Source organism: Labrus bergylta, chromosome 15, assembly GCF_963930695.1.
Source record: "Labrus bergylta chromosome 15, fLabBer1.1, whole genome shotgun sequence".
In the NCBI taxonomy this organism is placed as follows: domain Eukaryota; kingdom Metazoa; phylum Chordata; class Actinopteri; order Labriformes; family Labridae; genus Labrus; species Labrus bergylta.
The window spans coordinates 16,493,118-16,565,206 of NC_089209.1; the positions used below are offsets into that span (position 1 = coordinate 16,493,118).

The 72,089-nt window shown below is 40.5% G+C and overlaps 1 protein-coding gene and 1 long non-coding RNA gene across 15 annotated transcripts; one reads left to right on the top strand and one right to left on the bottom strand.

The window, feature by feature from the left end:
• The first annotated feature begins 23,906 nt into the window (after positions 1-23,906).
• On the top strand, positions 23,907-55,038 carry epb41l2 (erythrocyte membrane protein band 4.1 like 2). 14 transcript variants are annotated; one of them, XM_065964179.1, is made up of 23 exons: positions 23,907-24,111; positions 27,346-27,450; positions 27,608-27,650; positions 31,009-31,084; positions 32,977-33,073; positions 33,217-33,341; positions 33,512-33,599; positions 35,627-35,779; positions 35,948-36,045; positions 36,564-36,736; positions 37,514-37,599; positions 41,824-41,874; positions 41,998-42,033; positions 42,803-42,862; positions 44,709-44,876; positions 45,414-45,629; positions 47,059-47,127; positions 47,509-48,141; positions 49,294-49,422; positions 49,641-49,739; positions 49,968-50,048; positions 51,274-51,388; positions 51,711-55,038. In XM_065964179.1, the coding sequence occupies exons 1-22, from the start codon at positions 24,049-24,051 to the stop codon at positions 51,376-51,378; spliced, it is 2,754 nt and encodes a 917-aa protein (XP_065820251.1). In that variant the 5' UTR covers positions 23,907-24,048; the 3' UTR covers positions 51,379-51,388; positions 51,711-55,038. The 14 variants fall into 14 exon arrangements, with proteins under 14 accessions (XP_065820251.1, XP_065820252.1, XP_065820255.1 ...); XM_065964180.1 differs by having other exon boundaries at positions 42,803-42,835; XM_065964183.1 differs by lacking the exon at positions 51,274-51,388.
• LOC136182795 (uncharacterized) lies at positions 54,335-59,438 on the bottom strand. The gene is made up of 3 exons (XR_010668808.1): positions 58,893-59,438; positions 57,536-57,723; positions 54,335-55,530 (listed from the first exon to the last, which is right to left on the bottom strand). It is a non-coding gene; the product is annotated as an uncharacterized lncRNA (long non-coding RNA).
• Positions 59,439-72,089: the final 12,651 nt, after the last annotated feature.

Consider the following 72,089-nt stretch of genomic DNA (forward strand, 5'->3'; position numbering starts at 1 on the left):
ATATCTAAAATATCTGTCAGTATTTTATTTCTCAACAAAAAAAATCTAAAATTTCCGATCTTCATCCATCCTAACCAAACATGACTTTGTACTTAGCTAATGTTAAAAAAGGTTTCACTCAAGTGAACTGCCTTTAGTGCAGTGATCATGTGGTAAGTAATCGAGTGTAGAGTTGTCCAATTGAACCTAAGTGAAGTTAATTGACCCCATGTGAAGCATATACATTTTTTTGTCGGTTATTTAGTAATAGAATGTGTTGATTTGATGCTTCCTGGATTAATAATTATGTAGCCTAACTATTCATTCACTTCAAAAAAGTTTTTAGGTCACGTAGCATAGCTTTGCAACCTTTTAGTCTTACACTAGATCTCCATTACTATTATAACTTGTCATACATCTCAGACTAAAAATAAATAACTGTTTATATTCTGTTGAATATTTTTCCACACATTTTCAACTATTCCAACCCCCACACTCCTCAACCCCCTCCCCTCCAAAATAAACAAAACTATGGCAACAGATAGCCACTTTTGTTTTTTTTTGCCAGATCCACACAGAGCTGACTTTGTCAATACACTGCATGTGTTTTACGACAGTGCAGTTATTCTCACCTTCGGTGGACACCAAAGCCCACCAAACTGAATTTCTCCATGACGTTGCTTTAATATTGGTATCGTCTTGTACACATGACGCCAATGGTTTGATTACCACTGCTAACAATACAGGTGACAATGGGCACTTCTAGCTTGTTTCTTTTGTTGACAAAAATAGTTTAGAGGGTGAACCATTGCTGCTGCTTTAGGACACGTATATATTTATTTGATCCAGTCAATGAAATAATGACCTGAATTAAATCAACGAAAAACAGAAGTAAGAAAGTTCCATTAAGCCTCTCAAAGTTCTCTCGGCATCAAATCATAAAAGGAGACAAGGTCTCCAACAGGTGCTCAAATAATTTAAAAGCACTCCTTGTATTGTCAGCAGACTATCTCCCTTTTATAAAGCTTGATGTGTCTGGATTAATTAGTTAGAGTAGAATAGATTCTTGCATTTTTGTGTGAATAGTTTAGTAATAATCTTAGAATCACGTCGAGTGACCTTTACAGCCTCCCAAATAGTAATTAGTGTCTTTGAGGGGATCATTATTTTCCTTCATACAGTTTTTGATCCACATTTGCATTTTCGTTTTAAAAGCTGTATAGTTTAACATCTGCAAGCTGGTTGATCAGGTCAGAAGGATAGATTTCACACTGAAGCATGACTGGGCAATAGCTGGCCGAGGGCATACAGTTGGCTGCACGTTGGTTGTTCCAGTGGGCAGTGATTTTCTGTCCAGATGGCTGTGTCCATGTAATTCCCCTCAGAAGGACTCTCCTCTAATCCTCCAGAGAATCTGCACAGGCTTGATCTCGTGCATGCATGGGAACGAAACAGCTCGCCTACTGTAGCTCCCTGACTGTACAACTCTGTGAGTCTGCCAAGCCTGTTGGCTTATTGACACTGGCACAATCTGCGGGTATACAGAGAAGGACACTGCAAGTGGAGTTGTTTGTTTCAGCCAAGGAACTCGTGGGCTTTCAGAGAAAGGAAACAAGACAACTGGAGAGGTTTCTGCATGGAAAGATAAGAGGTGGATGGACAGAAGAGAAAAGACAGGGAGCTTTCATCGGGTCAGGCTGGTTAGATGAGGAGTCAAGACTTACATTTATCTTAATCTCAGTGTGGGAACTATTTCTGCAATATGGGACCTTTGATAATCAGGTACACTTTTTTGAATTTCTTGCCTGTTGTGATTATTTAGAGATTTTAAAGAATATTAACATCAATGTAAAGTATTTGTCTTTAAAGCGTCTGTGATGAGTTTATTTTAAACTGGTTATGAAACCCAAGAAACTAATAATGATGACAATGAGCAGCAAAAGCAAAAGAGATCATCAGCATACAGACTGACAATTTCTATATAATTATTTAAGTGCTTTAACCCTCTGCCATGGGGTAGGTGTAGATGAAGCAAACACTGGAGAAACCTTTTTTTTTTTTTTTCCACAACAAAGTTTAACAAGGGGTGATATGTTTGACTATTAAAATAAAGCGGAACAAGGTATTTAATTAGAAAACTTTTCTTAAACATGTACGGGACAAATTCAGCAAAGAGATAAGAGGTACCGCTTTGACCACAGGGGGCGCCTTAATCAAAACAAACCAGAAGTTCCTCACAGGAGCTTTAAAGAGAAATCAGATTCCAAAATGTTGTATCTTTGCGATAAATACTTAAATAAACTTCTAGATGTTAATCAAGAACTTTGAAGTAATTTTTTAAAACTTGAATCTTCTTTGTTTTGATGTAATTTGATTTCACAACTTGTGATCGAGTTGCCCAACTATCACGTTGTCAGCATTATTAGGAGATATTTTCCTCAATGCAGCCTGTGTTGCTCCTGTTATGATCCAAGCTGAGGCTGGTATATAGGTCAAGCTGTCCTCTGGTCCTCTCCAGCATGTTGCACAGTTCATTTTAAGCGCAGTGAGCCAAAATGGTCCAAGACTTGAGGGAACAAAGTGGAGATGCTTTAACTCAATTAGCCCTGTATTAATAGTGTGATTAGATGTTCCAGTGCGGGTGTGTTTCCTTTCTCTCTCCTCACACGAGGATATTATGTCAATAAAAAGAGATGGATGACTCTGTTTGTCATCACACCGGAAGAGTTCTGCTGTGTGGTGTGTTTTTTTTCCCTCATCATGGATGGTGTGGATGGTTTAACGGGAATCCGCTGTATCACTTTTAGCCTGACCCTCATTCTTATGTAATGTTTATGCAACTGTTAATAACCAGTCGGTAAAATCTTGATCTATTCAATGTAAATGCATGGAATTCTGTTGCAGTGCACATGTTGATTTTGCAGCCCAATCTGAGGTATGCAACCGCAGCAGATGTGGCTCATTAAATATATGATATAATGTCTGATTTTCTCTTCAATCTTTTGTGTTTGCACGCTTTCTTCGACCTGTTGTGCTCCTCTACTTGGATCCCTGCCGCTCTACTCATGGTGAGCCTGTTGAAACACACTCAACTTTACACAACACAATCTTTAAATGAGCTACATTAGTGGTCCATCATCAATGTAGCTTTCTATCTTAGAAGGTATTCTCTGCTACACTTCAATGGTGTTCTTATGGGGTTGTTTACTCCTCTGCTTTCTGAGATGTCCAATCTCCATGCTGCTTTACTCCATAATCCAATTACCTGAGCTTCTCTAATCTGGGTGTGGATGTATGTGTGGTGGAAGTAGTAATGCTTTTTGTTCTGCAATGACCTGTGTGTCCTTTGTGCGTGCAGAAGAAATTCATATATTCAAATAGGCTAATCATCATTATGTCCATCATTGTGAAAGAGCTTAGGTGGGAATTTCAAACATGGATGATAACATTAGTTTTAATCTTTCAATGTATAAACAGTATACCTGTACCAGTGCTTAGGTATGCTTTATGGTTTCCAGAATACTCAAAAGTTATCAAAAGTAAAACCCCATTAAGGGGGCACTGTTGACAACCAACCATAAATATGTATTTTACAGCAGTGCAGCAGGCTACGATTGAACTACTTTTATTGGTGCTATGAAAGTTAACACTGTAGATGAATCACTGCAAGATTCCCAAAACAATTACTTTAGTCAAATTTGAATTTTCGAAGTTGCTTGGACTATTATGGTTTGCAATGTTAAAACTAGCACATAAACGTCACAACCAACTAAACAACCTAATATTCATCAATTCTTTTATAAAATACATTTAAGTAAAATCACAGCGTGTGCGCGTGTGTGCGTGTGCGTGTGTGTGTGTGTAAAACCATGTACCACATCATCAACATGTTGCAGTGGCCCTTGCTGTCCCGTCGAGGGCGCTGCCTCGCCACACTAGCAGTTCAACATCTCCATCGAACGTCCCTCAAACAGAAATTGACAGCTCGACCGACCAATCATATCTCGCAATGTAATACAGTATCCCCTCTGAGCCAATGAGAGTCAGGAAAAAGATGTTTCGGCACTGTATGGGGGCGGGGCTTGGGGATGATGGACACGTCTGCTTTGAGCCTCGGCCAGATTTTCGGTGTGTGTGGACTCTAGTGGAGACCTTTAGGAGGCTTGTGCGTTATTTTTTGGGAGGAGAACAGAGTGAGAGGCCACGTTTGGAAAAGTTCCCCAACACGCACATCGCTGAAAATTTAACAAGAGGTAACGTTTGATTTTTACCACCCTTTTAAAAAAAAAAAAAAAAAAATCACGTGATTTAAACATTAGCGACCGGTTGGTTTAATGCATTTATCGTATTTCGCGTTTTCTTCCGCCGATTTTTGGATATCTGTGTGCATCAACTTGCATTTTTGAATTAAAAAAAAACTTAAGAAGCAGTTTTGTGAAATGTTGAAACAAACAGGCTTTCCCCTCTGAAATCCGCTATGAGCAGATGCAGTCATACCTTCATGGCGCCTCTCTTCGTCCACATTATCCCCCCGGTTATCATCACCTAAACTACTCTCAGGGTCCTGCTGTTTGATGAGGTTAGCTTCAAAAAGTACCCGTGGAAACATTTGGCGTGGGCTCAAAAGGACATGTTCACGTTAATTTTCTAAATGAATAGACCCAAAGTGGTGGTTGTATTTCCTGGTGTATATAGCTACGTTAACGGTGAGTTTACGTGACGCCTCTTCTGATCCTGCTTACCCTTTAATGGTTACTATGTTACATCCGTCTGTGTGGGTTTTTTTATTATAGATGGTTCATGTTGCTGCTTCTTAAGTCAATCTCTGGTGTGGTTGTTCGTGAACACGGAGATGAAAAGAACAGTGATAGTCGGGTTTATTTTTCGTTTTTTCGTTGTGTTACAAGGATGTTTGGGAAATGCAGTTCAATGAGGGAAGTAGCAGAGATATTTAATAACCATACATCCGCCCGAATCAAGAGATAAAATAGACCTTAAAGTGGTATGATAGCATACTCTATTCTAGTTTGACGCCTAGAAAGTGTAACATCCAATTAATTAAAAAAAAAAAAAAAAAAACATGAATTGGGGACCATCCCCTAAAATTAGGGATTGAAATGAAAACACGTGAGATTTCACTAGATGAGCACCTGAAATGATCAATTGAGCTTTTGCTTATGCGTAATCTATAATTTGATGATGTAACAAGAGAATGATTGTTAACCATAATCTGTATGGCATAGGCTATAAATGGCTTTAAATTGATTTGATACACTCAAGACGTAAGAGCTTGTTTCAGTGTTGGTTGCCCTGCCCTCTCCTTCACTTTCCATGTGTTGCTACTATTTTACTACTGTGTTTACATACAGTGTAAATTGTGTGTGTGTGTGTGTGTGTTTCCCAGAGGGAGCCTTAGAAGTCATACTATCACAAACAGATAGGACAACATGCTTTACAATCTGACTGGATTTAGTGTAGATAGTGCTGACGTGTGGAAAAAAAAACAAAAAAAACATGGGCAATTTGTACACATGTCTTTTATTATATAAGCTATAACTTTATTTTTGATTAATATATTCAGCATCTGTATAACACACAAGCCATGACTTTACACAGTTGGCTAATGTGATAATACACATGCATTGATGTTGTGCAAGGTATCGTTATCATTTCAGTACTTTCCCGTATAAAGCCATCACTGTTTGTTTGAATTCAGAAGTCATGGGTATAATCTTTCTGCACAAACCTCGCTAAGTGGAAGCCCCGTGGAATCGAACAACTTACATAACTGTGTCATCGTCGTCCATTCAGCTACATGGCACAGCCGCTGTATTAACAAGGTTCGAGTTTAAGAGCCCACACCACCACTCATTTTTATGCATCCTCGAAAATTGACTTAAACATTAAAATGTCTCGATTTTAAGGGGCACGGATGGATACAACTTTGTTTAATTTTACACCGCCCTTTTCAAAGCCTTGGACGTACGTAAACGTAATCTGAACGTCAGATTATTCAGGACAGCAGCACACATTTGCCATTTTACAACTCTGATGAGTTAGACAGTTTTTACTCTCTAATTCAACAGTGAAACATGTACAGGCTGTCTGGTGTGCTGTTACTGTCGGGGCCTTCGCTCTCTATGTGTGCTTGTGTGTGTGTGTGTGTGTGTGTGGTTTATCTATAATCATCAAGGCCATGTTCACTCTCATACTCTCAGGATGTGCAGAACAGTGGCAGCTCTGTCAAACCCACTAATGAGAGAAGCCTTAATTGGTTGTTCTGGTGGGAGAATCTGCTCATTAAAGGTTAGCTGCAAACAACTCCGGGCCAGCTAGAGTGCAGGCATTACCTCCTTTTTTTTTTCTTCCTCCTCTCAAAATTTCTGTTGTCAGGCAATACCCTTTTGGGATCCGTTGTTTTTTTTTTGTTTTTTTTTAATGAATCTGTTTTGAATCTATTCGAGCAGATTTGGTTTGGTCCAAATGTTACAAAACTTGGTTGATAGAGCTCTCTAGAAAATTCAAATGTCAAAAAGGCAGTAGAGCTGAAAAAATGGAATAAAAATAAAATGCAATGTTGCATTAGTAGTCTGCAGCTAATACTACTGCTGATTTCTTGTCATAGCTGTGCTAGTTTAAGTCAACTGCATATACGTGCTTTGATATGTCACCCTGTGAGAGGTAAAAAGTCAAGTTGAAGGAGACAAAAATAGGAAAGTAGAGATTGGGTGACAATAGGCGAAAAGAGGATACAGAAGCGGGCAGAGAGGAAGAGAGGCTGAGTGAGAGCGACAGAGAGAGTGAGAGATATTGCCTAACCATTCGGAAAGGCTATGGGAACATCCCTGGGTGTGTGTGCGTTTGTGCGTGTATGTGTGTTTTGGTCCTGACATGGTCGGTTCAACAGGCGCAAATCACGTCACATCAGCTCAGGCGCACACGGGACACCTCGGCCATCCTGCATCCGAGTGAATGACAGGTACAAACGTTGTTTATAGAAAGGGGGAAAAAAAAATACTCTATCCTCGCTTTGATGTTTCTTTCTGAATGATAATCGACTGTGATCAAAATGCTGAGACTCATAGGTGGTTACAGTGTGGGTGAGCACATTAGATCATCTTCCTTTAGTCTGTCAAAGCTGTTCAACACTTGAGGCCCAAACACAATTCAAGCTCTTCCTTTCACCCCCCCCCCCCCCCCCCCATTGCATATTGCAGTAACATTGGGACAGTCACCACAATTACTGAGGTGGACATATTCTACAGTGTAGCAGTCAGCCGTGACTGGGTGAGTATTAGCCTCGAGCTTTCAGAGCGGCTTGGACAGCGGGCACCGCAGGACATGCATTCACACACAGAAAAGATCAGAGGGGCACGGATGAATGGAAACTGTAATGCAGTGTTCAGCTTATTACAGAGAGAGAGAGAGGGGGGAGAGGAGGGAGGATGAGGTGGGGAGAGGGATAGAGATGTAGAGGATGCGGGGATAAAAAAAGGGGGGCAAGAGGAGTTTCTTTGGGCAAGAGGGTCAAAATGTTACCGAATATGTGAACACTATATTATGGAATAGTAGAAAAATGTTATATTAGTAGCTTTACATAGAGGTGTTTAAGTACTGATGCAAGTATCAGTCTTTGAAACAGCCTGACATGCTTGTTCAGGTAACCGTTACTCAAGTGTATGTATCAAAATTGGTATCCTAAAGGAGAATATTCTTTCCAGCTATACTTTGTAGTAACATTTTGTGTTTTCTGAATCAAATTGAACTAACAAGCTTAAAGGGGAAAAAGTGTCGACAACTTTAAAGCAATTAGTAGAGTAATTGTTTTGTTTAATAAGAGGGTCATAAGAGGGTTTTTATGAGAGGAAAAAAAGCCCTGGTGTTGAATGTTTCACATCCCAAAGGGAGAAAAAAGAGGGCAAACTGCTTCCCCAGCAAGTGTCCAGTGCTGAAAGAAACGATAGAATAAAAGACAGAGAGAGAGAGAGCGTGGGCCTGTGGCTTTGGCAGGGGTCCAAACATAGTTAAAAACAGATTAATCAGCATAGGGTCACATTCTCAAACAGAGAGGCTGAACAGAGGCATGGCAGGACGGGGCAGGGGCTTCATCTTTTAAAGGCCGTGTCTTAGGGAGCAACACGAGGAAGTGTTGGCACTCAGGTTTATATCAGCGTAGAAGAATGGCTCCAAACACTGATGTCTGATCTACTCACCCTTTTTTTAAGTGTGGTGGCCAGTTCAACGCAAGAACATTAAAGACGTTTACAGAGGTTGTCAGCTTAATGCATTCACCTACAACAAGCCGGCCTGTCAGTCAGGTCAGCTGCTCCCCTTATTAGGAATAACCCTTGTCCTTTTGTCAAAATCAAAACGGGTGAGTTCGAAGAAAATTAAAACCCGGTACAGTGTGTGCCGGTAAAGACATGAGCCACTCACAAAAAAACATTTTTTTTTGTACCAGGCTGTAAACATGTTTGTAGCAGGAGATACACTTTGTAATCTTATCCTGGTGAAAGTCGTTGCCCCCTGTTTTAACATCATGGCAACTGCAAACACCTCTTGTAACCCCTGTAACAAGAGGCCCTGCTCATAGTTAGCTGAAATGAACGGATTCACATTGATTTTTAACTGACCTTCTTCTTCTTTAAAAACCTCCTCCTGCATAGGTGGTTGCTTCATACTCTTTTTGTAGTTTGCCAGTGTGTTCTGTTTTGCTCTTTTGGTTTAGACTGTGGACATAACAACATAGTATTGATATGAAGTTAAACTGTCATTATTGTGACACACTTGGCTTTGGTAAACATTATGACCACGACATCTTTACTTTGCCCTTAACATTTCTAGAAATGTTTAGGAGTGCATGTTAGAAAACAGCTCCACTTAAGCTTGATACACTCAGTAAAACAACATTAAAGGTATAATTGTATTACCTTTTAAAATGGTAATTAGTCATTGTTTTATCTCTATAACTTGTTCCCCTAAGTTCATCAGTTGCTACATTACCAGCCTTTGATTTATTTGATCATTCATTATTTCTGGTTGAATGAATGATTGATTAACAATTCATTCATTTATTTCAATCATCATGCGCTGGCTGTTCATTCATGCGGGCTGAGAAGTGCAGGGGCGGGTGGGGGGGGGGTCACAGAGGAGGTGGGACATGGGAGAAGAATGATAAAGAGGAAGGGATGAGGGGAGGATGGAGGAAAAGGAACTGAGAGGAGTGCCTGGGGTGACAGGGAGTGCAGGCCTACTAACTAGCTTGAATTAGCTGCTCTGAAGTTAGAAACAAATCATTTGAGAGAGTGTCAAGAACCCAGTAAAGTTTGTGTCTGTGTGTCTGTATGTGAGAGGGAGATCCAGGCAGACACAAAGCAGTGATTCCTGCTGGACGAATGTTCAGAGAGAGCGAGAGCGAGAGAGAGAGAGAGATACAAAACATGAGTGTAAGGATGTTTTGCACTCTGGCCACTTCCTGTTTTCATATTGACAGTTTCCTAATGAGAGACGGAGAGGCCAAACAGACGTTGAGTAATTTTTGGGGCTAAAAATAAGATATTGCAGATAAAGATGGGAGACAAACAGAATAAAACAGAAAACGGGTTTGACGTTGACCCGTGTCATGCTTCCTGTTTCCTGATTAAAGGGCTGAGGTCACTAGAGTAGGATTAACTGATACTAGACGCTTAAACAAGCTGTCTGGTCGTGTTATTTATGTGAAATGTGACTCGGGAAGACGCCAACTACCAGGGTTGACATCAGCCAGTATTTACCGGCTTTTGGCCAGTACAGCGTACAGTTGTCCGCCAGATAAACATATCAGAGACCAGTAATGTCCAGCGGGGGAAATGTGTCAGATAAACAATAATTACAAAAATGAATAATGGCATATTACATCTTTTGTTTCCCTCAAATGGACAATATTTGCCAACCATTTCAGCATGTTTTCCCTTTAAAATCTGTTTCAAGTTCACCAATCATGATCGATACACTCATGTTCATGTTCCTTTCACTTTTCATTTCACGGTCATTCAGTTCACTTCATTTGGCTGTCTACTCGCCGTTATATTGTATAGTTTCTGCTTATAATATGTCTACACTCATGCACTTTAACTTATGTCAATACTTTCCATTTACTACTCTGTTTTTGCACATTTACATTTAATCCTTCACATTTAATTTACAACCATTTACGACTCTGTTCTTGCACATTTACATTCAATTTCCATATTTAATCTCCCTATTTAAGACTGGTAATGCTTAGTTAAATCCTGGTTGTGTATATTCACATTCTTAGTTTTGATATTTTTAGTACTTATTTACTTTGTAGTTAATATTATATTATATTTAGATTTGCTAACATTGTGTTTTTTACTCATATTGTGTGTTTGGATAACCTGCTGCTGTAACGCCATAATTTCCCAGTTTGGGATCAATAAAGTCATTCTATTCTATTCTATTCTATTCTTTTACTCTCCGACCCTCGCTAAGTGTGTGAGTGGTGTTTGACACCTGCTCCTCAGATCTCAGGGAGAGATGTCCGAACATATACCGTCGATGATGAGCTGCGATGTCTATATTTGGATTTCAAGAAGGATCAAAACAAAACACTTGGCCTGTTTTTTCATTATGAAGACAGAAAATTGGGACTCTTTAGATGCCTTGAAGCTTGCTGCGTTTCATCACTGATCTGAATGAAACTATGAATTTACGAGAATGAGTTGCAGTAGTTTTATTGCTGTTAGATGTAAATCATTGAGCACATGTCCGTTAGTTGTTTTATATGGCCGGAATTCTGGAATGTTTGTGGCCAGCATAAACTCTACTAATCTACATCTCACATGATGAGTCGTGAGTGTGTGTCGTGACTCTAAAAGCAACATGTCCTTCAGTAAATGAGAAAAACAGGTTGATGTTGTGAAAAGGAGGTCATCTTGTGGTGTTCACAAGGGAATGTCTAATTTTAGTGTTTGGGGTTAAGGTTAGTTGATACCAAATTAATGTCAGGCTGCTGAAGTTGCGGTGTGGGTGTGTGTGTGCATGTGTGCTTGACATTCTCGTTATTTCTTCATTGCAGAACATTTTTTCTACTGGCCCTGCATGCTAGATTTATAATAGTTATGTATCGTTTTAATTTTACTGATTTAAATCATGGTAATACTCGCTATTCTACTCGCTTCTGGTTGTTGGGGATTTCCTGTCTCAGTTTCTGTATTTGTTAAATTATGAGTTGAAATGTTTATGTAACAAAAATTTTAGTCAACATTATCTGTCAAGCGACACAACTGCATCATTTTTGGATAACATCATTTTGGGCGTCTTCCTTATAAGAACCTGCTGACATAAAGCATACAAATTATGCTCATGAAAAACAAGGTCCATCCGAGTAGAAATAGGGGAAGTCCTTTCAGATAACAGAGTTTGTTTTCAGTAACACATTCTTTTTTGCATTTAGGAAATTAGGAGCATGAAAGCATTTGCTTCTACTAATAACTTCCAACCAGGGCAGTCGCAGTAACCGCAAACATGAATTATAATGATAATAGTAATTTCTACTTTATTGCTCCTGCGAGGGGAAGTTCATTTTTACACTCTGTCTAGTGAACATGCAGTGGCTTATCAAGCCAACCACTGAGCATTGGGGGCAACCCATCACAACCACACGTGAAGTCACCTTACCTCACCTCACGTTCAGACGGAAATGATGGCAACTGCACTGATACCTAAACCAAATGCCACTTCACACATTTGGACACATTTCGGCTTTCGGTCAAATGAAAAAGGATAACAGGCTGATTTAGATGATGCAATTTGTAAAATCGGCACCAAAACAATCTGTGAAACAAGGAAACACGTCGATTTGAGGTCTCATCTCGCAAATAGCATCTGGCCCGCAAGATTATTTTGATCCTGACTTTTATTTATTGTATTATTTCTTGACACAAACATTCTCAGTCACTGATAAATGATAATAAAATTCCCAATCCAAATAATCTTGCTGGCCAGATATTGCTGGCGGGTCAGTTGGAGACCCCTGAATCATCAAAAAAGGGGTGATGATGCCCTAATTCCAACTTTAATATTTACTTATGCATCTATAGATTTGTTCCATCCTGTTAGTGAGGTTAGGCTGTTAATGGTGTTAATTGTCTTTTGATTAGACTAAAGGCTTTTTTCTTTCTCCGTTAAGTTTAGTACAAAAACATCACACAGTGCGTTTACAAACCTTGAATCTTTTCTAACGAACACTTGTTGACGCACACACGTCAGCATCAACTTCAAACACTAGGAAGCTGTAATAATGATGAGCCTCGCTACCTATGAAGTCATTTGTTTTGCTAAAGACATCTTGTTATCGCAGTGCCGTAGTTACCATAGCAACACCATACCCACTGCTACTCTGGGGAGAGCAACACTCTCACTTCTTATTTTCCCTCACCTGGCTAATACCTGTAATACTCTCTCTCACACACACACACACACACACACACACACACACACACACACACACACACACACACACACACACACACACACACACACACACACACACACACACACACACACACACACACACACACACACACACACACACAGTAAGCTATCTTCTCTCATGAGCACTTGTGTGACAACCCATACTTTCACTCTTTATGTCTCTCTCTCTCTCTTTCTCTCTCACACAAACACACACACACGCACACACACACACACACACACACACACACACACACACACACACACACACACACGAGGCACTCACAGATTCACACAGAAAGGGCTCTTGCGCCTGACTGCTTTAATTGCTGAATAGGGGTGTTTAGCTGCTAACAATAGCAGTTATGAGCTGACCCACTATTCTCACACACAGACAGAGAGAGAAACTTGTAGCGCTATAAGAAAGGATTTAAAATATCTTTTAAGACTGCATTTTATTGTAGTTGTTGTTTTTTCTGCATCCAAATTTTTTGCACAATGTGATGGGTAGTATAATATGTCTTCTTTGCAATTAAAGCATGGGCCAAGTATTGAAAATATGAAAATAAGATGTGTAACAGTGTGACACAGCATCCATAATTTATCATTAAAGTCGTGCCTAGTGGTGAAAGACACGCTATTACAGTTAAATGAGGCAGAACCTCCAGTTTTATTATATTTTGTCGAGTGATGACTATTAGTTTAGGCAGCATAAAGCTGAAAAGAGGCTCTTGCTGTTGATACAATAGCAGTTACGAGCTGACAGTAATAATACAGTAACTAAAGTAATGATGATGTTGGTCATTTAAGCATACACTATGAGCTGACCAGTCATGCTTCGACTATACTGGAGGCAACACATTTAGGACACTTAGTGCAGTTTGTTTGGATGCATGGAGGGTAGTGAAGTGTTTATGAGGTGCAGGAGAGACAGACAGACACAGAGAGTAAGATGAGGGGATGAATGGATAGACAGGCAGGCAGACAGACAGACACACAAACACACACTGGGATTATCCTTTGTGTAATCCTCAGTTTGAGGGTCAGAGTGCAGTGTAAAGAGACAGGCATGTTCACCATTTTCACACCATTGGCCTGTGTGTATGTCTGTTGTGTGTTTATGTGCGATTGACACAAGTGTGTTAATCAGCGATTCTGTAAGTGTGTTATTACATGTGATTTAGAATCCGTTGATATTTGTGTGTGTGTGTTAGTGCTTAGTGTATATGTGTGTGTCATAGCGTGACAGATGGACAGATCGTAGAAGAGAACAGCACAGATTAGGATCCCGCTGCACTCTGTGTGGATGTGTGTGGTTATCTCAAAACCAAACCTGGGCTCAGTGACTGTCAGCTGTCGAGCTGTGATGAAACAGCACAGAGAGATGGTAGCTCGTTGCACCAATGTTTTGGTTTTGGGATGCCCGAGTGCAATCTGCTGGGTTGGATTCATAATTCATTGGTCTGAATGATGGTCAACTCATTTCTTATGCTTGGGTTATGGAACCCTTTTGTGCTTGATGTACCCCAGATGTCAGCAACAAACACTTCTGTCTCAATGGAAACACAGACTGCTCGTCAAAAAACAGCAGTTAACATTATCACCCATCATAACTGCAGCAAGCAATGCAGCTTTTTGTCCTAGAATGAGTAGTTCGCATCTGTTCTAACAAAGGTGTACAACATACTACGCCTCTGAAGTTGTGATGCTGTCTATAAGAAACTTATGATGTTTATGTTGGAGGTTTTTGGTATGCCAATAGCCAATATGCCATGTCTCAGCAATTTCTTTTGTCGATTTTGTTTAAATATGCACATACTTTTGTGAACATGATTCTGCCAATGATATTTTAAAGGCGTAAAATGAAATACTTGTGAAAATGTACATGTCACTAGACAATGACGTGATAAAACAAAATTAAAAATGCCAAATTTATTTTCTCTTCATAATTTCAATTGGTAAGAATCCGCACCCACGTTAAAACTGTCAAGAGCGGATGGAATCAGGCTGTATGAATAATCAATGACTCAGATCTTGTCAGTAGATTTAAAGCATCTCTTCCTCATCCTGCCATGTCAATAGAAATATTGCGAAATGTCTTGACTTTTGATAGATAGATATGGAGTTAAATATGCAGATTCTTGTACCCCGCAGGATGAATCATTATCACTTTGGGGATTCATTTGCTTTCTGTCAAGTGCCATCGTAAGGTGAGAGTTTACATTCTTTACTTCAAAAATGCCGCTAAAAGTAAAGACTTTCCCATCACCTACAGTAACAAATATGCCAATAAGCAACTGTGAGAGTGTTAGCATGCTAAACTAAAATGGTAACAAGTGAAGCCTGAATATTCGTCCTAAGTACTAGCTCATATAACAGGCATAGCTTAAGAGTCCACAGAACATGTTTAAAACGATTTACCTTTCTGACAGATTTGTGACAGTGAGTACTGGGACTGTTACTTCGCTGTGTTGGATTTCAAGCTGTGATTGTCCTGTTTGTGAGTGTTGGAAGGGATTATGGTTTGATGTAATTACACTAAATCTGCAATATGGAAAATCGTGTTTGTGTGACATGAGCTACAAACCAGCTGGTCCTGAGAGCCTCACTGGGACAACTTTGCACATGTGTGTGCTCAAACACAAATCCCTGAATAAAATTAACAATGGTATGATAACTAGGGCTGCAACTAATGATTATTTTAATAATCTGTTAATTATTTTTCCAATTAATCAATGAATCAGATAAAAAAAGAAAAAAAAAATGAATTTCCACACGTTTATTCAAAAACAGAACATTAGTTCAATGACAGTGCAAAAACAACAGGTTACTGCTTGGACCGCTCCATGAGCTTTGTGAAATGGGTCCTTGAGGGAAGAGTGTAGCCAGGGTTCAAGGTGGGGATCATTGTAGTGAAGTTGCATCTTCATTTTCAACCATGGTCAGAGGCCTCATGTCGGCGACGAGCATGTTGAGGATGCTTTCTGTCAAGACGGATGCTTGCTGTGGTGTACATGATTGTTTTCTGTCATGACAAAGATAGTATTAGTATGTAAAACAGCACAATTTACATCAAATCAATATGCCTTGTTGTTTTAGTTATGAATTATTGTTGTGTAAAGACAAGTAAGTAACTCAAAGAGCACTTGCAGAGACAACACATGTTTTTATAATATATATTTATTTACACTCATACAGGTACCCTAAAAACGACTTATTTACACAAATTTAATTAAGTGTCTAAATGCACTTGCATACAGTGCAGTGTATGAACGCTCACCTTATTACAGAAAACTAACACTGGAAGCTTAATCATTAAATTATTCAATCATTGTAGTAAGTACATTCATTTTTAATTGTTTATTTATTTACAGCAAGCTGACAAAGTGCTTTAAAAAAACATTAAACTAAAATAAAATGTAAAACACACACCGACACAAATATATTCCAACGTCAACAGAAAATAATATGGGGAAAAAAAGCAAAGAATATATCTGACAATGTATTGAATGTAGGCCTAAAAGGCAAAATAATAAAAAGTTTTCCTTAGTCTAAGCTTGTTTGGCGTTGGCAAAGTAAATAGTTTGCTCTACCGCTGTTATTAACCAGCTAACGCTACTTTAATGAACTTTTCATGCTTGTCAAGCTGGATAAAAAGTAAACACAGGCACCAGCCGAGCAACCAGAGAGACTAACGTTACATTTTCTTACTTGAAAACGGAACAAACATGGGATTTTGTAGTGACTTGCCCTGCTGTCGAGCTCCCTTCTTAGTCAGCTTTGACTCCGACATGTTTACTTTTCAGGTGCTGCATCATAACTGTGGTGCTCCCGTGCCACTCCATATCACTATTGCAAAGCTTGCAACTCACTCATGTTTTTATGCATTGTGAAGTGCTCCCACACTTCAGAAGATTTCGGTTGAACCGTTCTCTCCGCTCTGCTGTGTTTAATATCCAAAATACCAGCTCCGCTCTCTCGCGCTCTAGCTCCGCTCGTTGCCAACACTTTTATTAATCGATTTTTATCGATTTTTATCGATTCGTTGTTGCATCTCTAATGATAACACCTGTTACTTGTTACACAGACACACGCTCCAGACCTCCTTATCACTGCCCACTTCTCAGATCTATGAGCAATTCAGAAGTCTGTGTCGCTTTAATAAATGCCTGTTTTCCCAGTCAGAGCCATCATAAGTCATAATACATACTTTTGTATGTGGGACCAAGGTTTGAAAATGACTTGAATTTTTACACGACAACATGTCTATCGTTCTAAAACTAACTTCACATTTTTGTGAAAGCGTGATGCAATAATTATACAGTTAGAAGATCCCCCCCTTGTTATCTTAATGGGGATCAAGTTATAATTGCTCACATGCTTGGTTGATCATTGTGTAGCTTGACGCAACATGGAGCTGATTAGCCGCTACTAGCTGCAGCTACAGCCCAGTATCCTTGTTGAAAGAAAATCTCATAGCAGATGGATACAAGTGTCATAAGTACAGCCAAGCACCCTTTCCCAGTGGGTGCGGTCTATCAGAAAAGGGGGGGGGGCGTATTACAGTTACTGTAGGTCCAGCACTTTATATCTCCTGTAAATCTGATTCGGTTTGAAATGGGTTTAGGCACGGTAATAATCTCTATTGTCACTCCTACGCTTGTCCACTAATCTGTATTTTTCTTGCAGTAATCTCTTGTCTCCATGGGGATTTATTGTTGTAGTCCATGAATGTGGTTGCCACGGAAACCAGTTCCGCCCCTCTCTTTGCCCCCTTTCTGCCCATCAGTGAGAGGTTTTGGGTGTAAATCTGCTTTATTGACCTTAGAGCAGTCCTGTCTGCTTTATCAGGTAGTAAAAAAACAGATATGTGAAACCTGCAGTACCATTTAGGTAAACTCTTTTTGTCTTTTTCTCCTTTTTTCTTGATTTTTTGCTCTAAATCCTCCACTTGTGTCTCACAAAGTTGCATCTCACGTCCACAGGCCAGGAAGTTGTTGTTGCTATGACGACAACCCCTTAAAACCCAGACAGACGTCTGTAAAGTTGTAAGTGGGAGAAGTGAGAACTATAGTTTCAGTGCAACTTTGCAACTGTTATATATTTTACGTGTGAAGGGTAAACAACACAGCTTTGCTTTCAATGTGTAACTGAGTAAAGAGCTTGGTCAGTAAAAGTTAGTGCAAAATTCAAAATGGATTTTAAGCCATGACAGAACTGTGTAGGGTGTTCATACATAGGTGTATTGGAGTCCAAGAATATAAAGTAATTTTTCAATGTTGTTGAGAATCTCTGAGGGATTATGGATTGTATCAGTAAGCTGACACAGAAAGTGTACCCTCTCTACTACTACTTTTTGCATCCAATTCTATCCTCTTTCAATTTCTCCCCCAGCTACCCTTATGCCTCAGTTCTGCTCCTCTCATTCACACAGCCCCTCCCCGTTCTCTCGTTTTCTGCCCTTGTTTCTCCGAGCAAAAGTCCCCAGGGAGGCAGACACAGAGCTGGGATGGAGAGAGAGGAGAGGATGGAAGAGAGAAAATGGCAATGACAGTTTGTAGGGCAGGCCTTCTGCTTAGAGGTGGGGAAGGAAAGTGAAGGAACAGGAGAGGAGGCTAAAAAAGAAACAAGGTTAAAAGAAAGTGAGAATAAAGAGAAGGATACGAGGAGAGACCAAAGGCTAGGAGGGATAAAAGGGAGGAAGAAGAAGCAACAATAGGTAAGACAACTGGAATCGATTGATCTTTTAATTCAAAGATATGCGGTAAATGACAGGTACAGGTACAAGTAAAGCCTTCAGGAGCTGTCCACTGAGCTAAAGATTAAAGTATTTTTACTTTTCTTTGATTTGGCGTTCACGGCAATGGAATTTATTTCAAGAAAACATTATAATCTAATGTGATTGAGCCAAAGCAAATAATAAGATTACAAACTAAAAGTTAAATAAATGCTGCTGATCGACTTTGGGCTGTAAGCAAGCAGACAAAAAGTAAGGCTTTAGATAACATGATTGGAAGAGAAAACGTTAGGTTATTTTACATTTATTAAAGAGAAAGAGCTGCTTTGTCTATGTCTGTGCTAATTGGAAAACATCCTCTTCATTATCGTGTACACAAACAGGATTACATTTAAGTGGCCAATTCTGCGTTAATAATGATCCTGGAGGCTTTTCTTCTGCCTTGAGGAGAACTAGGTTACGTGATTGCTGCTAATTGACAGATTAAATCACCAACATCACAAGATGTGCATTATTTTTCTTGAGACTAATTCTGCATTACTTGATGAAAAAGTCAAACTCATGGCATGAGATATTTAAACCCCAAACATACGGGAGAAGTTTTGTTGCATTGTCAGCGAGCAGCTCATTTATCCCTTATTTGACCCCATTCATATTTCAGCACTGTGCTGTAATGACCGCCAGAACCCGAACAATTAGATGCTCTACAGATAGTTTTACTGCCATAAACCATTCAGTCTGTGTATATGCGTGTATATTTATGAAGAGAGGCTGTAATAATGTCACCACCATTGTTTATATGGACTGTGGGAAGAAGAGAGAGAGAGAGAGAGGAGGAGGAAGGGGTTTTCAGGGGGAGACAGTGTGAGTGGACCAATGGACAGGATTGAAAGGGGCCCCGGAAGAAAGGGATTGTGGGAGAGGAGAGAGTGGGAGAGAGAGAGAGAGAGAGATGAGTTCAGGGATCTGTTGAAAAAAGAGAGAGAGGCACCCTGGGCTGCAAAGAAGAAGAGAGAGAGAGGGCCGGTTTAAAACAGGCCTAAGTGGCCGTGACGAGCGTTTTGCAAAAAGCTGCACCCTGATGCCAGCAGACTGCTAGATAGTCCGCTGAGAAAACAGGCATCTCAGAGGAGACGGGACTGCAGTAAGGAGGTAGCAAACAGCCCTGTTTTTGATGGCTCTACTTCAGGGCATCGCAACAAACATGTGGACAAAACATATGCTCCAGTTGATTTAAAATTGATTTCGATCTCTTGCACAGATGGCAGCCTGCACACTTCAAACATTTCCCCAAATCCCCTTTCCTGCACATTTCAAACCCTGAGTATCAGTGTGTAAACATGCCTGCATGGCCCACAGCTAGTGGCTCAGCAAAGACTAGTAGAGCTGAGACTGGATTGAACTGACTTCATCTGACACAGTTTGCCCCGCCCATTCATTTGGGTACATGTTGTTTCATCTGTTAACTTAGAATAAACCATGTGTAGTAAAGATGAACATGGTCCACATTACACTAAAGCAACACACCTATGACGAGCTATTTCTAATTGTCATTCAGAAAAGGACAACACACTTCATCTTTTCCTGTGTAGCTGTCACATGGGTTTCCTAACTGCCCTGCCCCTTTAGGAGACCAGCAGCAGGTCCTGTACAGATTCACTCTAATGGGGAGAAGTGAATGTTGGACCCTTTTTTTTTTTTAACAAACTGCATATATTCTGAACATCTTTCTACCTTAATGGCATTTCTGGAATGTCGAATAAGAGGGAAAAGTACATTTTTGCTTGAGATCTGCCATCACATGTCTTCCCTTTTTTTTTTTTGGAGCTGAACAGTTTCTGTTTTTTTTTTTTTTTCCTCTTGTTGTTATCAAATGTTTCGGAGGGTAAAAATACAACATGCCTTCTAAGGAGACAGGAATTTTCATGCCATTGGCAAAAGCTAATAATGAGCTAGTTTTATATACAGTGTCTTTGTTAACATGTGGACGTTTAGCAGGTCAATCCTCAAACATGTTCATCATGTTAGTTTAACTTGTAAGCAGGGGAATGTTTTTTTTTTTTCTTTCCGTAAACTAAGCTGAAAGACAAATAGAGGACACTAGACAGCTTAAGGTAAAGCGATACAAATTCATCCTGAGGGGGCACATAACTGCAATGAATTTCACAGAAATAAATTGGTTGCTTTTCTTCTGTTCCCTCAAAAGAATTTCCGAAATACCAAAAAATGTGAACGTCATAGCAACAGAGAAAATGTCAGGGTCTGAGTCAGTAGGACTCACCCTCAGGGACAAAGACTGTCTGTACTAAAGGTCACCCAGTTATCCATCCAGTGGTTGATGAAATATGTCAGTCTGGAACAAAGTGTTAAACTGAACCATCACCTGACCAACAGTCTCAGATTGTCATCCCCACAGCAAACACTGTTACCAGAACTAAAAAATGTACGAGTGACCTGATTTGAAAGGTTTGTCTTTAAAGCAAATGGGCTTGTACATGTTCTGTTTGTTATGTAATGTCAGTGGGACTCCCTCGTACTAAGATACTAAGATTTTCCCCTCTATCTGCACAGGCACACAGTACAGTGCTAGCTTGCCTCTCTGACATTTGCACACACCTACATGCACACCTCTCTCCATCCATCCCCCCCCCCACCTCCTACCTCATTAGCCGATCATGCGTAAGGAGACCTGTTCTATTTTTACTCCCCCACCCTCCCTGCACACTACTGCTGCATTGTGTGTGCATGCGAGTGTCCTCTTATTCAAGGTGGCGGGGCAGAAAGGAGAAAGTGTTCAGGAAGACGATGTAATGGAGTACAAAATCAAAGGGAAAGGGGGGGGAAAACAGGCTGAGGAATATTTAAAACAACTGAAAGCAGAGTGAATGACATGACTGAAAGTGAATGAATCAGCTCCTGAACACACACACACACACACACACACACACACACACACACACTGTGCACACAGGTAAACGCCCCTAAGCAGGCAGGTTTGCACATTCTGACCTAATTCCCCCCCCCCCCCCCCCCCCAAACCAATGTCATGGTCATCTAGTGTTATCAACAAATGATTGTCAGGCTGAATAACTGCGTCCGTCGCTGTAATAGGGCGTGTGTGTGGACAGTGCTGCCAAAGACATTTGGGTTGAAGTGTGTGTATCTGTGTGTGTGTGTGTGTGTGTTGACCACAGCTGCAGGGTAAAACCAATGAGTCAGATATTAAGACTCAAATAATTCCCCTTCTTGTGATCAATTCCTTGTAACCAGCTGCTTGACCCACATGAACCTCAGTGTGTGACATAATGACATCCTAAACTCTGGGGTTTTTAGTGCAGGAGAAGCAGACGACTCAGACTCAAGATGTAATCTTTCAAACAGCTATGAGATCATGTGTTAACAGCTGCGAGCCAAAGGACCACAATCAGCTGGCTTATATAAGCCTAATGTAGTTAAGTTAGGCGTTTTACTCTCTACATGACATAGTTTAAGTGCTTAATAGTCGTATAATTCCAGAGATATTTTCTTTGTCTGCCATTTCATCTTCTCCTGTTGTGGAGGAAAGAGAAAGAGAGAAAGGAAAAATTGGAGCATGTGGCTCATTTATAAAAGATACTCCGGACTAAATTTCAAGTTGTGTTCCATAAAAAATTCATATTTGTGCCAAATTCAACATTCTCAGATTTTACTCCAGCTCTTTGTGATGGTATCCAGCAGCCGAACCAAAATGAAAGATGATTCGGTATACCGTCCCAAATTGAATTGAATGTATCATATACATGATACTCCTCAACATTTTTGTGATACTTGAAATCAAAGTAGAATCTAATGCTCTCTTTTCTTCTTCGGTTCGTCACGATGACAGAGCAGCTCTGACAGAGTGAACGAGAAGCGGCTCTGAGACAGAGGAGGACGCGAGCAGCCGGACCCATCAGAGAAGGCAAAGGAAGACAGTAAGGAAGTAGTGGACGTCGCAGGAGAGGACAAGGACAAGAAGGAGAAAGAGGGGAAGGAGGGAAAAGGAATTTCTCGATATCTGCCAACATGGCTTAAGAAGCAGAAGTCTCAGAGCCAGGTACGACTCGTATCCTACAACTCTAATGTTGACACGGCTGGTTTAAAAGATTTTTGCTCTGATTTTTGTCTTTGTTTTATTTCTTCTTACCTAAACTAGACCTCCCCGACCAAAGAAGCCCTGCCCACAGAGGAAGAAGTAAGCAAGGCGACACAGGAAGAGGAGGGGCCTGCTCCAGAAGTGAACGGTCACGCAGAGGAAGTGGAAGAGAAGGAGGCAGTGAAGTCAGAGCAAGTGCAGGAAAAAGAAGCAGAATCTCATTCGAACGCCAGTGCAGACACTGAGGTAACGCTCACATGTTGAATGATTCCTCTTTTCTTCACATCATCTCTGTGCACACAAGGAAACATTCAGAAGAGTCAGGGGGGTCTCCTGAAGCTGTTCTTTTATTGAGACAAGAATAAAAGGATTACAAAAGAAAGGATGAAAGCATGGAAACTGAACAGAACACAAACCAGAGTTTTTGAATTTTTCTGGTTTCTGTTGGGTATAAGATTGCGGTCAGATTTGACCAATCACGTTGCAGTAGGCTTTGATGCAGTCTGTGAGGAGAGCAAAAGCAGGCGGAACGCAATCTGTTGTAATGACATCTTGGCTCCCATCAGCAGTAATCTGAAAAAGAAAACAAGCGTGTTAAGCAACATAATTATTATACAGTATCCTTCTGGTACCATTCTGCAGACCAGGGTTTGATCTGAACCAAAGGACTTTTCTGCTGAAAACCGATATACAGATACTATACTGATATACAGAAATAAGAAGTGAAACAGGTTTTTATTGTGATTTACTTTTTATGCAAGTTCTTTTTGCGAGTTGGATGATAAAATTGAGCGACAACACTCTGTCATAGCATTGCTCAGCTTAGCATAAAATAAGCTAGAATTACCTATTTCTTTCCGGATGTAACAAAATCCACCTGAGATAACTTGTAAAGCTCACACATTTACAAATTTAGTTTGTTTCTCCATGGCATCCTCATTGCAATCGGACCGACACTGAGAATTGCGAGGCCATTTTTCTGCACGTCATGTCAGCATGAGTCTTACACCCTGCTGCAAATGAGTTAGTTATCACAGAGGTGAAACAACCACCAAACCTGTCCCCCAAAAGTAAGCTGGTAAAAAGTACTTTGCTTTAAAAGAGTTGTTTCATTTGTTTCAGCCAAGAGAGAGAGAGAGAGAGAGAGAGAGAGCGATAGAGAGACTAAGGCATTTTACTCCATACACACGCTTATACACACACAAACTTCTCTATTCAGTGATCACATTAAGCCACCCAGGCCCACCCAGTGACATCAACATTTCAGTGATCAGGCCAAAAGAAACGCCTGCAGCTTCTAAGAGCAGATTCAGACCAGAGGGAGGAGAAATAAAGAGTTAGAAAGAAAACAGATTTCGCTCTTAGTTAGTTTGGACAAACAGTGAGGAGTAGGTTATTTTGTTTTCTACTGAACAAGTGAGGACATTTTAGAGAACATATGGAGCTTTTACATGACAGCTACAGTTTGCAACCCTGCATGTAACAGCTGTAAAACATCATTTTTCTTCTTTTTTTTCTCTCCCCCCCCCCCACCAAACTCCATCAGCCTGCCAAGGAAGAGACGGTGGAAGAGAACACTGAGAAAAGTCCTGAAGAGACCAAGGAGGCAGCAGAGGGAGAAGAAGCAGAGGAGCAAAAGAAGGAGCAGGAAGGAGAGGTGAACGGTGAGGAGGAGAGAGGAGAAGGAGGAGAAGGCCAGACCTCCATTTTCCAGTCTCCTCTTCGACTGGTGAGGAAGACCAAGATGAAGCTGGTGGTGTGCCACGTGAACCTCCTAGACGGGACTGACTTCTCTTGTGAAGTGGAGGTGAGACTTTGACAAGCAAAAAAACAAACAAAAACAAATGTCAACTTGCATCTTAAGGACACACTGTTTCTCCTCTGTTCATTCCTTTGTCAAAGAGGACACATGTGAATTCTAGTTTGTCAGTGATGTCATTTCTAATAGGATCATATTTGCAGTGTGTATGTCTATGTCAGTGATGGTGTGCATTTGTGTGTCTTAAGGGGGGGGGGGGTTAACGTTCTCAATCATAGTGCAGTTATGGCAGAAACTGCAGGCGCTCACATATTTGTGGGCGTGGTTTATGGGATAAATGCAGAGCATGCTGCAGGGGCTTGTCTGGTGACTACAACACAGACACACAGGCACAAACAGAAACCCAGCAGATTACGGGGGGTCCCCCCCACCAGATTAGCTTCCTGCATCTGCTACTCCCAAACAGGCACGTGCCCCAGACCCCTTTCACACACTCACACAGACTCATGCAGATACCCACAACGTCAAGTGTTTTTATGCAACTTTTAGACTTTTTCTCATTGTGGAAGTGTCCATGATTTCTTAGTTTTTCCTCATTTTAACCACAGCTCATGGTTTGAAGATTGCGTTTTTCAAGCTGCATGCGTTTTTCTTGGCCCCCTCTCATTCCCTCACTCATTCAAATTTAGTAGGAATCTTTCCGGAGTAGCATCTCTGTAGGTCCCACTGAAACAGTTCGAACCTGACTTCTTATTTCATTATTTTTTTCCCACTACAATATTTTCCTTCCCATTTCGTTCTGGGATTTCATTCGGGAGATAGACCTCATGACAAATCTTTTTTTTTCTCTTATCTGCAGTATTTCCAACGCCCAACAGCGTGCCTGTGAGTGTCTGAGGCTGTTTGAATAGTAGTTGCTTTGTCTCCTGGAAAAAAACGCCGATACTGCAACTAACTGCTATTGTCCTAAAGTACACACGCGCACACACACACACACACACACACACACACACACACACACACACACACACACACACACACACACACTCGCATATCTATCTATTCCTCCCTCCGCAAACTGGAACAGTTAGGCCGTGAGAGGGAGAGATGCACAATGCATTCCTGAGATTAAATTTTCTGTTTTGCACAGCAGGCCTCCAACACACACACACACACACACACACACACACACACACACACACACACACACACACACACACACACACAAACACACAAACACGTACGTCCATCTTTTATCATCCCACCATCCTATTCCCGAAGCACCAGCATCAGATTTATTCCAGTGCAATAACTTAATGCTAGGGGTGCAATAGATCAGAGTCGATCTGGGATCTGTTTGGATCAACCAAGGGTTCAGGTCGCATGTATTCCGCAGATCGATGGAAAATTAATCAACATGGTGTCAAATACATGTACTACGGCTAAATCCCTGTGCAGGACATAGTACCAAGAAGCACATTCTCCGTTGTTTTGTCTGACGAACAACACGCGCTGCAGGTACAGCCTGTGCATGGACAGGAACAGTGTGTATGTTACATGTTTAAACATTGTTATAGCAAAATTGTTTCCAGAGAGATTTGTATTTTTTCGTTAGTAAGGTTAAACTGAAATGATGCACCTTTTTAGATCACTAAAAAAAAATTCTGAATAAAAAGGAGAGTTCAGGTTATCTAAATGCTTGTTTATTATCATTGGAATCGTGAAATGAGTATAGCGTATAGTGAAGAAAGTTGAGGATGTGATGCATTCTAAAGATTCGTGGAGTTGCATTTTGATTCAAGGTGCAGTTAAAAGTTTGAGTCATGGCTAGCTGAGGAGGAGGAGAAAAGTGACGTATTCATTATTATTTTTCCGATCAGTTACAAATATTCGTTATCCGATCTGAACCGTGGCACTTGTGATCCGTTGCACTACTACTTAATGTATATTTGATTAGCTGTAGTTTGAATGAAATGTTTCTCAGATGTTGTTTAACTCCTTTTCTCAAAGGAGAGTCTTAGTGTCACATGGTCTCAATGCTGTTTCTCAGGAATTCATTAGTATAGGTTTCAGCAGGATTTCAGTGTCACACGCTTTAAGTGGCGTTTCAAAGCTTTTCATTAGCTCTCAGTCAGAAGTGAGTCAAGTAGCATTGGCAGGCTTTAGGCCTGCTGCTTTGGATTTGACTCAGAGTGGTTTATTTATTGCCTCAAGAATCCAAACAAACTCTTCATCTCTCCCAGCTTTAATATGATTATTATGTGGTTAAAACTTCCTAATGAGTGTATGTCTGTGGCTCTAGTCATTTGAATCTTGCACTAATAGCATTTTAATTCGTGGGTTATGAGTGGATTTAAAGTCATGGAACTTGGTGAAACATGCTGAAAAATGGGAAACTTTTAAAAGCCATCTGTCCATTCGTCATGTAACAGTGCGTGACAGACACACATAGATCTGTACAGGAAAGTAAGGACCCTGCAGACAATCACACAATGCTTCCGAGGTTGTGTCTTGCTCGGAGGCACACTGGCACAGACTCAGAATCAAGAAAGGTCACATTCTCAAATTCTTCAGGGTGTTCACAATGCGTCTACACTGTGAGTGCCGTGCATGTGGCTCATTGCTTTTCTACCAAGTATAGGAAAATACCACGGATGCTTTCAGCTGTCCCGTTACGAGAAGAAAAATGCATTCTTTCATCCTCTTTCCCTCCACTTTCACCACGCTCCCTGCCCTGTCTGTGATTCTGTCTGGGCTATGCAACGCAAATTTTTGTCTTTATGTGCAAGCCAATATGAGAAAGAGGGCGTGCTGATTTACCAAATAAAAATGAACAGTATTTAATTATTTCATACTTTCTCTCCCCCCCCCCCCCCAATTTCCACCCTCTCACTGCCTGACATTCTGTCTGCCCAAAAGGCACTGTTGTGTGTTTGTGTGCGTGCACAGCTTTGCACGCATACATGGGAGTGTGCTAAATGTCATTGTCATAGTTGAGAGTGGAGGCTTATATGGGTAAGTCTCCCATCGGGCCCATTGGAAGAATGTGTTGCCCAGAGACAGATGGAGAGAGTGACAAAAAAGCTGCAGAATAAAGGAACAGATGGAAATGATACACAAACAAACAGAATTGCATTAATGGAGAGGGTTGAATTGGAACATTATATCTCACTCAAGCATATCAGTGAAAACATTTTAGTAGTTTCCGACTATAGTTTTCCTGTCAAAAAGTCAGCCATGTTTTAATCTTTGACGTTTGTGTTTGAATCTCTCTCGCTGCAGAAACGTGCAAAGGGCCAGTTCCTCTTCTTTAAGGTGTGTGAGCATCTGAACCTCCTGGAAAAAGACTACTTTGGTCTGTCATACACAGACAGCCATGAGCAGAAGGTATGTATCGTTACTCAGACATACACAGGATGTGCTGTAAGCTTTATATGTCAGTAATGTACACATTAGTAGAAACTCCAACAGAAACGTCTGTATAGTGTCTTACACTGTTTGATGACTGAGGTTAACTCTCTTCACGCTCTGTGTCTCACTCCAGTGCTGGTTGGATCCCACCAAGGAAATCAAGAGACAAATACGCAGTAAGTTTTTTATTTTTTTTTAAATGCAGTAAGTTTATTTCGAAAAATTTAGAAAAATAAACTTACTGTGCCATCAATATTGGCCTCGTCTATCCAGCTTCCTCTATCTCTGTCTCCACCAGCCTGCCCCAAAAAGAGGTGTCACGCAATGCACGGGACCTAGTTTTCTCAGCCAAAACACAATGAATAAAACATGACTCTTGAATTAAGGAAGGAGTTCAAGTGACTTATATTAAAGGGAAACAAAAGCAGCTTCACGCTTATGTCCAACAAAGCCACAGAGACATTTAAAACCGCACAACCGACAGCAGTCTTACCAGTGCTGGCAGCATGCAAGAGGTTACCACAGTGTGATCACTTTGCTCAATTATTTCTGGATCTCTTTATTAACTGTTGTGAAAGTATAAATGCAGGGCAAGGCTCTGTCTCCCATCTGCTGTTGATAGACAGCTATCAGGTGTGTGGAGCAACCAAGCGTAGTATTTAATTTGTGGAATGAATGAACAGACTGTAACAGGTCAAATGGGGATCCTGCATTTATCATGATTACGACAAACAGGACAGAAACAACAACAAAGAGGAGTAGAGTTGCTATTTCTCAGATTTACGTTTAATTCAATCAGAAGTTCCAGTTTTCTGAGTTAGAAAGGTTTATAAGAGGTTTAGAGGTTAAGAGGTTTTTTGAAAAATATGCAGATTCCATTTAGCTGTGTTTTCCTCAAGAGAAGCTTCTCTTCTCACCATTCCTCTTTTCACGTTCAAAAACAGACTTAAACATATGCCATTAAGATTAAAGTTGCACTTTAAAGAAAAAGGCTGAGGAAAACATGTCATTTCAGCCCATAAAATGTTTTTTGGGGGAATTAGCATATGTGAGATAAGTAATGCTGGCTGGGTGTGTGCAGACTGTGTGTGGCTCAGTGTGTGGTGAACATGCATGCCTGTGTTTTGTGGCTGTGCGGCTGTGTGTGTCGGCCGTTCATAAATGGGTTGCATGCAGTCGACCGCGTGTGCTCATTTGTGTCCATTTTCTGTTTGTGTGTGTGTAGGTTTATAGTAAGTGTGTTGAATACTTCTGTCTCTGTGTGTGTGCAGACAGATTACAGCACAAATGACAGGTTAGACACCAGTGTGCGCTTTTACGACCATCAGTGTTCGCTCGACCGTCACAGCTCTGCGTCACTACATACAGGGCAGGAACTTGAACACTTGTCATTGAAAGTCTTTTGGGGTCTTGTGGTGCCTTGAAAGCCTGCTAGATCACCTGTGATTAAAACACTTGTTGCAAACATTGCCTGTAATATGATGTCTTTCTGGACGTGGGCAAAGAAAGAAACCAAAGAAAAGGAGAAATGTTTTTTTATACAAATGATGGGCAACATGTTGTTTGTTGTGCAGTGTGTTGTTGGTAAGAGGTATGGGCACAATGGAGTTTTCATCTGCGTTCTCACATCTGGAGAGACTCCTCCAATGCTCCCACAATTGCACTTTGAAATGGTGTCTGCTCTCTGGGATGAGATGCTCGAACTAAAAATCAATGTAGGTAGATAGAAAGTTGGGAAAATGCGATTAGATCACTTTTGAAAAAAGGTGACAAAGAGGAAGACGAAAAGTTGCTCTTAATAGCTGAATTATCTGTTGTCTTAGCCAATGAAAATCACATTTTTACAGAAAAACGTTGCAGTGAAAAAAAAAAAAAATAATAATTATCAACCTTTGAGAACAAAGTAAGCACCACTGAAAGTAATCATTCTGCAAGTGTGCTCTTTCTTAGATATCACCGTTAGAACTAAGTAATAAGAAGAAAATGTGTTCAGGCTGAAAGCCAGTGGAAGCCGAGCTTTGACGATGAAGAGTCTGGATTGTGTCCAGTGTGTAGACCTCTGCAGAGCGTGTGGCTTCAGTTAATGTTTAACCGCAGCACACATGTTCCCTGCATAATCACACAAACCTTTATATTTGCCCTGTGTGTCTCACCGGGGACGATAACTTCAGTGAGATGTCCAAGGACATGTGCAGCCACGGTGAGAACAAACAGCTGCTGGGTATGTTTAAATAACAGGCTCATTAGTTTGAGTATGTTTTATGATTTATGGTCAAAGTCTCTCATACTCCCAAGTCATCCATTTACTGAAACACGGGTTTAAAAAAAAATACTAAAAAGAAAATGATTAGGTGAGGGAATATGTCAATCCGAAAAGGGAGAAGAAGAAGGGAGGGAGGTGAAGACAGAGGGTGATTAAAGAAGAAGAAGTAGTGTAGTGAACATAGGGGGGTAAGGGAAGGGATGTTTATATCTATCAGTGTGTGTATGTTCTGTGCATCATGGAGCAGATTTATATGTGACACGTGGTCATCTAGAAGGTTGAAATGGTCACAAGAGAGCCAAAGCACTTAGTGCTGCCGGCAAAAAATCTCAACCACCAGACTCAGCAACACACACCCATGATCTACCAACAGACACACACAGGCAAGGAAACAGTATTATAAGCCCTCGTGATTTTCCATTTCTATACGTTATGTGACACCTCATGTGTTGCATCTTTTCCTCTCTTGGTTGCTCTGTGAGTGTCCTTGTTCCTTGTGTCATTTTACAGTGACCATCATTTCGTCCTGCTCCTCCGGGATGCAGCTGTAACAGCTCTGTTTCTGCACGTGTGTGCCTATGTGGATGTGTGTATGACCTTGGGAGGAGGAAATGGTCTCGATATGATGTCAGCGTTTCCTGTTTGGATTTTTCCAGACGATGATGATCTGCGTCTTTTTATTGAGCATCTGTGCGTGTGTGTGTGTGTGTGTGTGTGTGTGTGTGTGCATGCGTCCAAAGATGGAGCAAAGAGACAGAGGGAAAGTGAAGGAGAAAAAATGTGGCAGGCAGGGCAATATGGCTTCCTCCTGAGGGAGTGACATCAGGAAATCGGAGCCCAATAAAGATAAGAGAAATGAGAATGGTCTAAATGGAAACCATTTTCATGTTGTGACACAGTGATAAAGATAACATGGCGTATTTGTTGCCGGTAATGATGCAGATGATAGTTTGGTACTTGGTAAAGATGGAATAACGTCATGCAATAGCAGATCTGTTGTGTGTGTGTGTGTGTGTGTTTGTGTGTGTGTTTGTGTGTGCACGTTATGCACCCAGCTTAGCACAGTTGAAAAGCTGTTCTGCATTCTGACAGCTAGATGAGACAGGCCAAGGGCTGGAGTGACATTAAAATGTACTGGTAACCGTCATTATAACTGTGATGATTCAAAAAAAAAAAAGAATTTGATGACTTTTTTTTGACAATCATATTTCCAAAGTCATCTCATAAATATAGTTTGTGTTGTTATTAAGTAGATCATTCTCTTTCTCCAGGTAACAATTGGCAGTTTGCATTCAACGTCAAGTTCTACCCTCCTGACCCCTCCCTGCTCACTGAAGACATCACCAGGTACACACACACACACACACACACACACACACACACACACACATACAAATTAAAACATCAAATCACTCCAGGGCTGTACAATAAATCACAATTTAAACATCAGCATTTTCAGTAAAAAGTCTAGATTTATTGACATAAATAAAAAACAATCATTTAACATAAATGAGCAATGCTTTGAATAGAGCAGTGAATAGAGGCCAGAGTACAATGACAATGCTTTTACACCACAAAGCTGTAGTCAGATCAAGTTCAAGCTATCCATCAGCTACCCTTTTTTCAATTGGTGCCCATTTAGTGGTGAAAAACCTGTTTTGGAGGGTTTTTTTTTTTGTGATCTGGAGGAAAATGTTACAAACCCAGGTGTTGTGTAAAACATTGGCTCCCAACCTGAGGTCCAGGGTTAGGGTTAGAGTTAGGGTTAGGTGAGGTCCAGGCCAATGATCTCAGGGAGGGCGTAAAGGCTTTGTCGGCTCTGAAGTTGTAAATAAAAAACACATTAGAACTGCAGATATACATCGAAACCGAGTGGTGGCTGTTTGCACTCTATTCATCTGATATTTATTTGATTGCACTTCATATTGTCACTATTGGACAATGTAATCGCACATGCATATTATTCTCCATTCGTGGAGTACCACTTCAAACAAAGGTTTAAAAAAAACAAACTGTACTGATTAATTAACAGTTATTCAAGGTAACAGGACCAATTGAACACTTACAACTTGTACAAATGATCAGCTCTTCTTCATAGTGAACATGTTAACAGTTTCCTGTTACGTTGCGGTTCTAGTTTTGTTGAACACAAGTTCAATATTGACTTTTTCTTTGAGCTCTTGTTTGTGAATTTAAAATGATTCTTGAGCTGCTAAATGTCACAACTGGTTCACCAACTCTATGCAAGGTTGTGTGTTCTAAAACCAAAACAATAACAAGCCAGAAGCCTTAACCCTCAAGAAAATGGCAAAAATGCTGCATTGTAAACGGTTAATTCATTTGAACATATGCATGTGCACACACATGCTCCAAGCACAAAGCATTTAGGTCGGAGTGTATGTCTAATGGAGCGTATAGCTTCTCTGATGGTTGTAGCAAAAGGCTAATTGAGGACACATACTTACTAACACAACAAATTAGAGCGGTGCCAACACATTACCTGCACTGAATGTCTACAGTGACTCAAAATTCCCCTCCAACCAGTGTAACTCTGATTTCTTTAAATTTAACAACAGTCAAAAAGACAGAGACAATTTTATGGATGTTTTTTTTGCAGAGTTTCCACAGCCTGTACCAGAATGTTTATTTATTCATAAATGTAAAGTGAAACCTTTTTTTTTAACAATATTTTCATTCTATCATTTCCCATTTTAACAAGCTACAACACAATATTATATTTTCCCAATGAATCGAAGCCTCCTAACTGGATGACTGGAGTTCAAGCCTCCATGTCAGAAAGTGTTCGTCTCACTGATGTAACTCTGAATGACCTTTTTTTAGTAGCCAAATGATGCATTTACCAGCACCCTGAGGTGGCGGAGTTCATCATTCATACAGAAGCTTCATTCACATGAAGGTTGTCCTGCAGAGCTTACTCCATCTAAAATAAAACAACCACTGCATGATTCACTTACTGCTGATGCACACATTATGCATTGAGTATTTGTTTGTCATGGTGCTCCAACCAAACCAATGTGGCGCCATACTATGAAAATTGTTCTGTAAAAACACAACCAACCATCAAATCTAATCCTCACGAGCTGACCCCAGGCCTCACAGGAGGAGAAGACGTCTGTTATCATGAACAAAGAAGCAGCCTCAAGTTCAAAGAAGGGATTAGAATTAGTTTTGTGACTTCCTACTTAATCCACCACACTAACCGTTTCTCTCTCCTGCAGGTACCTGTTGTGTCTGCAGCTGCGTGAAGACGTGGCCACAGGTCGGCTGCCGTGCTCATTTGTCACCCATGCTCTGCTCGGCTCTTACACGCTGCAGGTAGAAAAAAAAAACGAAACTTGTGGACATCCTCTATGTATAGATCAAAAAGTTTTTTGTTTCCTAATGTGGCTCTGCCTTCTTTTCTGTCTTTTGTTTTGGTTGCAGTTTATATAAATAGTCTGTTTCCTTCTGGTTTACAGGCAGAATTTGGTGACTACGAACCCGACCAGCCTCGACCTCTGGACTACATCAACCAGCGGACCTTTGCGCCCAATCAGAACAAAGAGATGGAGGAGAAGATTCTTGAACTTCACAAGTCTCACAGGTAAGAACATCTTTTTTTTTTTTTTACCCTTGTCATTAAAAACTGTACATTTGTTTGCCAAAGTTTAAATCCCAATTTTTTTCTCATATATCTCCAATCCGATAATGACAAAAATCTATGCTGTCTAGATTGAGTGTGTTTGTAGTGATTCACTTGTGCCCTGTTTTTAGGGGGATGACACCAGCACTGGCCGACACCCAGTTTCTAGAAAATGCTAAGAAACTGTCCATGTACGGGGTGGACCTGCACCAGGCTAAGGTACGATAAATGACTGAACCCTCTGCTCTCTGCCTCGCTCTTTTCTTTTGTTGTTAGCATCTGGGGATTAGTACAGTTTCTTTGATGTGGGAAGAGTGTGTATCTGCATGTTTTTCTGTGTGAGTGTGTCAGCTGTACAAACACTCTGGCTGTTCCCATGGCAATGGCCTCCCTGTCTATCTCACTGGGATCGCAGGTCATCAGCAGAGTGCAGGCCTGTTTCCATGTTTGTCTGAGTACATTTGTGTGTCTCTGTGCAAGACGGCAAACAAAAAGGGGGAGAGAGAGAGAGAGAGAGGAAGAGAGGGAATAGTCAGAAAATAGAAAGAGAGGATGTTATATTGAGGATATTCAGCAGACTAAGATGGACGGCGAGAGATAAGGTTAGAGAAAACAAGGACAGACCCTTAAAAGAGGGAGAGACGAGACTCTCCTTTAAGAGCACGCTCCACTTGTTTGTAACACAGAAAGAGAACCAGGGGAAAAGAGAACCGCAGAGAGAGCGATTTCAAATGTTGGAAGTCTTTTTTTTATGGCATACCAATGTTGTGGGAATTCAAGGGGCAGATCTATTTCTGTCTTGTGCCATTAATTTGACCTGCGACTTTCATTCCCAATAAGGAAACATTTGAAAAACAAACCCATATAATGATATTCAATAAACACAAACATGTGTTCTCCTAGTGGCTAAAAATATATAGTGTATGGGTTCATGAGTGTTTGATAGCAGGATGATTGTGTTTATAGACCTTTGTCGTGGTTTTATTATTGACAATGACACTACAGGGAAAAATCCATCCACCTCAGAGTTTTATTAACAGCAAAGCCGTAAAGATACAAACAAAACATTACAAAACCCACTGATATGCTGCTGTTTGGACTTTATTGACCCTTTTGTAGGGAAATCCAATTATCACTGTGGCAGACGCTACATAACATATGAATAGTTTTGAATTAGTAACCTTAAAAAAATGAGAACTCACCAAATAATGCAAGGCACAAGAGCTGACAGAAGGTGTGTAAAGAGGGTATATTTCCAATGAATGAGGAGACAAGGAGCTCTTAATAAAATAATGTAATACAAAGAGGTTGTATTTAGGGGAATGAAACGGGCATTAGCAGCTAAAAATACAGTAATTGTATTTGTTGCAAAGTAATCCATTAGAAACTTGTTAAGTATACATCCTCTGTGCTCGGACAGTTCTGCAGAAGGAACAAAGTGTTTGGGTGTGAACTGATAGTCCATTGTTTGATTCAGTCGGCTCAATGTCGAATTTGAGACACAATCTTTGACAGCTAACGTGACAGAATTAGACACAGGCAGCAGACTTATTAATAAAGAAAATAGCAAGACTGAAATATGAAAGTCATTGACTACACTGAAAGTGTAAACCAGTGATGTCAGACTGCCAGTTGTTATAACAAAGTCTGTTGCCAGCTTATATTCTGTTCATAATATTTGGCGTATCTCTCCCATCTCTCTTCCTCCACTAAAGGAGGAGGAGGAGAAGAATGATCTTCTAACAGAAACCACAAAAAGCTAATGGAAAACTGCTTTCCTGCTTCTCCTGTTCAGTCAGTGTGTCGAAGCTTAAGTGCTAAATGTATCCTTGCTGGGAGCACATGGATCAATGAGCAGCTGATAACATGGCAACACCATGTGATGTGTTTGTGTGTCTCAGTAAAACTGTCCATTATCAATACATTGCATTCTCCATTAGGCCAACAGATTTTTCCTGTTAATTGACCATCGTAATCAATAACCCCCCCTCGCCATTACCAGATGGCCTTGGACTTAAAAGCTTTGTTAGCGAGTTAGTCTGTCTGCTAACCATGTTGTTACAGTTTGTGTGTGTGTGTGTGTGTGTGTGTGTGTGTGTGTGTGTTAATTGAGTTTCTGTTGACCTTTAGTAGGCTACTTTAGAAATCAATTGATGTACAGTATGATCCGATTTATACAAACAGGAAGCATTATGAAGATTTGTCCAAAAGGTGTATTTGTGTTTTATTAACATGTGAATTCACAGGATTCTGAGGGTGTGGACATCATGCTAGGTGTGTGTGCCAACGGCCTCCTGGTTTACAAAGACAGACTCCGGATAAATCGCTTTGCTTGGCCCAAAATACTCAAGATTTCATACAAGAGGAACAACTTCTACATCAAGATCAGACCAGGAGAGGTAAATCAACGAACACGTGCAAAACATGTACAAACAGGTTATAAATTCAGAGATTTATTCCTTTATGATACATCAAAGAGTACACATAACATGCTGTACATATTTCTATTAGCTTCCTCTGCTGTGGAAAACTGTGAAATAAATGCTTTGTTTATGTTCCTTTCATAGACGGAGCAGTTTGAGAGCACGGTGGGATTCAAGCTCCAGAACCATCGATCTGCCAAAAGGCTGTGGAAAGTCTGCGTGGAGAATCACAGTTTCTTCAGGTAGAAATGCACACACTTACACACACTTCAAATCAAACATGCACCGTGTATGCACATGGATCTCACAGATTTTCAGTGTCAAGTCATCGTTCTACAGAGACATGTGCTCAACAAAACACTGGCTCTCTTTGCTGAACTTGCTGAGAGAATCTTGTGTGCTTGTTTAACCAGTCTGGTACCTGCAGCAATACACACTGATAAACACACACACACACACACACACACACACACACACACACACACACACACACACACACACACACACACACACACACACACACACACACACACACACACACACACGGCATCGTGGCTGTGTTTGTAGTCCCCAGGAGTGTGTGCTGTAACTGATTGTTTTTCTGTCTGTGTGTTTCTGTAAGACAAGAAAGGAATAAGCTTTAATATCCTGTAGAGTGAATAGGTACCTCTCTTGCACATGCACATGCAGTAGTGACTGTTGCATTTTTTTTACCGAGTAAATCCCCAATATGTCTTTCCCATATTCTCTCTCTCTCCAGGTTAAATTCACCGGAACCTCCCACAAAGGCCCGCTTCTTGACCCTTGGCTCCAAGTTCCGTTACAGTGGGCGAACCCAAGCTCAGACCCGCGTAGCCAGCTCCCTCATAGACCGACCTTCGCCCAACTTTGAACGCACCTCATCTAAACGCATCAGCCGCAGTCTGGATGGAGGTACTGAATGCACAAACACCACACAGATGATTTCTCCAGCCTTCCTTTTGTCCCCCTAAAGACTATTACATGAATGGATAGACAGATAAGGAGAGGAACGGGGGGGGGGGGGGAATGATGGGCAGATGGAACAGGGGTCATGGATGCCCCTGTGTCTGTGTGTTTTGATGAACAAAGCTAGTGCCTGAGCAGATACAGGAAATAGGTGCAGCATATGTTTCCTGTCACACAGTGAGCGACAGAGCGAGAAAGAGAAGAAGAGAAAATAAAGTATTATGTCGATCAGAAAGAGGGGGGAAAAAAAGGGCCACACAATACCAGTGACACAAAGCATTCATAGCTGGGAACAAAAAAAAAAAGTCAACTAATGATCTTTTTTCAGCTATGAGCAGCACATCATTCAGAAATGAGAGCCGTACTCATGTAAAACTGCCTTCACCTAATATCTCCTTCATGTTTATGTTACAATGAGACTTTTCTAAATCAGATACATCTTTTATTGTCTCTTTAACATCATTACTTGTAGCTTTTGGATTTCGCATTTGGATCCCAACTTATGCAGCAATTTTTACCGCTGTCTTAAATTGCCCCCTGGTGGACAGAATATTCAACTGCAAGTCTGTCTGTACAAAAACATTGATTATCCTGTGGAAAACTAAACCACTGATCTTGACTTTAGCAAGTACTTACAGGGTCTGAAAGTGAAAGTATCATACTGTTTTTTTCTGTTCTGATAAATAATCTTTAATTGAATGATGTGTATTTGTCCTTTTGTAGCACCAGTTATCAGCATAACTGAGGCGGGCAGGGACACGACTGAGAACGGACGTGATCCCCACCTGGAGCTCCACTCTGACTCTAAGGTGTGTGTGTGTGTGTGTGTGTTTGTTGTGTTTTCATCCAAGCATATACATTTGTGTGTGAGTTCAGAAAGAACAAAGTAGTATTTTGTTTCTTTGTTGTTGTCGTAATATTTGCTGGGAATCTGTATCTGTATGTGTTAGTGGTTCAAAAAGGAAGACATTGTGCACATGGGTGATGGAAAAAATCACACTAGCCCACCTTAGTTTGTAAACAAGGGTCTCTTAGCTTAATTTTGAATTCATTGTGTGAAACATTTTATTCATGAAAACATCTTTAACAACGTGCGTTTATTCAGGGATGGTAAATATACAGCTATAACCAGTATTACATTGTCTTACAGGAATGTCTGCACTGTGTACCTTTACGCATAGATCAGGACAGTCAAAGGAAAATGTAGCTTTATTCTGATGAAACTATTAAATAGTGATACAAGTGAAAGCAAGCAATCAAAGCTTAGTCTGCAGCATGTTTGGCTATGAAAGAGAAGTTGCTGTGAAGAGTAATGAATGGTACAAAATGTGGCTTTATTTAACAAAGGAAGATGGCAACAGTCCTGGTTGCAGTGACTTTAAAATAGTTATTTTAACAAAGGGTGTTAACATCAGTAATGTATAGAAACGTCTCTAGTGTAACTAACACTTTACATGAGTGCCACTGCTATTCAAAAGAGCAGCATGTAGGTTACTGAAGAAACATTTCCTCTGCTGTCGTACTAGTAGAGTCGAGAGTCTAGACTGGATTTATTGTTTGAATTTCAAACCTCTAATAAGTCAGCGTTTAGTGTATATCTGTCTATTACGCATGCCTCCTGCTCCTCCTGCCTCACCTTACTTTCCCTTCTTTCTCCCTGACCCCCCCCCTCCCCTGCTCACTTCCCAGCACCGTGACAATGACCTCTGCTTTAAGCCTTTGTTCAATGTTGAAACTTTTTCTGCACACAGATGTTCACTGCACTGAGCTCAAACCCTGCCGTGTTCACTTTTAACCTGTTTTTGTTGTGATGTTCACTGACTAATGGTGTGTCTCTTTCCCTCTCTCTCTTTTCCTTCACTGGCTCCCTTTTTGTTAATTGCTTTAATCACTCCACTCTTGCATGCTGTCACCACGATCATCATTTCATAATGACGAATGAAATGATACTTTCTACTGAACATTGCGCCGTTGTTTTTGTGGATTTTTTTTTTCTTTGTTGGGTCACTGTTTGCTTTTACACTTTGTGGATGTGTGTGTGCGGGTTTCCTCACTTTTCCCACAAAACTCTCGATGTCCCTTTTTTTTGTTTTTTTTCTTCTGTGTCGTCATGTCTTTCTCTCCTTTCTTCCCCCACATGTCTGATATTCCTTCTCCCTTGCTTATCTGACCCCCATCAGTCAATCTTCATGTTCCCTCTGTCCTTCTCCTCATCATCCTCACTCTCCTCCATCCCTCCTTCCCTCGATTCAATCTCCGAGCTCGACCACGGCCTGTCAGACATCTCTGAAGATGATGACCTCTGCAATGACACAACCACCTCACACACTCCTTGGAACCTCCCCTCAAACACCCCCTCTTCCCTCTCTGATCAGCTGCAGGCCGATCGCGAAACCCCCCCAATCCCAAACTTCCAACAATCAAGTTCAGAGGTTACAGTTGTAGAGGAGGGCTGCCTTGCTGAAACCAGAGCCGCAGCTGGGTTGTCAAACAGGTGGAGGGGTGTGGGGAAATATGTGTCCTTCATGTTGATTTTTCTCTCCCTTTCTGGGAAGACTGGAAACAGGTGTCTGCCCACCAAGGTTTTTTCAGGAATAACAAAGAAACTGAACTGTTTTACTCGGACTGTGTCGACGCTTATTTCAAATTCAGCAGGGAAATTAAAGCTGATGATCGTCAATGCTCCAAAATTCATTATTTGCAACATGACGACATCTAGGTTGGGTCAAACTCTGAACAGTTTGGCATCAAAACTTTTATTTTTATTTAATTTTATGGGATTTATTACCAAATATCTTCCAGCGACATGCAAAAGTTTTGTTCCTGCTGTTCGTTGGCGCCCAGCACGACTACATTTGCCCTCCATTTCTTCTCTTTCCTGTCCTCCAATCGTCTCTTCCTTTTCGTCTCTGTCCACTTGTTTCCTCTCTTTCCCATCTTCCTCCTCTCTCCCCACTCTCTCCTCCTTCTCCAACCTAACCGCATCAATGCATCGCTACCTCCTAAACCCCTCCCCACTCTTCCTACCCTGCCTGTTAGTCACCTTCCTCTTGGTTGTGATGCTAACGGCAAGCCAGTCATTAATCTTGGCGCTGATTTTAGCCACGCCCCTCGGCCTGACCCTGTGTTACCTCGAGAATGTAGTGTCCAGTCAGCGGAAGGCATTTTTGCCGATGTTTGTGTCTGAAACTTCAAGCGGTCAGTGCGAGGATCAGTTCAGCTCTGGTTTCAACAAGCTAGCTTCTCCTCTCACTCCGGCGCACACACCTCCGCGCAGCAGGCACCCCACAAGTGCGACCTGGACGCAGGAGATGTGCGATCCTGCTGCCTAAATATACAACCCACACAACCCAACAGTCCGAAACTCCCTCCTTCTGTCCGCCTTTGTGTTTGATTGTACAAGCTGGCCACACCCGAAGTCCACCCCCTCTTCACTACCTAGTATTTCCTTGTTTCCTACCATCCCTGCACCCTGCCAACCCCACTGTAATGTTTGTGACAAATAAAAAAGATTAGAATGAGTTACATCTGGCAAATGTATATCAGAGAGTTTATACAGGATGAATAATAATAAAAAGAGAAAATATCATAATATAGCTTATATAGAGATACTGTAGGTATATTAAGAGATTTAAATACTGTACATGGACTGTAAGGGAAGGAAAGAGTGGCAAAACTCTCAAATGTAGTGATTTTCAGAGCACACACTCATCGTTTTGACTTGAAGGCTCCTGAGAGAAGTTTTTTTTTAGATGGCAATAAAACCGATTGAAATTGACACTGATGAGCAAACAAGACCATCAGAGCAAAGATTGATTACAGTGATTCTTAGGACTGTCACCCCTGACGTTTGGTAGGCGTCGGAGACGTCTGAAACATAAATGTCTAAATTGCGTGTTGAAGATTGAATTTAGACATTTACGTTAAAATTAAGATTTTTGACGAAAAAACCCCTCCAGACATGTGAAGGGCAAGATCAGCCAAGAAATAAATTGTTCCGCTTTATCCACAGGGGTCGTCTAAAGCTCCTGTGAGTTTTGTGGATTTGAAGTCTTTAAAATGAGTAGGCCTAGATGTTGCTTTAAAGGCTTTTCCATTGCATGTAAAACATGCATAAAGAAAGGACATTATGATTATGAATGTGTAATTTGCGAGGTACTGAAGCACTTGTTGCATTTAATGCAGTAAACCAGCACTCAGTTGCTGCATTTTGCCTTGTTAGTGTGGTGAAAAGACGGAGGTAACAGAATAGTCCTAGCTTCAATGTTTAAACTGTACAGATAGATAGCGACCCCGCCCGCCCTGTCAGCACTTAAAGCGCTTTGGTTTGTATGTTACTGCTAATGAATGTTGAGCATAAACAGTGTTACACATACACTGAGACCGTATCTCCCCCTGCCCTTTGTGTGCTGTGTTTTCCCTCAAACTATGAAGTGTTGCAGTGGCTATTTAGCGTTGCTCTTGCTTTAATGCTGTGCATTTACAGAATGATAACAGATAAGTTATCGAGAGACAGGTCAGAAAGAATACTGACATATCCTGACAATTGTCAGAGTTAATAACTACAAGTCTTTAAAAGTGTAAGCTACATGAGTGTTTTTTTACTCCTTTTTAAGAAAGCTATAGTAGTTGTAGCATTCCCCTTGTAAATCTGGTTTGGGACACTTCATGTAGCCTCCTCAGCAGTAGAGCAGTGTTTGAAGAAATGAACGTTGTACCTCAAAAGACTGTTTAGGAAACACATCACATCTGATAGTCGTTTACTTTGACACAGACTTGCTCTTTCCTGAACGTAGGATGAGGGCGGTCAGTAGCACCAGCTGTCTCCTGTCTCCTGTCAGACTCCTTTCATGTTACTGCTCCTGTGGGTTTAAGTGCAGAGGTCACATGACCTGCAGTACGTCTCCTTGACACCTGGGGAAGAAACAAACTTTTCCCATCATCCATTTCACATTTTTCTTTCTTCGTGCCCCCCCCCCCCCCAAACCTCCACATTTATCATGACTGCTGTTGCCACAACTACGACACTGAAGGTCAAGGAGGTCGACTTAAGCCCTGGTGATGCAGATGCAACTCCCACCAAGGTCTGTAGGGCCTGCATCTACCCAGCATGCTTTGCAAATTCTGGATGTTTAAATGGTTTAGCAACAGGGTACATGCAGTAAACCTAACCTGTCCTTACTTTCTCCCCGACTTTACCACTTCAGCAGTCACCTGGAGCCAGTGAGCTCGCCCCCTCTCAGGTTCACTAACTGTTATTGGTTATTTGATGGTGTTTGGTCTGTCAATCATTTGCTTTGGTTGGATTGTTGTTTTGGTTTCTCTCTTATGGTGAAGTTGCCCTGGCATGCTGGTTCAGAGTCAGTGTTTGAATTTGACAGCTTCTACAGACCAAATTTGTCCAAACCGAAACATTTTCATTGAAAACGTTCATATTGAGTAGTTATGATTACTATTTACACCCTTTGTTTTCAGATCGGGCCTGAATTCAAAAACTGATCCTGATTTGGGCACTTTTGCCTAAAACCGTCCCTTTCAGTTTCCTCTGCTGTGGTTTGTGGTTTCACAGTTTCAGTTTCTTTACTGGTTCATATCCGTCGTTCAGTACTGTTGGGATTCACTGAAAGCACTTTGGGGTTTCTTGGTTTGTGTGTGCATGTGCTGGTGTTTTGATATTTTAAATAATCTGAGTTTTGCATGTGTTAGCACGGGTTCGAGTGCTAGCATCTTTACGTTCAATATGAAAATACCAGAAAACACTATAATGTTTTGGTGCTTACTCACTTATCTTCTTCACAATTTTGGATATTTTGGCTTCACCACAAGACTTTTTTCCTTCTGTATATTTTTGTATTCATGTTTTCATTTACTTGTGTTTTTTTTTTTTGTAAATTTCAATTAGTTCATTTATTTATTTTCAGAGTTAAAACCAAGTAAATGTATTTGTTTTTTTTTGTTTTGAATTAATTTTCTCCTTCTCATTTTTTGTTGCCCTTCATGTCTGCCTTACAGAGTCCAATGAGAGTGCATGGGGACAATATTTATGTGAGGCACAGTAATTTAATGTTGGAGGTTGGTACTGGCGTTCGCCTGATGGCTGAAACAAAAGAACTACATGTTTTCTGTGTACTCTGACGCCATCAGAACTACAACTTCCTCTGAACTGTACAAGACTGCTGCCCTCTCGCACTCTCAGGCTCTGTTCGCATGCCCGCGTGTGTCTCTGTTTGTGGATGTTTGGATTTCAAGTCGCCAGTTGTTTCCAGCTTGAATCCTCAGTGTGACTGAAAAAGATTTCGTGTCAGAAGTTTTCAGTTTCTGTTTATCTGAACTCTCAGGGCAGCCGTTTTGAACATTTGTGCTGGGAAACACAATGAAGCCGTTCTATAAATGAAACAGAACTGACTTCAGCTTTTTGTAAAGGATTAAGATGCTACATGCATTAAAAGAAGTTTAACTTGTGTGACAAACCTTAAGATCATTTTAAGCAGTTTCTGAAGAAACCCATCAGCTCTTAAACAAAAAATGAGCTGAAGCTGCTGAAATGTTTAAGGTCACTCTTTTGATTGAGTCTCGCTCTTCTTACAAGCCTTATTTCTTACATTTAAGAACAAATTGAAAGCAAACCATCCAGCAAAAAAAATGCAGACGAATAAAAAAAACAACAGGCCTTATCTTTTTTAGTCTTTTTTTAGTCTGCTATTCTAAGAAATGATTTCATCAACAGTGATTCTATTAACAACAATTTAAGCAACTGTTTGATTGATCCGGGATATTAACTGAAGGTTTTGCATATAATCAGTGCTCCCTGAACAATTCTGATTTGTTTTTTTCTGAGCGAGTGCTCCACAGTGAACTAAGATTAGCAACACATGTATAACAGATAATAAGACACTCTTCTAGTAATTTCCCATGCTGAGTGATCACATTGGCTGCTTTGTGAGTCGGGTGGGTGTGCGAATGTGAGTTTGATGCATGTTCTGTGCATGCTGAATGCCGTTTTGTTGACTTTTGTTTATCATGTTGTATTCCGAATCCTTGATTGAACCCAAAGTTTGATTATTGTTGGGCGGTTGCCTCTAACCACACTAACCCTGCCTCCCTAACCCACAAGAGAAGCTCTCTTCCTGTTTCCTTGTGGTTGGCTGATGACCTTGAGTGATGCGTGTTTTGATAACATACTAAAACAACAACAACAACAACAACTTCTTTTGATGCAGCGTGGGACTGATAGTGATGTATTGCTATTTCTGAGTGTAAGGGAAGAAGACGGATGGAAGGGAAATAGAAAGGTCACCACTATCAGCTCCATGTTGTGTGGTCTGCATTGCTGTTCCTGGCCTGATTCATGGAGAAAACTCCTCAACAAGATGGAAAGGCCCTATTTCACTGCAGCCTGCTTATAAACAAACAAAAATACCACCAACTTCACCAGATCATACATTTAAGATTCAGGATCTTGAAGTGAGGCTCGAGTGAGACATGGCCATCCATCTTGTCTTCCTTCTGATTGACAGACTAATGTTCCTGTGCCCTGTTGAACCAAATATTTTCCCACCTCCTCTCTCCTCTCTCCTCTCTCCTCCCCTCTCCCCTTTTCCTCTCCTCTCTTTCCCTCTACTGCCTTCCATTGCTTCCTCATTTTTCTTCCCACATTTTTTTTCTTTTCTGCCTTCATCCTGTCATCCTTCCTCTGCATTCTCATTTTTCCCCAAATTTCAATTATTTATTTTCTTTTACTTTCCTCTCATTCATCTCTCCCCCCCCCCCTTTTCCCCCCTTCCGACCACTCCCCCACATCCAACCCGACCTCTTTTTATTGCTGCCTCCCATGATCCCTCATTTTATCCATACTTATCACATTTACTCTCCACCTTTACCTTACCCACCCTGTCTTCCCTCCCCCCCCCCCCCTTAGGACCATGATAAGACCCAAGACGAGGTCCTGAAACACCAAGCTAGCATTAGCCAGCTCAAACGCTCCTTTATGGAGGCGCCACCTCCCTCTCCTCCTCAGCCCAACCAGTGGGAGAAACGTCTCACCTCCTCCCCCGCTACAACGATACGTATTCAACAGCAACAAGTGGTACGTCTGATGGATATTTCTGTAGCAGCAGCATGAGAGAGAAAGCTTTGATTTCAAGAGCGTTCCTGGTCCAAACATTGTATGAGTGCAGTGACCTGTTTGCAGATTGTAGCAACGCTTCAGAACTGTTTTCTCACACTTTTGATGCAAATGTGGATGTACATGTGTGCAGCTTAGTCCTCTCCGCTCTCACTTTAAAGAGGGTGTTTCCTTTTTTATTTCTGGTTACGATGGTTGGGATTCCAAGACCTGTTGTTTACAGCTCACTCATCATTTGAAGGACAAAAGGGGGTCTTTCATTTCAGCTTTTTCCATTTCCAGCTGGACTCATGTCATATTCCCTGCAGATAAAGGGTCATTTTGTGACTGTAATGCAATATTTTGCTAGTTTTGCTACATGTTTTTTTTTTTTTTTTTTTGCAGAAGGGGATTTCTACACTCTTTTTCTGTGCTTAAATGCTTCCATTTGTTTCTCTACTTCTCTGCATTGTGTGTTGGTGTGTGTGTGTGTGTGTGTGTGTGTGTGTGTTGCTGCAGAGCCTTGAAGAAGAGATAGCTTCTGCACTTTTCAGTAGACGCTCTGGCACCGGCTTTTGTTCAGAGGCTCTGTCTGCCTGCAGCATTCCTGAACCAACACTAGATGCTGTTATTACCACATTCTCATCTACTCCTACTACTTCCACTGCCGTCTGCAAAACTGCTTCAGAGCACGGGCTCCTTATTCCCACAACTGCCTCTCTCTTTGGCTCTGAGGTGCTGCTGCCAAACATTAAGGAGTCTGTTTACTTTCAATTCAGTCCATACACTATTCCTGCAGTGATTAATGGGCTTACAGAATACTGGGGCAAGTTTTGCTTCTGTAAAAAAGTAAACTGACTTCCTTTAATGTCTTAGACAAATAAATATATGCTTGTCAAACTTTTTCAAAACCTCCACCAAAGACATACAAGCTCTCCATAATGCCTGCTGTGGGTGCTGGATGAATGGTTGTAATCCTTATGTTGCCACAGGGACCATTCATCCTGAATGATGGTGCATGGTGAATCTAATCTAAAAAAACAACTGTGAATGCCGTCATCTGTTGGTTTGATATGCTGACTTTGTGGGTAAATTGAATGCAAATTAAAAGAAAAAACAGCTCTTTAGGCTCTTCAAAGTTAAATAACTGGAAAAAAAAGCAGCAAGTATTGGAGCAGTATTCTTTAAAAAACTTTTTCTCTGAGCTTTCTAGTCCATATTTGGAAGCCTTTTGGGTTGTCATGGTTTCTGTGGTCATCATCTCAAAGAAACAGCTTTTTAATTCGTCCTCTTTTTAAAAATTTAGAATCACAGTCATCACTGGTTAAATAACTTTGAGAGCGATCCCTCTTTTTACAGTATAACTATTAAACAAAAAACAAAAAGAAAAAAGAAAAACAAATATAGAACACGGTGTGTCTTTTCATTTCTAATGTATCCTACAGATCGTGCCATTTTTGCAATCTTACACGTTTATTGCAAGCCACACTACGCGACACATTTCATAATGTTGGGTACGACATGCATGAGGGACCTGTGATTCATAGGCTGCGAGGCAAGATGGGTCATCGTTGATCCTCTCCCACAGTGCGATGGAGGACCGTCGTTAAGTAGTCATGACCGCAGATATTTATAAATCTTTTGTCTGAAACAGCACACAATCGTAGAGTCTGTAACCTGCATAAGAAAAGACCTGATTGTAACTTGATTGACACATTTCAACAGAAGGGTGAGCAGGTGATTTCAGTCCTTTCTATATATTTCAAAAGTTAAATCTGATCAGTCTACTAAAGAGGAGGTGACTGGATTAAGAAATATACAGACCTAGATAGAGAAACTGCTCTTTCAATACCATGTTTCTTTTTGCGCCTTTTCAAACAAAGACATGCTTCTCTTTCCACGGCGATATTCTGTGTAATCCATCTTCTGTGGATGTTTCTTTGTCTTCTCTTCTTCTGTCAACTCTTTCATCCCTTGTCCTTGATACTGTGTTAAAAAGGAACATGATTGTGCATGAGAAGAATCAGAAAACAGAAAGGAACGAGACGAATCCAACCATTTTCCCTTCTGTTGTGTTTAAAAAGTATGACAATATTGCTAACAATGATCGTTTCACTAATGGAGTGTGATTGATGATTGTCATGGTAACCTCTCTGTCACACAGGCGAGTGTGCCCCAATCGGAGGCCGACGCTGCTGATAACAGGATCTCTGATACCAAAGAACCTGCAAAGGTGGTCCTAACACCCTTCTATTAAAACAATCCAGACTTACATTCATGATGCTTTTCATCCTTCATTCCCTTCTTTCCTCCAGCTTGATATTGCCTCCTCAAATCACAATTTTTTACACTCTTCCTTTGTCTATATCCCTTGTTGTTCTGCTCACTTTCACATCTGTGTCCACAGTTGAACATCTTCATCTTCTTTTCAGTCCTGATTTTTCTCCTGTGACATTTTTTGATTTAAGACGCTTTGATTTTGTTTTATGTTCAATGATCATGTGATGTTTTTTTTTTTTGTCCCCCATGCGTTTGTTGTGTATGTGTGTGCACCTCATTGTGTGTGACTGTGCACTCCGTGTACATGCGTGCGTGTGTCTGTGCGTGTATATAGACAACTGAAGTTGAAATCGAAGAAACGGTTGTCGTCCAAGAGGTTTCCAAAGCTCCCAAACCAGGACTTGTTACGGTTACGATCAGCTCCCCTGAAATGAATGAGCAGGAAGCTAAAGCCGAAGAGGAGGCGCTGGTAGCTGAGGGAGCGCAAGCGGTGAAGCAGGAGAGCATTTCATCAGACAGCGAGAGTGAAGAAGAAGCAGAGTACCATCCCAACGTGTCTGTATCCATCTCTCATACACAAATACCGGAGGAGAAGGAGGAGGAGGAGGAGGAAGACCAGGAGGAGAAAGAGGAGGACACATCAGCTCCAGACGCTCCTTCTCTGCCAGCTGAAGTCATCAAACCTGAAGAAGCGATCTGTCAAGAGGTAGAGGATTCCGGGAGGGGTGATGCGGAGGAAAAGACGAGCGCAAAGGAGGAGAAGGAAAGCGAGAAGGAGACTGAGACGAGCACTGACGACCCAATGATGACACCCAAAGAAGCTCCCAACGGTCTCGACTTGCACGAGGAAACCGTTAGCGAGATGGTTGCTCCTGTGGCGGCAGAAGAAGAAGAACAGCCCAAAGTGAACGGAGAAGCCTCACTGGTTGAAGCAGAAGTGCGGCCGCAGGTTATTTGTTGCTCTGAGGTAAAGTCTTCACCGGGCCGACAGAGGAGTTTCCCCCAGGCTTCGATTCCCTCCTACCGACTGTAGACACCCACATCTTCCTTCCTGCTTACCACAGTGGCCGTTTCCTTCCTTTTGTGCTTGTGTGAATATTTAAGCCCCATTTACACCCTCACACTCAAGTTAAAGAAATGTTAAAGAGTAAAGTAGATTTAAAAAAAAAAAAAAAATCTCTCATCAGTGGTTGGTGTTGGTGTCAAGTATCCTTCCCCTACGTGATTCATTTCAATTTTGACATCATATTTTCATCACGTTCATACCCTTCATACCATCATTCCGCCCCACATAGTGTTTTGTGATGCTTACACCTTCTCATTGTTTTAGTGTTGTTCGGTAGATGGGGCCTAATTGAGAAGTACACAATGCTTTTAGGTGTATTTTTGCTTAATTCGCTCCGCATGCCGCATTCCACCCACGTTGTTTGTGTTTGCATGTCTGTGTGTCCTCCACGTGTTTGGCACTGATGCTTCTCTTTCTGTTAAATGTTGAATTGGCCCATCACGGTCACCATAGAAACTGCATTGTGGAAATCATCATTGCCAATCACTTTGGAAGTGCCATCTGCTCATCTGAATGTCATCTTTGCATGCTGTTTACATATCCAGTGCTGTTTGCCAAATATTTTGAGTGTTGCATGTTTTTTTTTGTATGGGCCTCCTCTTTTTTTTTTTTATGCATGTTTGTGGGTGTCGTACTTTGAGTTGCACGTCGGCGCCAAAGATGTTGTTGTTGTGTTGCCGTTGTAGCTGTTGCTTGTACATTGCTGGAGTTGCACGTTGGCACATTCTGCGTTTGACACACATGACTTTGGAAGCTCTTCGTTCTTTGCATGGATTTTGCTGCATCCGCTCGCACATAAGTTGTGTTGATACATCCACTGTGTTTTGAACAAATTATTAACATCCCTTTTAATTCTACACATAGATTGAATCTGCATGCATTCACATTTTATCCCGAAAACAACAAAAACACGTTTTTACAAATTGATTGACTTCGAAGCAAATCTCCAAAGTTAGTTGTGTAGATCAAAACAAATGGTTTCACTAACTTTCCCAGTTTAAACTTATTAACCCTTTCTCCTCCCCCCTCACTTCTCTCTCCTCCCCCTTCTAGCCGCCCGTGGTAAAGACAGAAATGGTGACTATATCAGACACGTTTGCAGCCCAGAAAACTGAGATAGCTACAAAAGAAGTGCCCATCGTACATACGGAAACCAAGACCATCACATACGAGGCTGCACAGGTGCACACTTGGGAAACACCGGGTTTTTATTTTTCTTCCATCCATGTTTGAACCTCTCTTCTCCATATTAGTGTGAAACATTTAAACTTGCCATGGTTCATGCCTTCTCCCTCCAGGGAATTCATGTTGTTAGTCTTTCAAAAACATCAAAGATCCAACAGGGATATTGTCTCCTAAACGCACAGCTAATGATCTGCTTTTGTCTTCTCTGTGTTCAGCTTGATGGTAACGGTGATGGCGAGCCTGGAGTGTTGATGACTGCTCAGACAATCACCTCTGAATCTCTGTGCACAACTACAACCACACACATTACCAAGGTAACAGACACACACAAACAAACACACTCACTCACAGGAATGATCCTCTCGTACATTACGATGGAAACTGCTACTTTGTTTTTCTGTCGTAACTAACATTGAATTATCACCACGGCCTAATCATCTTTGACATTTGGACTGTCATGACTGTCGGGTCTTTATTGGTTCATAATTATCCCATTATAAATTAACAAAGGTTTTTTGTTTTTTTGGTTCAATTTGTCGCAGACCTTAAAGGGTGGCCTATCAGAGACGAGGATTGAGAAACGCATCGTCATTACTGGTGACTGTGACATCGACCACGACCAGGTCAGTCAAATTGCGCTCACACAGCTTTTACCTGCGTCTTATCTGGTGTTTCAACAATCTGTAAAAGGATTATTTTTTTTTGTGTGTGGAACTTTAAAGTCAAAATTTCCATAAAGTTTTACATAAAAAAAACCCTGAAATAATAAGGGGAACAATAAAGCTTATAGTTACATATACATTCCTAGATCATTAGATTTTACCGTACTGTGGCTGGAATTTAAAGTTGGACGTCTGGTGTCATGTCTACCATGTTGCTCACAGTCTGAATGCACACCTTGATCTATTGACCACTTTCTAGAAGATGCCCACGTGTCATTTGCCCCACCATCCGATCCATACATCCAGGAAATGGTGTCTAAGCCTTTTTGTGTTTGCCATGCTGTGTCTGATTTTTATTGCTCGTTTTATTGCAGTTTGTTTTTCCTTTGACCTTGTCTTGTTGCTACCAACGTTTTGGATAAAAAGTTAAGACTTTCAGTTTTAAATTGAAGGATCTTAACATCTGGATGAGAAGGTCCTTTCAGTTTTGCATTATCCTGTAGTTGAGAGTAGCTATAAAATGGCATACTGTTCCTTTACTGTTCATCAAATAATTAAAAGTGTCTGATTGGTCCTTCTGCAAACAGACCGCAGTTTTTAAGTTTGTTTCAGGACCTGATGGAATCGATTTAAAGACATTATTTCATTATTTCAAAGTGATGGATGATTCATAATGATTTGGACTCTCTCTGCTCATACTTTGTGATGGCTTAGATTGATGCCACCAACTCTACAAAAAGTTAAAGTAGAGGATTTCTTTTCAAACTTGGGACACCTTTAGGAAATCTCTAATATGTTACAAAGAAAAACATTTGTTTCAGATCTGAACTTTTATGCACGATGCCTCATCCACTGGTTTGTTTAAGTTGCTTGTTTGGTTTGATCTGCTGGATTTACATTTTTCTCCACATTAAGTTGGTAAAGAGATTTATTTTCAAGAAATCTCTTTCCTCTTGATGTGCTGGTCTGTAGTGATTTTACTTCATCTTGTTAACCCTGTTCAACATTCAGTTAACCCTAAGAAGTACACATTCACTGTAAATCCAGCATTCTTGTTTGTCTTTTTGCTTCTTATTTAATTTTTTCATTTAACTCCCCCCTCCTCCTCCTCCTCCCTCCATTTCCCCCTCCCCACTGCCTGCCGTGCTCGGTGCTGCCACTGTGTGGTCGCCCCTCGGTACTGTAGGCACTGGCCCAGGCCATTAAGGAGGCCAAAGAGCAACATCCTGACATGTCTGTCACCAGAGTGGTGGTTCATAAAGAAACTGAACTGGCTGAGGAAGAGGATTGACAGAACGCAGGTAATAATAATAATAGTAACTCATTATTATTATTATTATTCATGTGGAAAGTAATCTTGCAGGTATTTAAAAACTTTAAGGGGGCATAAAGTGGTTTAATTACCGATAGAAAAATCATGAGATTAAACTCCTGCTGCTGCTAAACACACATCACAGAGGAGAAAATGAAACAAGAATCAAATTTAGGAAGGTAGGCAGTGACTGTTTGAAGAGTGTCTGTGTGCGTGCGTGTGTGCGAGTAGCAGGTGTTATTTTCTGTTGAGTGCCAATCACCATCATCGCACCTCCCCGGCTGATTGCCCCCGTCTGTATTTTTTTCCAGAGCTGAAGGGCCCATCGTGACTGTTTTCTCTGTTGATGTCAAACGACCTCCATCACCCTATGACAACCAATGTTGACCGACCGAAGAGAAGAAGGAAAAACAAGAAGAGCTGACAAACACGGGGAGTCGTAAAACAAACGGAGGGAAGTTGCCGTTCTCCCAGTCGCTCTTTCTAACACGTCTTTGGTGCATCTAAAACCCCTCTCACTCCAAAAAACCAAGAAAAAAGAAAAAGAATACCCTCACTCTTTCTGAGGGAAACAAGATAGAACCACTTTGTTAGTTTAACATTTGCAGCGTGTTTTTATTGTTTTTGTTTTTTTAATAGTGTTTTTTTTTCTTCTCTTTAACGGTTTGTTTTACAAACAGAGCGATGATAGTGTCAGTCATATAATGCAAGAATTATAAGCTGTAGGGATGCACTGGTAACCAATCCTGATGTGATACACGGCTCATTGTTTATCATTCGTTATCATTACGGAGGTTTTCACACCAGTACCAGTGACTTTCAGTAACAAACAGAAAAATGCTTTAAAAAGTGTCAAAACGTTTTATACTTGGAGTCTGTTTAATCAGTGGAAAGGGGATATTGGTGCATTCCTGAAAAAAAAAAAGGGTTTTATTAAATTACAGCTCCCTCTTCATTACATTATTGTGCAAATGGGAAGTTTTATAAAATAACTGAGTAATTTCATTATTTACAGTAACAAGTGTAGTTCAAATATCTTACTCATTAAAACACATTCACAGTCAACCATTTGTAATCCTCACATTTGATTGTTTAAAAATGAAGAAAATCAGGAGCTGTAACTTAAAATATCACAGGTATAAAAAAAAGCAACCAACCAAGTTAATGATTTTTTAAAATTCTTTACTTTTATTTTCTTTGTATGTCTAGTTTTTATTCATCCACATTCCTCGTGTGTTAACTCGCCACTTAGTGAGTTCATGTTCAGTTCAAAACAATTTTTACGCGACTTTAAGAAAAAGACATTTCAGCGTTTTTACAGTGGGTGGGAGTTAGAGGATTTTTATTTGGGTTGGTGGGTGTGACTTAAATTAAGCTGGAGAAGCCAAACCATGCAGCTGGGATTTTTTTCTATTTGATAAGTTTGACTGTATTTTAATAGGCATGAATCTGAACTGAAGATGAACTGACTTACAGCTGGTGTATACTACTTTCTGTGAAGTACAAATGAAGGTTTTTAGATGGGAGCAGTTATGCAGCTTTTTTTTATTAGCGAAACGCTCTCTCTGGGCCCGCCCACTGTACCACATTAGCCATTCCCATCGGGCCACAGGGGAGCAAGGGAGCAGACTTTAGTTTGGGGATTAGGACCAGGAAACTGAAGCTTAATTGGGAGATAGAGGTGGCGTTGTGCAGTAAAAGAAACTTCCAAACTGGAAGTGAAAGAAGACATTTGTATGGTGATGCATGTTCCACTCATGTTACTTTGCATCCTGCAGTGAGTAAATAAAGCAGTTTATAATATATTAAGGTTGGTGCTTAATCCACAATCTGCCATTTCAAACGATACAGAAAGAGTTTTGTGTGTGAAATAAGCACAGGTACCAAAATAAGGGCAACTTGAAACCAGTTCAGATTTGAATAACTCTGCATTAGAGCCCGTTTGTCATCTTAGTTCAGCACTTAGTTTCACTCTCAGCTTCTTTTCATACATGATTAGAATATACCAATAAAGCTAGAAAAAAAAAACATGGGATTAAATTCAGCATGTGTTCACATTTCTATCTTGCAAGAGTATCTTGAGTGAGTCTAGATAGAAGGTTACTGTGGTGATTGGTTTGAGAGTGTGTAGAGTGTGTCGTAACTGGCTGTGCTGTAACTGTTTCACCACAACCAAATATTCACAAGCATGAAAGGGATATCATGTCCATTATTTCAAAATGACAGTCAGTTGTATATCACATTTTTAAACCACACACAAACAGATCTGTGGTGTTCAGTACACTACAGACACACATGGAAACAGTTACAGCAGAACTGTAAAATGCAGCATCAAAGGGAAATGTATCCGAGGGTTTGAAGTGCTCTTGAGACCCCTAAATGGATTCTTTTCATGTTTTATTCATTTTCTGTCTTTTTACTCAAATGTGCAGCCGAACATTTCCACTAAATGCAGCTGTGTTAGTATTGGTGGCATTAAATAGGTTACAAGAAGGTGCTTGGTCTGAAGCACTGAGTCGACTCAAAACAAAAATGGATGAATGGAATTAAACTGATTGTCAGAAAAGAAATTCCACAGATTGGTATTAAATTGGTAATGACAGCCTTGGCTTTTATTGTGAAACACTGGTCTGGTCCTCTACTATGCAGTCAAATAACATTCCAGTTGATGGCACGCTTTAATCTCTGACCCTCTTGCAAAGAAATGAAGCAGCAGAAATAAACATTTAAGAATCTTTAGGCAGCTTTGGACGCTTTTGCTCCTCTACGATTAAAATCTGTAGCTATGTTTGTAGATGTTCTCATTTTGTCTTTTCTCTGTGAAGCTGGTTTAGTAGTCAAAAGATGGGATTTGTTGTGCACTCTCTTGGATATTTTTTAATATTGTCACCGTGGTTTTGACAGGAACACCACTACAAATCATTTCCACAACTGATTTTTTTTTTTTTTTTTTTTTACTTCTAGCCCCATGTTTGGCCTCCTTTCAGGGGTCTGGGCTTTGTTTTCACTCATCACAGGAGCTTTGGGACAGCGAGGTTGAGGTTTTCCAAAATGCAGACTGAAAATAATCTCAGAAAAAATTGTTTTACAATCAATGACTTTTAATAAAATACAAAAAAAACACAGACACAGTTTGACATTTTCTGTGGTCGCCATGCCACACAAAGCAGCCTATGATGATATAATGCAAGCTGATTTTCAAACTGTTTGGGTTCTGAACATAGAGACATCATGGAGGGAAATGTCACACAGAAAAAGTAACATACTGCCATCATAGTAGATATTATTAAGAAAATAACCTCTCTCTGTATTTGAGGCTAATGAAGCTTTTAAAAGGCAAACAATGATTGGACTACACTCTTCACACATCTCAGGCTTTGTTATACAGTTCGGTCACATGAAAAAGAGAAAGGTCAGTTAATACCAGCACAATTTTGTATTTTAGCTACTCAAAACTTTGTAAAGAAAGACATTTTGGAAAACCGCACCACAGCTGCCTCACGGTTTCACTCTTAGCCAATCAATGATCACTGTAGGTTTTTTTCTATCTAGCAGCTTGTTTGTCTTGTGTCTCCCCCACACGCAGCCACTCCTCCCCTGTGTAACACTGTTTAAATAAAGGATTGTTATACTCTGAAATCTGTTGTCTTCATAAATCTATTTGTTTATTTATTGATATACTGAAGCACATTTAACTATGATGGGGAATTTAACAGTATATACATATAATTGTTACAAGTTGGTACAGTGACTTAAAAAAAACATGCTTATACAATTGTCTGATAAGTTTGTTTTACATTTATACAGTAAGTTAGAAATAAATACATATAAACACTACAAGATGCCTTTAACTTCAATACTACCAGTATTCAAATAAGTTCACATCTCCTATTATAGTGTTGTTATTTACAGGCTGTATTAACATTCATCTTGTTAAGGCACTTTCATTGTGTCAGAGAGATGTGCCTGTAAAGTCCTTAAACCCGTAGAGATCGATTCATTCGGCCGGTGAGTTCTGTCAGGTGTGTCACTGCTATCCAACACTCCTCCTCCTCCTCAGGTGTGCACTTCTCTCATGGTGCCTGTAGATGGCGCTTCTGTCTTGTGGTAACCCCGACAAATCAGCCTCAACTGTGCATGAAAGACACAATAAGTAGAAGAAAGAAAATCAATACTAGAGATGCCCAAAAGTTGTTGTTTTTTTCAGTCTCATCAGCTATTGTAAATTTGATACATTGAAATAAACACTTTTTTTTTTTTATTGCAACCAATTAGCCGCGAAAAAGCCCTAGCCTTAACATTCTGGTAACAATTACAACAACGAAGAACACACGCATGCGCAGTGAGAGCCGCGTTACAGGGCTGACAGCAGGTAGATAATGTCAGTAGTTGTAACGAAAATATAAGAAAGGTAAATAAGTCCAAATATGAATGGTCCACAGTTGACAGATAAAAAAAAAAAAAAAAGAAAGAAGCCGGAGCAAGCTAACTATCAACTTAAATATATATGCATTGCTATAAGAGACATTTACTTAGCTAACATTGTTTGTTAATCAGTTTAGTAAGGTAATAGTTTGATGTTTTCCCACTTTCTGTTACTGAAATAAATGCTAAATAACAGCTGTAATGTTTTTACTAGCTGTGGAGTTGGCCTGCTTGATGTTTCTTCTCTAAATCAACAAGGAAAGACAGCAATGAGGAGCACCACAGGACTGAGTCAGTTTACATTCAAAGTGCTGCCTTGTGCTCCCAAACACTTCAATTACCCTGCTAAAATGCATCATTAGCTTTTGTCTTTTCGTGACTAAATCACAGATGTGGAGAGAAGTACTTCTCACCAAGGTACTAAAACACATAACTCTAAAGTAGAGGGTGCTTTCCAGCCATTTGAGTGCCAGTGACAAACTGTAGACTACAGGTGTAAGAAAAAGCCTGATTGATTACAAGAGTCCTCAAAGTAGACATCAGATGATGCTTCCAGCACACCCACAAAAAACACAGAAACAGTCACAACCACTTTCCTGATTTCCTGCAGTATCAAATCCTCTGATTTCATTATTTATAGAGGATGTAACATTTAAAACAGATTCAAAAGAATAGTAACATTGAAACAAAAAAAAAGTTAATTTCTACTCATTCTTCTACGTTTTTGCGTTCCAGTGATTTATTTGATAACCAGTTTCATAGTAATTAAGAAACGTGATAGTGCGGTTCAATGACGGGTTTAAATAGTTTGAAGACGGCCAATAACTTTGTTGTTGTTATTGTTTTGTCTTTTCCTACTATATCTTCACAGTAGCATTATATAGTAAGACTATATTATCTAAAGCCAATCTAAGGAGAGTCTGTGTGAAACCAATCTTGCTTTATAATATATCCAGTGGGAGCAGATGTTGAAGGTGAACCCTTGATCTGTGCTGGATGTGAGTTTGTGTGTCAGTAGTTTATGTCACAGCCAAGGGGCTCTAAGGGGTCGGGGTAACCTACTAGAACAACACTCGTTATCCGAGCACAAACAACAGAGGACGGAAAAGCCATGTTTTCAAGTTTTTCATGCTTTGAGGAGACTAACAGTCTGCAGTTACCCTCTCCATCACAAACATAGAATAACATTAAACACAACCCAGAATAGGCATAATAATCAGAGTGATAGTTATCTTCACAGGTTGGTTTCATTCTGAAAACGACACTTTGTCAACTCTTCAGTTGTTTTTTTTCTCGCAGCTTATTTTGGATGTCTTCCATTATTCAGAGTACAGTCAAGCTTCAGGGCCTGAGGATGTTTTTTCTACCTGGTTGCCACTTGAGCTGCCGGGTATTGTTCAAAGACAAAGTGAAAATTAGACTTCTGCAAGTTTGGTTGAATGTGTTTATGTACAGATACAGTAGTGCTGTGGAGGTTTTTATGAATAATAATAGTCCCTCTATATAATATAAATATAGTGGGAAGTGACAGCTTTGATTGTGACAGGCAGTGGAATCCCTCTTCTACAGTACGCTTTTACAATGCTGTGGTGAGTGTATGTATTTATAGCATCTCCCTACAGTATCCTTTCAGCTACACATCAGCTCAGTAAATATAACATAGGAAGAGGTCTGGAGAGGACTACACATGAAAAGTTTATAACGTGCCTACCCTGTCTTAGTTTCCAGCTGAGATAGACAATCAGCTGCAGCAGCAGGAAACAAACAGACAGGAACAGCAGCAGGCCAATCAGCCAGAGAGGAAGAAAGCTGTCTGTCTCTGTGTCTGTCTGTGCAATGATCTGTCGAAGGAGCAGAGCCAGATCGGCCCAGAGTCCACTCAGGACCTCCATGCTGCTCCTGCATGGGAGGAAGCAAACAGAGAACGGAAGAAGTCAGGGTTGACATGATTATATTTAATTTTAAATTGGCATTAATTTAGTGATGACCAATGTTGTGGAGGCACCGAGATTAAAAGTAGGCTAGAAAGTCTTTTAGGCCTGATTGTTGTTTTAATAGCACACAAACGATAACATTTCAAAGTAAAGCTAAAGAAAAAGGCCAGCAGAGTGGAAGTAAATGCTTTAAATTAATCTGTACCACCAGTCAGAGTTTGCTGTGTTGCTCAGGTTTGTGCACACACGAACAAAGATGAACCTGTTTTTTTTCGTTCTAAATGTACTCAAACAGAAATATACATGTTCAGTTAAAACAAAGACAATACACTTAAAAACCTTAATATGGAAGTGCTTAGTCCAGGTATATCACAAACAAAGGCACTTTAGGTTGTGCTTTTAATAAAAACAGAGACCTTAAAGCATTGAACCAATGAATGAAGGGTTTGTGCCTTTATTGGAGAGAAAGGACAGTGGAGAGAGTCAGAAATCAGGGAGAGAGCGAGAGCAGGGAATGACATGCGGGAAAAGAGCCACAAGTCGGATTTGAACCTTGGCTGCCCGCTTGGAGGACTATAGCCTCCGTACATGGGGCGTGCAAACTAACCACTGCGCCACCAGCACCCCTAATAGCCTTTTTTTTTTAACTTTGAAAACAGGCCAGCATTAATCTTTACCATCACAGTGAGATGAGGGACATAATGGAGGTCTAGTAGTTTTACATTTTCCCTCAATCAATCCACCCTGGAACTGGCAAAGAATCACTAGAATACTGCTTTCAGTGGTAATGAAACCTATATTAAAGTATATGTTTGCATTAGGCAACCTTAGTCTAATTTGCATTGACATTGATTTAAAGTAAATCTCTTTATCATTTTATTATTTTCACATGAGTGAAACAGCCCTGATTTAATCAGCACGGCAGTTTTTGTTGACTCAAGTAGTGCTCGTTGTACTTTATGCAAATAGAAAGTTGTCCGTCTATTTTCCTTAACACCCTTAATGTCTGAATGGCTGCAGGCTGTGTTGTTCATGCGCTTGTCCACATGCCACTGCTGATATTCTTAAAGCCAGCGACCACAAGTTAAAGCTATATACAAAATAAAATATGACTGTATTTCAAAAGCTACTTACATATGGCTTGTTCCAAAAAAAAGGGAGGGTTTGAATGTTTGCACTTTGCAGCTGAAAATGACTCACAGAGTGCTGCCAAATATGCCACCTGATCCATCCAGACTCAGTCCCTCCTGATGTGATGTTTGCTTCAGTTGACAGCGTCGTGAGTGGGAGTCAATGGCTGTCACATCACTTTTTTTACCTGAATTTTGAAAGTTGTGTCCCATCAGAACCGGTTGAGTTAATCCAGACAATATTTCCGCATGGAGAAAAAAAAAAAGAGATGATGGATTCAGTCCATGGGTAAAACCTCATCTAACAGTAGTGACTTCTCCTACTGTTCCCGTCTTTTCTGTCTGTCTTTGTGTTTTATCTGTTGTTGTCTTTTACCTCCCTGTCACTCTCTCTCATTGGTAGAAGCCGCCTCTGTTTTCATTGACTATGTGAACTTTGTTCTGTTGCAACAGTCGAACCTTGTGATTGCTAAGAAGATTAGAAATTCTCGCCCAGCCTGTGTGTATTTAGTTGTATTTGTGAGTGCAATATGGAGTGTAGTGAAGTTGTGTTACTCCTCAAAACATGAACATGTGGAAAATCTGACGCGGTGTACCTCTCTGTACGTATGTGAGCATTTAAGCATTGAGTTATGGTTTGATCATTGAACCTTAGACCGTTGTGCTCACTGGATCATAAAACACACACACACACTCACACACACACACACACACCTTTTTTTCAGCTGCCTCCTCACTGATTGGATTGGAGAAAGGGGTTCTCTTTGGTCTTTTCTACATCCCTCTTCTGTCTAGTCTCTGTCAGTCTTTTTGTTAGATTATCTTTACCTACAGACTTTGAGTAGTGGATGTATTGATCTTACTTAAAAAAACAAAGAGAACTGATGTCATCAAACTTCATTAAGCTGACAGTCAGGATTAAAGGTCAAATCCACACTAAGTGTAAAGCCCTCTGCTGGAAAAATAAGCTGGTCTTTTTTTTCCAAGTAAGGTAAAAAAAATGCTAATGTATGCACTTTTGAGGCTGCTTTAAATTTGACACATCACTCCATATTAAAGCAGAACCTCCCTTTTTTTAGACACTTGGGTGCAATCGAGCCGTTTACGTTGAAATGGCAAATGTGTTTTCTAAAAGTTGCTTAATTTCTACAGCACATGCCTGGCAAGCAGTCAGATTTATCGGGCTCATGTTTTAGTCAGTCTGGCAGATACTCTGGTCGTCACTCCAAATTACACAGATTTCCATCTGGCCTGAAGCAGAACAGGCCAATCACTATTGTTTATTTAAAACAGGACAGTTTGATGTGTTGACTGACAGAGGAGCTCCACTGTGGTACATTTATAATAACCATGATGACTTCCACTGATCTTTTAAATATTTGTGTTGAAAAAGTTGTACCTTAGTTTAGATAACATATTGCTCCACCGAGAAAGTGTTGGCAAATAAATCATATTGTGCAAAACTTTGAACACCCATGATGTTGGTTCTAGCTAACTAGCCTAGCACCTACAATGGGTTTCTGTGCTGTAATGCAGATTTGTTGTCTGCTTATTCATAACTCTTCTTAGAAAGATAAAAGACACATTTGCATTTGAATTGGTCTGAATGAACAAAGCAAACCCAGAGCAAGATACATTAACTTCTTTTGATCTTACTGTTAAGCTCAACACTCCGGGACCAGATGTTTTCACCTGCGGTTTCTTTTCAACCACATATTAAGAAGCTAACAAGCTGATATCAAATCAAAAGCAGGTTGTGTTTGCTCTGAAGTCCTGAGAAGAATGTTGTTTTATACTTGCAGCATGCACGTCTTTTAATCTTTACCAGTAACAGACGCTACAAAAAAAGCGTCCCAGTATCCCTGCCCTCGCTGTAGTTTGACTCCTGCTCCCTCAGATCTCTGCATCAGTACTCCTGACATGTGCAGACTCATTTAAACACCCCAGTACTCGTCCCCTATGCAATTGAAATCAGGCTTTGATAAAAACACAGGCGTAATTTGGCTCCTTCTGGTGAGAAGCGATGGCTAATAGAGCTCTGCTGTCAACAACATCAATCCAATTGATTGGCTCTGTTGTTTCTCTGATTGAGCAGGAGATAATGGGCTTATTTTTGGAGAAGTGAATGTGTGGGTTTCTTTTGCCCACTGCTTGTTTTCTGATTGAATTGGTCACTGTGGAGCTATTTCTGGAGGTCTTGCACGTTATTCTGTAAATAGAGACGTTTTTTTCATGCTTTGAGTTCAAAGAAAGAATTGGCTGGGGATCACTGCTTGTTTTTGTGCGCACGTGTGTTTGTGTCTGCTTTCTTATTGATCAGTTTGTGGAGGCTTGTGAGAAAATCGGAGGCGTTTTTGATGTTGCCATACGGTTATGTGCTGTATATATATATGTGTGTGTATATATATATGTAGGTTTACTTTCTGTTACAAAATGGCATTTTAAATATATCAATAGTGCATGAAGTAAAAAAAAGAAGGAGAAACACACACAAAGGGGTGAAACAGTGCCTCTGTGTTCATTATTTATTATACATGACTGATGATGAAACATTTCAGTGGCTCGTGTGGGAAGAGGAAGTGAAACAGTAACTTAAAATCTCCTACAAAATCCTCCTCTGAGCAGCCAAAACTCGCGCTAAATGTTTCCTCCAGATCTGATTAGCTTACTCCCCCGATACCTGGGAGGAATTTCGTACTTTTTTTTTTTTTTTACAAGCTTCCTCTTGTCCTCGAACAACAAAATTAGAAAAAAAAGTGATATTTTTCTGAATTCCTGCGTTTTTATGACGTTAACAAGCCCTTCAGTCACTTTGCGTTCGCTCTCATTATCTCTCATTTTCTCATATGCATCATCTGTTTCTGCCAAACCCCTCAGAGTTGTTGGTTATGATTACAGAGAATGCACACCGTCACCAAACTGGATCATGTCTGGATCTTGTATTTACTGCCTAACTTTTGCAGAACAGAAACAGAAAGCGGTTTTCTAAGGTTTGTGTCAAAGAGAGACCTGGGCTCTTTTAGATACTGATGGAGAGTTTTGTTGAGTTGAGTCAGAGCTCGTCTTTAGTTACAATATCAACATTTCGGATCTTTTCTTACATTTCTATCCCATAATACTTAATACGTAAGCCTCCTGTATTTTTTTATTCAGGCTAAGAGTTTTTCTACAGATTCAGACAGAATATTCTCCTCATCTCTCTGTCTGTCTGCTGGTCTGTTCAAGAGGAACCATCCACCTTGATAACCGTGTGTGTGTGTGTGTGTGTGTGTGTGTGTGTGTGTGTGTGTGTGTGTGTGTGTGTGTGTGTGTGTGTCTGGTGTGTGGGTGGTTGGTTCTCTGTGAGTGTCTTCAGTACTTTGGGAAATGGATCCTGTGTCATCGATTGTACAGTGAGATGAAAAGATGCTGGTAGCGAACAGAATTGAAAACTACCATTGTTTAACAAGTAGAGAGAAATTCACTTTGTTTTTATTGTGGATAAAGATTGTTACTAATACTTTTGTTATACGATTGGATAATTTAAAAACCCTTATGTGTTGAAGAAAAATGACTATTAATGAAATATAGCATTACAAATGCAATGATGTTATAATCTTATTAGAGGTTTCACAATTCTATCTCCAACGGGAAAACATTATTATGTCCTCCCTTCAAAGTCACCCTTTTGCTATTATAACACACTTTTTTTTCTAATAAATAACTTTATTTTGCCAACAGACTGATTATATGCTGCATCCTTTTCCTCTGAAGAGCCTGGCCATAACAGTCCTCTATAGCATTTGCCAAAAAAATTGTTTACAACCAAAACTTGCTTCTCAACATGCCGGAGAAACTCCTATTCATAATGTATTAACTGCACTGTCTTTAACTTACTCAGAGGCATTTTAAGCCCTTTTCAACTTCGCGACAGAGCTGTAACGAAGCTCCACAGTCATTATGTCTTTGTACGTTCATATTGATTACGCAACGGCTTAAATATTGGTGTCCCATGTCTGTGAATTCACTCTGCCTTACGGCGTTGCAGAGGCACAACACGTAGGGAAACAGCGTGAGCTCCACACACACATTCAGATATGAATACACACACACAGTGCTGTTGTCCCTCTCTGGCTTCGCTGATCACGTCTCGCACCTGTAACGATAACGATACATCTGTACAATAAAAAGGCTTAACCAAGAAGTCTATTAATACCTGGGATAGTCAGTTATTATCAAAAATAAGTAACAAGCAAGCAACTGCTTTGATAATTGATTTCTTTTGTCAGTCATTTGAATATAAACAATAAGGCAGACATGTTGAAGTTCTGCTGCAGGCCTCTTCTTTTACTGTTGAAATTATATTTCTTAACATAAGTGGAAATGTGCCCTCTTGTAATTTGGATGAATAATTATAATTTACCTCAAATGACCCTTCTCTAATGCATGCGTCTCTTCTATTATTTGAGACTGAAAAAGTTAATTCAATCCAACCATCCATCTTCTGTATTCATTATTCCTAAATCCTTTACATCCCATAAGTGAATATCATCTGTTTTCATTAGCCGAGCCTCTCCTGGACATCAGCCTGTGCCTTGTTTATGTCTGATACAGCTTATCCTTCTTTAACCGAAAACTCGCCCTGTTGTTTTGTTTATTTAGGAAGTGTAACAATCAATGATGTGTCCGGTTGTAACTTGATATATCTCGCTGTATTGCAGCCCATTATTATAGGATAAAAGAAGACATTTCTCTTAACTACTTTGTCCTCTAATTAGCACACACAGTCAGCTGTCAGATGTTTGGGCTCAGAGGGGCCTCAGGGAAAAGACATCCTCTTACAATCCATACAACAGATTGATGAAGCACTTACGTTATGAGAACACGGATTACATGTTGCAGTTTATGCTCAGTGGAAAATCACAATCGTAAAGATGACATTGTCGATGGTGGAGTGATATGAAGAGATGGAACAGAAAAAAAGGGAGGTTACTAGGGAATTAAAACTCCTCTGACAGGATGGAGCAGCCGAACAAAATGTTCAGATTTCTTTTTCTAATCAACACTTGTGTGAACTCGCTCTAACAAGCTGCGGTCAGGCTGCCATTACACTACAGTGTCACATTTGTGTGTGCGTGTGTTAACTTGGTGATGGACTTGCACCAGAGGAGGAGGAGGATGATGATGATGATGATAGAAAGAGACTGGGATTCGAACGCGAGCATGTTTATTGTCATTTTTTTTTACCATAAATTGATGTGTTGTTTTTGTTGCATGCCTGGAGGTGTTTGTGAATGCATGCAGCTCCAACTGTCTCCCCGTCTCTCTCTCTCTCTCTCGCTTGTTTCCCCCCAGTTGTCATAGCAACCTCTTGGCCTTTTTAGCACAAGTTAAGTTGGGGGTCAGCGAAGATGCTCATCGCCATAGTTACTAGTGCTTTGTTAATGAGGTTCGGCGCTTCCAGAATTATGTAAGACGTGTGACATTTGCCTACAATCGCGGGATGCACTCGATGAGATATTGATGAGAATTGATGCGCACAAAAAGGAGAGCCGAAGGTGAAAGGAACGCACCGACCTCGACAACAATTTCAAATACATACAGCGTAGATGCTGTCAGTGAATGCCTCAAGGGGTTCTGATTTCTTTTTGTAGATTTCTGCTCCTGTGGATGGTGTTGAGGTGGTGTCTCTGTAGGAGCCTCCGGTGATGAAAATGATTTGCGGCTCAGTGTGGGATCTAACCTGGTGACTGCAAAATCAGTTTTTTCCAATTTAATTGGTTTTATTTTCTTATCTCATGAAGAGAAATAAAGCAGGTACATGTGATTATTCAACATTCTTGAATTGTGTTAGATAGTTTAATCAAGCTGCATGTTGTTTTAAATAAAAAAATAGATCTTTTTTGCAGTTAAGATGCCTTTACTTTTCAAGTCATTGATTCCTATCCATGGGTTTAATAGTTTAATAAGTTATTGGAAGTCCTCTGCATTACATGCGTACTGTACATTAATAACATTCTAAAACATACACCATGATAGTGGTCTTCTATGCCATCCATTTATCTACTTCTATTGCTTCATGTAATCTACATTATCCAATCAATCACAGCTCTTGTTTTCTTTCATTTTTTAAAACGTTTTTTTTTGGTGCCTTTTTGCCTTTATTAGAAAGAACAGCTGAAGAGAGACAGGAAATGTTGGGGTGAGAGAATGGGGATCACATGCAGTATAGGGCAGAGGTCGTCTTCGAACCCACAGTCACTGTGACGAGGACTATGTCCTCTGTATATGGGGCAATAGGCCAACATAACCGCTTGGCTATCAGCGCTTATGAAGCTGACTTATTTTTAATGCCTGAAACGTCTGTCACAGTTTAGGGGTCTTATAAATTGATTGATTGATTTCTTTATTATGAACATGTAAAAAAAACAAAATAAACAAAGAAATGCTGTTCATAGATTCATAGCTTGGCCTACATGGCAGCCAATGTCGACATAACAAACACTGGGGCTTTAAAGTTAGAGATTTACTTTACTAGACTATAGGCTGCTAAAAACCTCTTTTAATGAAATCGGTAAACGTTTCTTCTATCACTAGTTAAAAATATCAAGTGACTACCGACATCGGCTAATTTTATCACAGATATGCGAGATGTTACAATATTTATTGACCTGTCAAATAGCATTTCATTTGAGTTTATTTACACTAGCATTTCTGTTTCCCCAGCAGAGTGTGGTATGGGGATTAAAACAAGCATTATCACTTTCCAAAGCCAGGCGGTGATTCACGTACATGCACAGTTACTTTCCACTGTCCCCCCATGGGGGATCAGTAAAGTTTATCTTTAAAGACCATCTTGTCTTTATTTTAGATCTATTCAACAAGTGTTTTATAACTGCATTTGAGGGATCAACGCTATGAATATGTATCTCTATATCTTGCTCCCAAAAATCCCATATTGAATGAGCCCTAGTTTTAAACATCATTAATTAATCTGGAGGCAGTCTTCATCTCTTGGTCCTCTTGTGTTTAGACTTTTGTGGCTTGTTCCAAACAAGTCTTTCTCATCCTGTTAAACTTCGAACAGAAGGATTCAATCACACAAGTCCAGGACTATTAGCACCTTTTCTCTTGTTTCATGTTCATTCTTAAGATATAACGTCAATAAAGACAAGCTTTATTCTTCGTTCCAGTCATAGACACCTTTTGTTGTGGCTGCCTTTTTGGAGTGTGACTTCTCTTATTATACTGAGTACAACCTTAGAGCAGAGGCCAGAAAGAGCAACTCAAAGGGTTGAAAAGAGGGAGCTCAGAACACTGAGTAGAGTAAGCTGCTAGTCAAAGACAAGTAGAAGGAGCAGAGTGACGGAAAGCAGAAAATCACTACATGCTGTTCATTACGGCTCTGTTTCTCTTTCTCTGACATCCACAGCTTCATGCTTGAAGGTAAAGCCGGCGTGAAGGAGATGGACAAAAGACTGAGAGCTTAGACAAATTACATTTAATGGTAATTAGCCTGCTGTTTTTTAAGTGACTGACAGGTCTGAGCACCAGAGAATGAGGAAAAGAATAAGGAAAAGGAAATCATCCTTTACATGGAGGTCCATCCATTGTAGGTGCATTGTTAATGGCAAACAAAGTGTTACTAGAGACTTACAGAGAGACAAAAGAAGAAGAAAGAAGAATAAAACCATTGGGCCCTCAATCTCCCATTTATTTAATGTATCACTTTGTCAGTCAGGGAGGTCGAGAGAGAGATTGACAGAGAGAGAACGGTTAGAAATAATAAATCAGTTAATTAAGCTGTTATTTAATGAGTGATGATGGATTGACAGGTAAAGGGAAATGTGGGCGAAAGTGAGAGAGAGAGAGATGTGATGTGATGAAAAGGGGGAATGAGACATGGGGGAGGAGAGAGAGATAGAGATAGAGAGAGAGAATGCAGTTGGCAAGTAGACCTGGGGGGAGTAAAAAAATAGAGGAAGAGAGAGTGGGCTTGCATATTTCATTTTCAGCTGAGCTCATTTAAAATGAACCAAAACTAAGAGAGGGGGAGGACAAGGTGAGGAACAAAAGTGAGGACAGAGAATAATAAAGCAGAAAGAGAGAGAGAGAGAGCAGCTAATTCTGTTACCATGACAACCATTTAGCATCAGGGCTCTTACATAAGAGTGGCCAGTAGCATCCTTCATTATGTTCACACATAGCGATGGTCCTCATGGTGAACAATGTGTGCATGTGCGTGTGTGTGTGCGTGCGTGTGTGTGTGTGTGTGTGTGTGTGTGTGTGTGTGTGTGTGTGTGTGTGTGTGTGTGTGTGTGCGTGTGTGTGTGTGCGTGTGTGTGTGTGCGTGTGTGCGTGTGTGTGTGTGTGTGCGTGTGCAGGTGCGTGTGCGTGTGTGTGTGTGCGTGTGTGTGTGTGTGTGTGTGTGTGTGTGTGTGTGTGTGTGTGTGGGGGGGGGTTTAAAGAAACGCTCCCTCACATTTCTGATAAACATCAAACATTATCATAACGCTGGTCTCATCCTTTAATCTCCAGTTCCTACACACAGATGTGCGACTGTAATCCTTGTGATTAATTACAGCCGAGCTGGAGATAAACAGTAATAATATTCCGGCTTCAGATTTAAAATATTGGAAAAGCACAATATTGCCGACAGAAGAGATGCGAAAGAGCCGGTGACTAAATATAAGTAAACGTAAGCTTTTACGAGAGAGAAAAGTTTGTCTTGAAACCTGTTGATGACATGATGCAGGGCAGAGTTAATCCATCATTTCAATGTATTATAATCGAACAAGTGCATAAGCAAAAAAAAAAAGGAGAAAAATAATTGCTTCTTGTAGACAGTGGTACTTTTGTTTGGATTTAAATACCTATTTGTGGAACATAAACGCTCTGCAGAGGGGAACAAATCTGTCTTTTAAATAGTAACACGTGACACAGAAAACGTTTCCTATAACAGTTTATATAATCATAATATTCATAAAGTACATTTCAGCTGAGAACCGTTTATGGATGAAATTACCAGAGGGGATGTTTATTTGTGGATAATCCACCGGATTAAGTACCTGACCTCATCACATTGATGCAACAATTCTGTAAATAAATATTGTGAGAAACATGATATGAAAGAGAAAAATTATACTGCCTCACTGTAAACAGTACGGATAAATCAACAGCTACATTGTTTCCATACTTGCATGATTGGGCCAAACTTGAGTAAATAGTCTTTTAAAATACTTGAAACACGCCAAAAGTCAGTTTGAAGGCTTTTTAGCTCAGTAGCTGAGTCTGTAGGGACTCGGATTGGGAACCGGTGCAGACCGGAACCGGTGTTCTGGTAACTGGAGAGGTGCCAGGGCACTTCCCGAGTACTGCCAAGGTGATATTGAGCAAGGCACCGGACCTCCAACCGCTCTGGTGTGCTCCCAGCGTAGCAATGTGTAGCAGCCCCACCATTCGAGCCTACGTTTGGTTCTCACATGTCTCTCATTAACAGAGTGTTGACCAGAATTTCCCTCTGGGATTTATAAAGTATTTCAAGATCCCCCCCCCCCCCCCCCCCCCCAAAAAAAAAAAAAATATCAAAAAGCTGCGTCGTAATCAGCTTGTAAATTTACATGAAAATGTCATTTTGGATCGATCAGAAGCTGAGGTCTCAGCTTCATCATTTGAAGGCTACAAAGAACGTTTCCTTTCTTGGTTTCTTCTTCTTGTGTCTTGTGTCTAACACCGATGTTCTGGCATCCCTGCGCTCGGTCTTCAATCCAACAGACACTGACAAGCCCGTCTTAACTGAAAGAAATGACCTCTGATATTTCCCCCAAAAATGTATTTCTTCCATTTGATTGTTAAAAAAACGCTCTAAACAACTCAGAGGTTCATATAATTAGTTTTGAAATCATGCAGAATGAGTAAAGTGATTCTGGCAAATTAACAAGATGTCCTTAGATGCCAGCTGTTCAGTGTCCTCTCACACCACCCTCAGGCCACGTTTGACATCTTTGCCTCATTAGCAAGTTAGAATTTAAGACGTGTGAAGTTGTTTTTTCATTCACTCATATCCATCTATCAGTTTAGATTTCTAATAGTAAATCATCTTTTTCAGCCTCTCAAGGTCACGGTCGCATCCTCAGGCTCTGTTGGGGCCATTTGGGAGTGATGGAGGCTACAGCCCTGGGGAAAAAGCTGTTCTTCAGCCGTGTAGTCAGGGCTTTTAAAGTGTCTCAACTTGATGGTAGGGGAACAAACAGAGAGTGTATGGACCTTGCCCTCCACTGCAGGCGATCATCATAGGCAGTGTCCCAGGCTGGGAGTCAAGCTCCCACAATCTTCTGAGCTGTTTTAACCACCCGGTTACTGATGCTTGAGTTAATTAAGAATATAGTATGTCAGTGTATGTCAGTACTAGTTATCCGTTACTCCTCCAATTAAGATGCTAAATCAAGAGCATATTTGTTTTTGTAGATACATTCTTTGTCTCTTCCAACTGAATCTGAATTTAAACGCCAAATCTGTTGGTTCTCAGCAGAGTCTAAACATGAACATCGCACAAAAGAAGTCATAGTCTAAAAAAAACACTTTCAGTTGGTCCCTGAGGCTAAATAACTCCTCCATTCACAATTAACTTTTCTCTGCATGCTTGAACTGCAATATATTGTACAAAGTTGCAGCAGGGTTTTCTGTATATAAGTTATTGCAAAGAAACATTTTGATGTGTTCTATATATGGTGTCAAAATGAGAGGAGTAGTCGCAGGAGATCAAAGCGGTGCACTAGTGTGTGTCTGTTAGGGAGAGGGGGCGATGAACTGTACACAGTGACTCACACCGGGGAGCTGATCCAACAGTCCGTCAGTGCAAAAACAGCCTGCTGTAGACTGCTGCCCAGAGACGAGCAGATGATGAGCTTCTACGAGGGTCGCCATCATTCAAATACTTTCCAGACACACCAGCACTTTGCCACCTTGCACCTGCGTGACCAGCAGCCACCATCTCTCTTAGGAAGAGGTGGTGACGGAAGGAAGCTTTTACTTCCAGGTTTAATGTAATATTCAGGGACCTTAATTAAGACGAAGGGGGCAGAGATGTGAAAGTGTGGCCTGTAAATGAGGACTCTTTTATTAATCACTTTTAAAAATCTGAATCCTCTGCACAATCACACAGAAAGGCAGAGACGGAGGAGACGGATGGAGAGGATAGAGGGAGGCAGAAATACATAGACAAACAGAGCGCGCGTGAGTGTAAGAAAGATTAAAAAGATGGCATTGAAGGTTATCTTTTTCCCCTGGATGATGCGCTTATACTGAGCGAAGGTCATTGTACCTCAGAGAAAAGACAAGGGTGTTGAGGGAGAGAGGGAGGAATAGGAAAAGGTGGAAGGGTAGCCTAACACTGATGAGGTTACAATGACAGCGTGAAGAGATAAAGAGAGTGAGGAGGATGGAAAAGGGGTTTAGCTCTTGCTGTCTTAGTTTCACTTTTCCATGTATTCCCCCCTTTTTTCTTCGTATCTACACTCCCGCCCCCGCTTTCACTTTCTTGGTCCATTCATCTTCACAGCTCTGGTTTTTCAGCCAGTATGTCTTCAAAGTGAAGATTTTGAGCTTTATTCTAACAATAGCATATTAAAATGCACACATATGCTGGGAGGAAATTTAACTCTGTCCATGAGATGTTTCTTTTAAAAAAGACCTGCACTGGTAAGAGCACAGCAAATAGTATCCCTTGTTTATTTTATTCAAGAAATAAATGAAACCAATATAAATACATTTTCATTAGTGTTGTTATTGGTCATTCATTTGTATGATGGACAAAAATGTAACTTTTTTCCTGAAGATGGCACAAAGTGAAAGCTGAGGAATCACGATACTCCTGAAAATGTATCCATGAAATGAGTTCAATGAAAAGAAAGGTTTCTTCCAAAAGCCATTACTATGAATCCAGTATTTGTCGAGACGCCTGCGGCGGACTTGGCTCAGTGGAAGAGCGTGTTGTTTGATCCCCAGGGTCGTAGTCTACTGTACACGCTGAAGTCTTGTGAGCAGGACATTCTTTAAATAGTTCCACAGGGTGTGAATGTGTTTGAAGGATTAGATCAGATTCTGCCATCATTGTGTGATTGTGTGTGTGTGTGTGTGTGTGTGTGTGGAAGGGGGAATGGACCCATGTGTGTCCTTTCTTTGCCGGGGGGGGTTCTTTAGCTGTGCCCTGCCACTCCGTCACAGGGCGTTGTGGATGTGTTTTGTCATTGATGATTGACAGGGCTTTCTGTGTACAGCTGTGCTGAAAAGGGCATCTGCTGTAAAGGTCACATGTGTGTTCAGTTCAGTGTGGACCAAAGTGGTGAGCTGACCAATACACACACATTGCCTTACATGCAGCCAATAGCTTAATAATAACTTAACACACAAGAGGCTCCACCTGGAAATAAAAAAAAAAGAGAACTTGATCATCAAATTTGATTTGGTCAACAGTAATTCCTGTGTTTTTACAAAGCTTGAGTTATAAATGTCATCATGTAGTAAATTAGTGATCCTGAAAGTGCTCTCATGCACACACTATAAATAGTTGCTATTTCATGTTATTTAACCTTATTTGGATGTAAACCAGTTGTGTTACGTGGGGTTTTATACTGCTGAAGTCATACTCAAGCAGTCTCTTAATGGTTTTTAATCATGACTGTTGAAACCTGTTGAAGACAACATTTCCTTATACAGAGACCTGCGCTGACAATATTGAGCCACCAAATAACATGTCAGCCAAATCCACCCACACTTTCTAATAACACTCTACTCTAATAAATAAAAGTTTCTGTGTGGAAAGTGGACATCCATCCTTTTTGAGTGTGTGCGTCATGTGGCCTCTGCTCTGTTTCTGTACATCTTCAGCCTCTCTCATCTCTTTGCTCTTTGCCGTCTTTAAATCATCACAGACCAGGCACTTTCCCAAGATCTTTACTGCGAGGACGGTCAGTGTCAGTGAAAAGTAGCTTTGCGTAGTTTAGCTCGGTACTTAAGTCAGTGATGAAGGTAAACAGTCTAAGCCATGTCTCTCTCACACACACACTGACATGTTTACAGTTTATCCTTCAAGACCTGGAAGACGGCTTGTTTGAATTTGCCTTCCCTTTGAAACCAAAGATCACCCCTATGTGTGATCCCTTAATATAAATTACAGGTTAAACAGAGGATCAGAGGAGTGTCTTTTATCCTTGGTATGGTT

Bases quoted from the DNA above. Each gene is read 5' to 3' on its own strand.
- epb41l2 (XM_065964179.1), top strand. From the start codon at position 24,049: ATGAAGCTGGTGGTGTGCCACGTGAACCTCCTAGACGGGACTGACTTC. The intron at 33,342-33,511 runs GTAAGAACATCT...CCCTGTTTTTAG, and splicing joins GAACTTCACAAGTCTCACAG to GGGGATGACACCAGCACTGG. The intron at 37,600-41,823 runs GTGTGTGTGTGT...ACGACACTGAAG, and splicing joins AGCTCCACTCTGACTCTAAG to GTCAAGGAGGTCGACTTAAG.